We start from the raw sequence: 72,089 nt of genomic DNA on the forward strand, positions 1-72,089 counted from the left end.
TGTAAAATGTCTCTCAAGGGTCTTGATACGGTGTCTGAAAACATGCTTCAATCAAGAACAGCCAACATGTTAAGCTGCTGTGTGTATTGTGGTAGTTTTACAGGAATGTTGACAGTGCAAAAAGTAAGAGGATTACTGCAGTACAATTTAGAGTTATAACACGGATGATGGCTTTAATAACTCATGAAGTCATAATAACGCTAAACAAATTATAGCTAAACTGCAGTAATCAGAGCGGTTCTCCAGTGCAGGTAAACACAGCAGCTAAAGTAGACATTGCATATTGTCTCTCTAGGGCAGGGCAGTGGAATCTCTTTCAGCACAAGAGCCGAGTCCATTTGAGAGAAGCTCTCAGCAGCTGCATTCTAGTGCTGGGCGGGGTTGAAGGCAAAAGGGGAGGAACCAGAGACAAAAGAGGCGTGGCAAAATACCAAAGAAAGGCCAGCATTTTAACAATTCCAGTTATTGAGGATCATCAGACGGGGGGGGGGGGGGGGGATCGCGTTTCCCTACGGTTGCTTGCCTCCTGCTTCCGTCCCACAATAGGGAAGAGCAGCGTCCAAACAGGGAAGAAAGAAAAAGCAAGCAACAACCATGTGGCCCATTCAGTGGGCGTTTTTATCACGCTGCTTCTCCTGCACACAACAGGAAATGGCAGCAGGTATCGTTATAGCAAATAATAATAATAATAATAATAATAATAATAATAATAATAATAATCAGATTTTATGAGGCCCCTTTTGTGATGGAAAAAAGAACAGAAGGAGCAGGGGAAGTGCGGGCGGAATGCTGCATCAATTGCCCCATGAAGAACCGTGAGTGGCCAGCTGCGAGCATGCGATAAAACCCTCTTCTGAAGAAGCTCATTAAGGCTTAGGAGACCTTTCAGAACGTGATGGTGGTGGGTGGGAATGCACAAAAGTTGGAAAACCACCAAACAATTGATTTGGGGGGAGAGGCGTTGCTTTGCCTCCTGCTTCAGTCTCACAACAGGGATGAACAGCTTCCTCTTTCTTCACACGGGGAAGAAAGAGGAGGCAAGCAACGACCACCCATTCAGTGGGTGTTTTTATCGGGTTGCTTCTCCTGCACACAGCAGGAAATGGCAGCACGTTTCATTACAGCCAAAAGAATAGTATTTTCCAAGTCTTTTTTTGTGATGGAAAAAATGAGCAGAAGGAGTGGCAGACGCGCGCGAGGTGGATGGCATCATGAAAAAGGCCCGCGAAAATCCACGGGTGGCCAGTAACGAGTGTGTGATAAACCGATCATCTGATGACGCTCATAAGAATTGTTTTCTCTTGCTGCTCAGCTGCCAAATACGATCTGGAATTCTTTGCAGAAGCCTCTATATTTTATTACAATCTACCATCCACACAGTTAAATTTCATAGTTGCTTTTCTAATCATGCTAGTTCCATGGTTTTCAGTAGGGTTTAGGCACAGCTAGCTTTTTGATGGTTCCTTATTATACTGTTGCAACAGAAACAACAAAAAATCTTGTGGCACCTTAAAGCTTCATTGTGGTGTAAACTTTCATGGCCCACAATCCACTTGGTCTGATGTATCTAAGGAAGTGGGCTCCAGTCCATGAAAGTTTATGCCACAATAGATCTGTGAGTTTTTAAGGTGCCTCAGGTCTTTCTGGTTTTCTCTGTATTGGGGGCGTCTTTCTAGAAAGCAAGTGACAGTCCAACTGAACTCAATGGGTGTTACTTCCAAGTAAGCATATTAGGATCAGCCTGCACATCTGAAAAAGGGTGTAGACTTCAGGGATATCATTTAGGAAGAATGGAAGGCCATTTTGACTCCAACCCCGTTGTGTTTCTGTTCATGGGTAAAAACACTTCCAATCCTGAAATATCAAGCTTTAAAAATTGGTAGACTACAATTCCCATAATCTCTCACCTATCATGGATAGGACTGATGGGATTGCAGTCTACCAGCATTTGGAAGCCTACACGTTCCCCACTCCTGTCCCCCTTGTACTGGATTCTGGGGTTACTTCCATGCTAGCTGTTTTCTCTGGAAAGGGCATTATTTGTTGACTCCATTGTTACAGAGAAAGAAGATGACATTGCTGCACTCTAGTATTTTCCATGTTTTTCAGACCTGATTTGTGGTGGTGATGCATAAAATACACACATTAAAAATGCAATTGCAACACTAGCTTGTTCAATGTGGACTGACAAAGCCACTGCTGGCTACTGGCCCTTTAATTAACCATTTCTTCCTCCCTCTTTTTTCTTTTAAATGCTTTCTGGTAGGATGGTTGTTTCATGCAATTCTCCTAGTTACTTCTGTCTATTTTAAAAGATGAATGTCTAAATGTTAGAATTGTTCTGTGTTATTTGTGTGCATACTGATGAGAACAACTGGAGACATCTAGGGATTCAGAGACCATCAATATTACACAGAACCCCCTTAAGTCAGAGACTGGGAAGGATGTGGTCAGGAACAAACTAACCCAAAGCTCCAGCATACTAAATTGGACAAGATTTTGAAGAATTATAACATTATAAATGGTACATTTTAACACTTTCAGCAGGAAGAAATATGTAAAAGGTTATATCAGAACTGGCCCAGATGCAGGAATTATAAGTATATCATCTATTTCTTTATCTAACTCAAAGGCCTTATTATTGCTGCAGCTACTGGGATTGTACAATTGGGACTAACTACAGGAGAGTGTGAGGGAGAAAGAACTTTGAAATAATTTAGCCTTATTGATTCATATGATGTTAATAGGCCAGTTCTGAAGAGGAAAAAAATCTAGAAGAGGGTGGAGAGCCAAAATTCAATTGTCAATGAAGGCTATGGCAAACTAATGAAGAATTTCAACAGAATTATTTCTCAGAATGGCCAAAATAAAGTTTTATAAAATGCTAAAGGGAAGAGTCCTAACATGAATAGATGGCACAAATTGTGATGGAGTGAGCAAGAGGAAGGATAAGAACTGCATTACACCTACTTCCCTCGCCCCCGGTATGCACCTGCGATTTTGACCTCTATTTCATTAGCATGGCAAGCACTGGTCCCTTTCACAATCGCTGCTGTACTGGTGAACTCTCTTTTCACTTGTTTGCTATCCTGCTATTGTGCCTGCCCCATCCCTTCTCCTTCCCCCTCCAGTTCACTGGTTCTTGTTGGGTGATGGACGTGGGCACCTCCCCCCCCCTCTGGTTTTGTTGTCTAATGTTTCACGGATTCAGCGTTTAATCAGCTGGGCTCCGTTTCTCTGAGCAATGAGGTTGGGGTTGGAGCAGCAAAAATCTGTTCGACCGTCTCAGCACAAGTCCATTCATTTGGCCGATAGACTCAGCAAGCTGGAGAACCGCCCCACACTCCTCTTTTGTCAGCAAGACCGCCCCCAACAAAAGCAACATAGCGTGAGGACGGCAATACACGGGGATGGAAGGGAACTTTTATTTCACGTGGAGAAAATAAATCACACTTTCCCCACTCTAAAAAAAGATGGAAAAGGGAGGGGAAGAGGGGAGCCAACTGCAGGACAGGGATGACGTTGTATGAGTGTCATGGGGCAAAATGATAAATAAGGCAGGATGACAGTGTGATAAAATGCTGGTGTGATGGAGTTCTAAAACAGGACTGTTTTGCCAGCCAGGAGAGAACTCAAGAAGTTGGGAAGCAGGGAGGGGCGGTAGAACAATGGGTGGGCATTACAGCTTGCAGCTTATGTTTACCTGCCCTGGACACAATAGAGAGGGTAGCAATTACGTAACAGTGTCACAGCATAGTAAGAATTCAACTGTAATGGAACCTGTCTAATAGTAACAATTAGCCACTTGCAACCAAACAAGTTCATATGGCTTTTCAGCAGTCTTTGACACAGGTCTATAAATAACCATTCTAAAAACATTTTGGAGTTTCACAAAACAACAAAAAAACTGTTTTATATCAACACAATTTCCTATTCTCTTATTTCTCAAGTAGATGCCACACACTGACAGATTTCTTGATTTATTTGTAGATGAAGCGGAAACAAAGCAATCTTTGTCTGCCAAATGAGGAAAAACAACCTGAAGAGAATTGCATGTTTTTGCAGACAAATGGAATATCTTCCCTCAAAAGTTTAAACAAAGAGTGATGGGTTGGAAGCAGTATCCTTGATGCTATATTTCAGCCAATACTTTAGGTCCTTTATTTATGCACATTATTTTCAAAAGTTTTGAGACTCACAAGCTGGGATGCCTTCTGGGCTTTGATTAGATAAATGTGTCAGTTCAGCATGTGAATATCATGAGAGGAGAAGCTGTAGCTTTCAAACTTTCCCAGCTTCACAAATAGGGAAGGTAGTGGTAGTTGTTACAGGCTACATATCCAAGATATATCATGCCTTATCATTTTTTCATACCATCTAACCTGAAGTAGATAATACAGAGGGACTCTCTTGAGTCAGAGACTGGATTTTATATAGTAACTAATTTGCTTGTTCTTTTCAGTACTGTTATATGCAACTGAGAAAGGGTCATCATAACCAACTATCATATCCTTGTCATCACTGAACATATAAAGCTACCTTATAGTGAGTAAGACAATTCATCTGACTAGTTCAGTAGTATCAAGCAACTTTCCCCATTATGGTGTTCTCCAGATGTTTGGACTACAACTCCCAGCATTTCTGTCCATTGGCCATGCTGGCTGGGGTTGATGGGAGTTGACATCCAACATATCTGAAAGGCTAGCACTGACTCTCAAGGTCTCAAGCAGAACTTGTTTCCAGCCTTGCTACCCAAGGTCCTTTAACTGGAGATGCCATTCTACTTGCAAAGCATATGCTCTACCACCATTTAATATTGATCTATTGTCATTGCTTTCTGAAATTTTAATTTTGATAGCTGCATCAAACATGCCAACAGAAGGGCAGAATATAATTGAAATTAATAGGGAATAATTGTAGAGGACAGTTTACTGCTTAATGAGGTTAATTTTGTTGAGAAATTCCTGCAGGGGTTTCTTTCTTTCTTTCTATAAGATATTTATATACCCTTCATAATATTTATCTCAAGGTGGTTTACAATGCAATTTAAAATTCCAAAATGGCAAATATACAATACAACAAATTAAAATCAATAAAACAATCAAACTATAACAGCAGAATGGAAACCTGACATTTCTAGCACTTAAAATATAAAGCCATTAAAATGTTTGAGAGGATAAAATAATCTAATCCAGTTGCCTAAAAGATAATAAAGCATCAGGCAATGCTTTTGGTGGAGGGTTGTCAAACATCTTAAGACTTGGGCAGGTTGATATACAAGTAGGCAATATTTAAGAGGTATAGGTCCCATCCATGAAGGGCTTTAAAAGGTAAAACAAAACAGAAGCACCAACCTAGCACCTTAAATTTGGGGTCAGGACAGGGCCGGCGCTGCCATAGAGGCCAGTCAGGCGGCCGCCTAGAGCGCCAAGGTAAGAGGGGCACCGAATGCTGCGCCCGGAAGTCGCCCTCCAACTCCCAGAGCTGCTCTAGCTGAGCAAGGGCAGCTTCCGGGCGCGCTGTTCCGAAGCCGCCTTTCCGCCCCGCCCCCCCCCAGTGCCCCTGGCTTGGCTTCAGCTGGGCACCCGCCCAGCCGAAGCCAAGCTGGGATGCTGGGGTGGGGAGGGGGGTGGACGGACGGCTCCACATTCTGACGTCCAGAACACCTTGAGCCGCCCTCCCAGTCACAGCCGCTCTAGCAGAGCGCCCGCCCCAGTCGACAGCCCCGCCTGTCGCACTTCCAGGTACGTCACGCGAGGCGAGGGAAAGGTAATGCAGCCTCCATCCCCACCTACCTGGGGTGGGGTGGGTACACTGGGGGGTGGGGGGGTGAAAGCAGCTCACCTTGCCTAGGGTGCAAAATAGCCTGGCACCGCCCCTGAGTCAGGAGCAAACTGGCAACCAGTGTAGATATCTCAAAACTGGTAAGACATACCACCAGCAAACTCCCTCAGTTAAAATCCTGGTCACTGCATTTTGAACCAGTTGCACCTTCTGAACAGTCTTGTAGAGCAATCCCACATACAAAGCATTAGAATTGTCTAAATGGGATGTTTAGATTACTGTTGCCAAACTATCCCTGGCATATCAGCCTAAACTGCTAGAAAGCGCACCATGCTCACCCTCGTTGACACAGTTGAATCTAGGGCCTTATCTACACCAAGTAGGGTATACCACTATGAAAGCAGTATATAAAAGGCAGGAGCCACACTATTGCTTTCTAGCAGTATTGAAATGCACTGACAACTGTTAGGGCCCGTGACACATACCATATATAGCTTTCATACCATTTTCATGCTAGTAAATCATGCTTGGTGTAGATGTGTCATGGGCCCCAACAGTTGTCAGTGCACTATAAAACAGTAGTGTAGATCCTGCAGTGCCTTTCAGTACCACTACAAAGCAGTAGTGTGGCTCCTGCCTTTTATGTACCGCTTTCATACTGCTTTCATAGTGGAATATCCTGCTTGGAGCAGATGAGCCCAAGGAGTAGTCCAAAGCTGCAAACCTGATACTTTAGAGGGAATGCAAACCCATTTCATAGCTTCATGATAGCATCCTCCACTGCATCTGAAGGCAGCAGGTTAGCTTAGGAGGCACATGCAGCTGAGTCCTCCAACATCTCACTGCTGCCTGCTCCTCAAGCATCTGCCACATGAGATGGCTACCTCACTCTACTTAATGATAGGGCTGGTCCTAGTAAAGTGCCATCATCATCTTGTGGGCACTTAACCTCAAATCCCCAGATGACATCTCCCAACAGCTACATATAGATGTCAAATAGCATAAGGGAGTGGGGAGATGGAACACTGGGACCCTATAATACAAGAGTCAACGGTACAAAGAGTAGTCCCCCAAAGTTACCCTCTGGTAGCGGTCATGCAGACAGAAGTGGAATCGAAGTATCACTGTACCCCCAACTCCCAATTCATATAGCCAGTTCCAAAAGGATACTATATTTAATGGGATCAAAAGGAATGACAAAGAACTGTACATTGATTCCATTGTATTCTGGGCATGATACTGATTTAGTTCTGGTTGCTGCTTCAATGGCTGTCTAATCTGATTGGACATCTTCATGGGTTACGAACAAGGAGATATTCACTTACGGGAACAGAAATTAGAATTGTTGTAAATTATCAGACTATTATTAATGTAATATAAAATACTATTGTTTTACAGCTCTTAAAGAGAAATCAAGCTAATGATTTGGAGATTTCCTCCAGCCACATGAAAACCGGCAAAAGAATGGTGATAATCACAGACAATGTATTTCTCACATGGTGACTGTAGTACCTTGGAATAAATGTCACTTTAGGAAGTGACAGCATAGCATGTGGCCATGAGGAGGGGAGGAAGTGGCAGAATGATCATGTGATGATGAGCAAATTAGCTACTCTCTACCCTCATCCCCGAAGTAGGGCCAGCTGGTGCCAGTCCACTTCTCTTTATAAAGTCTTTATATAAAGTCTCCAAAAGACAAACTGGCTATTAAGAAAAAGTGAAGAAAGAAATAAGAATGGCCAAAGCCAATATCAAAGACAATTGATACAACTATGTTTATATAGCTTGAAATGAGGAAGAGTTTGCTTTGAAAAAAAACTGCCATTGAATTTGCACTATATTTTAGCAGGCACAGGGTTCCAAAGATTCTTATCACATTGTTTGATAAAACCCTCAGGGAGAACTGTGATGTTCACTTTCATTCCAAATTTACATACTGTCAAAGAGGGACACCTCTGAAAAGTATTAATTCACAGTGCATCATAGACATACTTATTGATGATGACAGTAGCATATGAAACAGAATTATATCTCAAACATCTGCCTTATGGTCCAACTGCTTAGGGTGAGTAGTATTTACTTGTGTAAAGAAATAAAGGGAAAAAGGGAACTCCTGAAATTGCACACATGGAATACTTATCCAAAATAATCCTAAGTATTACCACATGATCAGATAATTCAATTGGTCATTGCTTCTATCATTCTTTCCTCGTGATCATTGGAAGACAATGTTATAATTAGTAAAAAGTATATATTTGGGGGATTCTTCAGGTTGAATGAGAGAGAAATTGCACTTCAACTGTTTGGCTAGCAGTTCGCCCTGAAGCAGACATCACTTCTTACTTTTGATTATGGGCTTGGAAAGCATGAATAGCTTTGGAAGTATCATTAGATGGGGACACCTTAGGGGGTGGGAATCCAGATACGATCTATAACAACTTATTACTAATGTGAAGTTCTCCTCAAACTTTCTAGTAAAGGTAATGAGAATGTAGAGTAAGGCAGGGGTGGGCAACTTGTGGTCCTCCAGAAGTTTGGGCCTACAACTCTCATGATCTCTCATACCCAACTCTGGGTATGCTGGCTAGAGCTGATTGAAGCTGTCAGTGAAAACATCTTGAGGGCCACAAATTGCCCACCTCTGAGCTAGAACCTTAAGTTATTAATTAGGACCTGTACAGGTAATATCTGTGCAAATAGGCCCTGGTACAAACAGAAGGTTGTACATGCAACTGGAGGAGCCCATCTTTCATTTAGTATTGATTATCTATTAACCGTGCTACTGTAAATTTTAAATAAATTTATTATATTGCAATTACAAGTGTCTTTAGTTTTATACATTTTTACATTTAACAGCAATTCTTATGTTCAGTGTGCAACTGTCAATGAAGAGAAACATTTTTAACACAAATGAGAAATATTTCCCAATATTTCCTTTCTTGGGAACAGAAAGATCTAGTGCCAGAGACAAGCTCAAACCTTTTTGCATTCACTATTTGTTATATAGCATACATACATGCACTAGCAGTAAAATGCAGACACAAACACTAGCAGCAATTAATTACTTTTATTATTACGTTTATATCCCATCTTGTTTCCAAGAAGCTCATGGCGGTGCACAGGATTCTCCTCTCCCCATTTTATTCTCGAACAACCCTGTAAGGTAGGTTAGGCTGAGAGAGAGTGACTGGCCCAAGGTCGCCCAGTGAGTTTCAAGGCTTGAGGTCTCCGAAGTCCTCAACCAATGCTCTGACTACTACACCACTGATTGAATCCTGCTAAGCAGATGTAATGAGCCTAACCAAACCTGAGGCAGATCCTCCTCCTCCTCCTCCACCTCTTCGATTCTCAATACCATGGAAGCAGTTGTGAGTGCAGCAATCCCTATAGGTCCAACTCCCTTGATCATATGCAAGCAATGTAAGGGCTTTCACTTCTAGGATGCAAGCTCTCATCAGGTTGCATTAGTGTTCCGCTTCTCACTCCCATGTTTCCACTCCATCAGACCTATCTTGCAAAATTATGACCAAGGGCTATTGAAGAGCTCTTTTGTTTGGCTGCAATTCAAACTAATCCATAGGAGTGGGTTAATGTAATGCATAATCCAGCATGGCATTATCAGGCATTAAAATACACAAATCCATACTTCCTATTGACACTGCTATTGTTAAAGCAAACCAATTTAGGCAAAGTGGCATATATGAAATTGATTAGGTAGATACCTATTTACACTTGTGTAGGCAAGATGCAACTTAAGACAGTAACCATCAGTTGATGTTTGACTTTTAGATATAGACCAATGCTTTGACTAGTTTCCTCCCCTCCCACCTTCTTGTCTTTAACAACAGCCTGACGTACAGAATGCAAGTTTCCTCATGATTCTATCCCCATATTGGGAAAAGTTTTACTGGCTACATCTCTGTATCTCATGTTGCTGTTAAAGGTACAGGAGCAAGGTCGGTTAAAAAAAAAAGATGGCAACCCCATGTATTGGAAGAAACCACAATCATAAGTGGAAGATTTTAAAAAGAATAAAATAGACAAGTCCAGCTTAGAAAGGAATAACACCAAGAGTTTTTCAAAATCACTCCCCATACCTATGACCTTGAGAACTTATAGGAAAAACTAATACTTTCCCTGTCCCTTCTCTTCTTAATTTGCCACTGGTTGCCCATTTTTCACCTTGCTTGATTCCTGACATAAGCAATTAGACTGCAATCCTAGTCACACTTATCTGGGGGTAATTCTCATTGAACTCAGTGGGACTTATTTTAAAATAGACACATATAGTAGGGTGACCATATGAAAAGGAGGACAGGGCTCCTGTATCTTTAACAGCTGCATAGAAAAGGGAATTTCAGTTGGTGTCATTTGTATATATGGAGAACCTGGTGAAATTCCCTCTTCATCACAACAGTTAAAGTGCAGGAGCTATACTAGAGTGACCAGATTTAAAAGAGGACAGGGCACCTGCAGCTTTAGCTTTTGTGAAAGAGGAAATTTCATCAGGTTCTCCATATATACAAATGACAGCTGCTGAATTTCCCTTTTCAATACAACTGTTAAAGATACAGGAGCCCTGTCCTCCTTTTCATATGGTCACCCTAACATATAGGATTGCACTACAAAAGCATTATGGCAACCACAAGTCTCCCAGTCTTTCTCAAAATACGATAAATTTTAAAAAGTAGAATGGGGGAAATTATGCTGATTTTAACAAGGAGGAAACTGTACCTTGTATCCAATGTAGTCGTACTTATAATAGACCCATTGAAATGAATGGGACATATGGAATAGCAACCTACGTTTGCTGGTGCAGATGTTAACCGAAGCCGGCTATTATGCATAAGTAACTGTTTACAAGAAAGGCCTACTTGCGTGAACAGCGTAACGTCTGACGCGGGGAAACAGATCTACACCAAGCAGGATACAACCCTTTAAAAATGGTTTGAAAACGGTATATGTAATGTGTCCTGGGCCTGAACAGTTGTCAACACCATTATAAACCATTATAAGCAGCAGTGTAGATCCTGCCAGGGAAGAAGGTACCGGCTACTTCCATGTCTAGAAAAATCGCAAGATGCTTCATTCCCCCTTCTAAACAAAGAAGTAGCTGCTACGATTGTCCGTGTGTCCCTGCTTCAGACATTAATGTACACATGCAAAGAAACAAATAGGAAAACCTTTGGATAAAGAAATATCTGCAGCAGCTCCAAAGATGTGATAGTTACATTTATGGCAATGAAAGGGAAGTGAAGAAAGGCTAGAGAAGGCTTGTGCTTTTCATATGCAAGTTTTAAACCATCGAATTAACACAAGCCAGATCGAAGATAAATGCCAGCAGCCCCTCCGGGCACATTGAGTTTGGTACAACAGGACACTAAACAATCTGCCCACCTCTCATTTTAAGAATATTTGTTTGCAGGAGCCCACGCTGTTATTTTCTCTTGGGATTGGAAGTGTATAAAGTAGCACCAAATTGCACATGGCGTGCGTAGCCTTGACGTCCTCAAGTCCCTTTCTGTTCACCCGGAGGGTTTTTGTTGTTGTTTTAAACTCATGACACGCAAAGTCCACGAGGAGCTTATTTAAATGGTTGCTCTATTTGCTGACAGAATATAGACTGGTGACAAGTGGCCTTGTCGCCTTGACGCCGGTCCTCTTCCCTTTTGCTCGAAGCATTTGAGAGAAGAAAAATAAAGACCTCAACACAACTACCTATGAGTCAGAAAGCTCTGGTTGAGTTTGAGGAAAAGGGGATTCATACAAGCATTGAACCGCAAGCAGCGTCTTCTCCATAGAGCCCCACCCAAGCTGAATGGGTGGGAAAGAGGATCTATGTGTGAACATAATAAATGCAGACTTGCACAACTTGTGACCCTTTCCTCCTATCCCCCAATCGAAGAGGCTGTGGTGTGGGGAGTTTGCCTAGGTGCTTGGACAACCCCCTTATTTCTGCTGTCATCGCAAGCAGCAGAAATAATAGGCTTAGCGAGCCCATGCATGACATTCGGCTTAAACGGTCACAATTTGCGCGGATTATGAGGTCGCCGACGAGAACCTCCAATTCTTACTCCTACCACTCTGACAGTCTTCTTCGCTGAGGCTCCAAGCTTATTTAAAGGGCTGGGGCGGAGGGGCGGGAGGCGGACTGATTTTTTTTAAAAAAACGGCTTTCTGTTGGGTTCTCAAACTACATTGAGTAGTTCTTGTTTATATGTGTGTATCCCTCCGCACCGAACCTTGCAAGCAATATACAACCGTCCTCCACGATGTTCTTCCGCCACCGAGAGAGGTGTAGAGACTGCAGAGGCGAACGGGGACGGTTTGCTGTACCTCACTTCGGCCTGTGGAGTTAAAACACTAAGGTAAAAACCTCTTTGGCACCGTATTCCTCCGCTCTTGCGAAAGAGATCTTCTCTCACGCTGCCGTGTTCCTCCGCCGCCTTGGAGCACACAAGCAGGAGGCGTTTCTTCTGGCCGGGCGAGGAAGATAGTGGCTCTAGAAGGAAGACAAAAGGCGTTCGCGTACCGTAAGGATTGGCCTGTGTGGGTCTGTTTGGGTTGACGGGCGTGCTCCACAGAAGACAGGAACGTGCCTTGGGCTGTGTTGTTGCGCCGCAGGGTCGTTGTGAGGGGACTCTGGGACTCTTTCTCGCGGGGCCCGGCGGATGGATCTCTAGGTAGCTTTTCCCGATATCGTTCGCCCTTCGCCGCCGCCATCTTGGATTTTAATCCGCCATTTTTTTCCCCTTGGAATTATTATTATTTTTTTATGATTATTTTTTTCCGCCTCTGGCCGGGATTCTGGACGACGGCGGCAGAGGTTCTGGACCTGCGAAGTCGCGGATGGTGAAGAGGACCGCGGTGCCCAGGGGCTGCAAGGAGGTGAGTGTTTCGCTGGGACGAAAGCGGGTGGGGGGGCTGGTATATTGGCAAGGGCCCTGCTCCTTCCGGGGAGGGGGCAGGAGAGAAGCGAGGGTGTTCGGGCTGGGAAGGGCCCAAGGGGAGACGGGGGGGCGGCGGAAGGGGGCGGCTATTTCTCGCGGCTGAGGAGAAACCGGGGGCAAAAACGTGGGGTGAAGCTTTTGTTTTCTAAGGGACATGGCATAGAAGAGGTGTAGAGAAGATTGTCTATGTGTGGGGAAGATTGTGTACGTCTCTACACTCCCCCCCCCTCCGATGATGAGGACAATGCTCTGGGATTGGAAGGGGGGGGGCTAAGGTGAGAAGAAAGAGACCGGGAGTAGTAGGATGCTCGGCACAGAGGCCGATAGCAAGAGCCAGGCAGCCTTTCCTTGGACGTGGGCTGCCTGGCTCTTCCTAGCGGCCCTTTGGACATGGGCAGAGGGAGACGAATATGTGTGAGACTGACGGGTTGTGCGTGTCAGTCGCCAACCTATGACAGGGCGCTGTAAGCATCCTCCTTATGGGGGTCTGGTACTGGCTTCTTGGTTATTTATCTGTCTGCTATGTTCGCATCTCCAAAGGACTCGGAGCGGCGTATTCAGGGAGGTTCCTAAGTGATTTCCCATTCAGGCCTGGGCCTCTACTTAGCTTCAGGGAGGGCATTATACGAAACGCTTCCAGCTCGCTTTCTGGGTCTGGAGGGACAGGGTGGCCGACACCCCCCCCCCCCAAACAGCATGGTGGGGGTGGGTTGATGGCGGTGGTAGGCCAATAGGTTGCAGTTCGGTTTAGGACCGGAAGAAAGTGGCCGACTCCTGTGACACCCGCACACGCCCGTTTATGGGTTGGCCGTGGCTGTGACAGCTGGCATCCTCCTTCGGTTCTCTGGCATTTAAGGAGGGGTGGATCTTCGGAGAGATGGGGATGGGAGGGGATTTCTATAGGAGGAGGATTGAAGGCCTACTTGTTTCTGGGTATTTCTCTTTTCCCCAGAGTATGAGATGGGTTTGGGGAGCGGTGCCCGGCTCAGCAAGCAGCTGTGACCGGATCGGGCAGGGCTGACTCCAGTGGAAGAACTGGGGAGCTCATTTCTCTCGGCCTCTGAAGAAGACGAGAGGCGACCTCTAGGGGGCAGCGCAGAATCAGGGAAGAGTCGGGAAGTAGAATAGACTTAACCTCCCTGAGCCAGCTGAGTAGCGACAGAAGTTTGTTTTAATCCTGTCCGCTGTTAAGCACGGGTTTCGCAGTCCGAAAATGCATCTGGGGGTTGTGAACCAACACTCTTATTCATTTGGGAAACTTGTTACTGCTTTTCTACCAGGGACACCTGATCACTAGAGAACTATGAAGAGAGTGTCGTTTGATTGTCTACATATTCCATTATTTCTGGTGATAAAGTTTTATTGGAAAGCTTTCATTTATACAATGAGCCCAGTTCCCTCTAAGTACAATATGAGCATTGATTGGTGCTCTATTGGAACACCACTTTTCTCCACCAAAATGTTTGTTCCAAAGAACAGTATTGTTTTTGCGATCAGAATTAAATCAAAATATTAGTTGGAGACAGGCTTACTGAGCATGAAATTATGTTGTTGCTGTTGACTCTAGTATTTTGTTTGCAGTTGAAAACTTCAGTGATGGAAAATGGACACATTCTGAGGTCTAACTGATAGTGGTCAGAAGGGTTTGGTATATGCTAATTATTTTCTGACTATTCTAGGGAATCCTGGCATTCCTCAGAAGCTTGTTGGGGTTCCTTAATGAAAAGATCACCAATAGTGTATACACTTTCCTGACAGATGACTTGCCCAGCCACTGCTCAAGTTGTACATCTCTGGGGGTACATAACTTCATGCAAGGCAATGCTATGGCCCACCTGGCCTAGCTGATGCCCTGTGGAAGCTGAATGTGTATCTTAGAAAAACTTCGTGGAATATATATTTTTTAATATCCCAGAGTTCCACGTCATATAATGTGGAAAGTTTTCTTTGGAAGTAGAAAGTTTGAACACTACTGCTATAAATAATGGTCACCATTTGCTTTCTGTGAATAACGACTATTTCTCACAAATAGCCAATAAAATGGTTAACCTGCGTCAAGACTATACCACCCATCAGGCTGCAGGTGGGACCTCAAATGATAGGATGCTCCCTGGGGTGGGGGATATATAGACATAGAAAACAAGCACATTAGGAGAGGCTAGGATAGAATGCTTCTCCCTAATCTGCTAGTTTTCTGTATGTATGGAATTGCTTGTATGAAGGAACATTCAGTCATGTGAATTTCACCTGCAATCTGAAATGTAATAACCTAGATAGATTAACCACTAGGTTGAAGGGATGCAAAAGGGAGAGAGAGATTCTGTTAGTTCCATTGCAGTCTTTGGAGCTGGTTAGAAATGGAAAAATATTCAGTTGAAGAAGTGCAACATAAATTTGACACATTACTTGTATGCTGTTCATATTTATTTAGGTTTGAGATATTTAATTTATTTTATTTAAAACATTTCTAGGCTGCGTTTCAAGGCTGAAGCTTTGATCTGTTTCCTTTGTTTGTCTTGGTCATTTATATATTGCTCAATTATCTAACACAGATACCAGAGTGGTGAACATAGGTATAAACCGTAAAAGAAAGAAGATTTAAAAAGCAAATTAAACTTGTTCAATTTAAAATAAAGGACCAGGGGAAAAAAGTGGCTGGTCAGTTGGGGAAGGCTTCTTGAAATATATACATTATGTCCACCAGTATTGTGTATCATAACAGAAGTTATATTTTGCATTTATTTTTCATACTACTTCATTGAAAACATTGGTAGCAGTTCTATGTAAGCTTAAATTAAAAACTTGTCTAATAGTGTGTTCTTAAACATTTTATTGACTATTAGTGAATTTAAGGAGTTGTTCCTTAAGGCAAATGAATTTTGGACTGTGTATTGACTATGTCAACCTTTCCTAACCTGGTGCCCCTGGTGCCCCTTAGACATTTTGTACCACAACTCCCAGAAAGTTGTGGTACAACTTTCGCCATGTTGGCGTGGGATGATGGGAGTTGAAGTCTAAAACATATGGAGGGTACCAGATTGGGCAATTGTGGATGCTGATAACGTCTCATGGTGTTGTGGTTAACTACAATAATAAAAGAAGTGCCAAAATCCCATTAAAATATTTTTAAAAAACTTTATAAGCCTCTGTGTGTGGATGTGCATGCTTTTTCTTTCTTACAATTTTAAAAGGAATTGTAGTTATTATTTTGATACTTGTGCATGGTCTGTTATACAATAACAGAGCAAAATTACACCTAACTTCTTTCCAGTCTACTCTGCAAAATAGATAACAGCAAACTGTAATTAGTAGTTTAGGACGCAATCCTATGCATGTTTAGACAGAAAAAGTCATACATGGTTGGCTGGGGAATGCAGGGAGTTGTATCATTTTTTCTGTCTAAACATGTTTGCACCCTTAATGTATGGAATAACTCTTGTTAAATTACCAAGATGATAGAAGTAAATGATATTCAAGTTATGCACTATTTGGTATTTTGATGTCTAAATTGTACATTCTCGGTGTTATATGACTACAATTCCCAGAATTCCATGTGTCAAAAGGCTACTTGTACTTTAAAATTCACCAGGACAGATTATTACATTAGAACTACTGTTTATTATTTATTATTATTATTTATTTAGAATATTTATATACCGCTCCCCATTGAAAAATTTCGGAGCGGTGTACAAGGTAAAATGAAAATAAAAACAGAATAAAACAGTTAAAACAAAATTTAAAAAGAAGCAAAAAAAAAAAACCAGAAATCCAAGGCTGCATGTTAGAGAAAGGCTTCTTGCAAAAAAGATGTTTTCAGGAGGCGCCGAAAGGAGTACAAGGTCGGAGCCTGCCTGACCTCCAGAGGCAGGGAATTCCACAGGAGGGGTGCCACCATGCTGAAGGCTCTTCCCCTGGTATATTCCAATTGGAGGATGGATCTAGGTGGAACCACCAGGAGCAGGCCCTCGGATGACCTCAGTGACCAGGCAGGTTGGTAAGGGAGAAGGCGCTCTCTCGGGTATCCTGGTCCCAAGTTGTTTAGGGCTTTGTACACAAGTACAAGAACCTTAAACCTGTCTTATCTAGACAAAACATGTGGAAACATGCATATACAAGTATATTCTGTATTGTAGATCATGAGTTTTAGTCTTTATATTTGACTCAGCCTACATTTGAATTTCAGCAGTTTCCTGGGAAAGCAGTGAGATTGTGGAAATTGCTTCCTTTTTCTTTTAACATCTCTACCTGGTAAATAGGTAGATATTTTCAGTTACTGTGGTTTATATCTGTGGCCAACTAGCATAGGGATAGTTATTTAAAATTAATTCATAGCTCTAATAATTTTAAATCTGTAACTCAAAATGGGCATCCTGATCATTTAAACGTGTGAACAGTAGTGCACAGTAGAACAATATCTTCATCAGGACCAACCAAAATGTCACAAAATAGTGAGTAAACTTTCAGATTACTAGAACTCTTCATAAGTCTTGATGTTAAGTAGAAGTTTGTGTGAATGAGCCATGATAGTGCAGAGTATGATGTTTCAACAGAGCACTGCTTCATTCTAGGTAAAGGAAGCTGGGCACGTATCCAACCTGCTATTTTTCTTACTAGCTGCAGTGCCATTAAAACTGGCCGTTGCAGTGTATACTCCATTGTGTGTATTTAATCACACCATTGTGATTAAAAGGCTTATAGGGTACAAGCCATGTCAGTCCTGTCTCCCCTCCACCAGTGCCATGCCTTGTAAATAGCTAATCCATATATACTGCTATGGTATCAACCTATACTGCTGTGCCAGTGCATTATCCTTTGCTGATGTGATGCTGGTTATAACTATGGCCATAGCTAGACCTAAGGTTTATCCCTGGATCACCCAGGGGTCAAACCTGTTCATCTAGGTGACACACAGGGGATCCAGTGCTCAGGCAGGGGCGAACCCTGGATGATCCCAGGATAAACCTTAGGTCTAGCTGTGGCACTTGTCTTTGTGAATCATGCCAGTTCTATCACTTTCCTTTAAATTCTAGAGCTGACCTATATGAAGTAGAGAGCATTTTATTTAATCTCATTGGTCTGGTCTTGGTCTTGGCCAAGAGGTTTAATGAAGGTGGGGTGTGTTGTTGCTGCTGCTGCTTCATATAGATTAGACCTACAGTGTGCTGTGGATGTGCTGGAGTAGGGAGGTATACAGGATTGGATGCAAACCATATCTGCCTGAGCAGCAGCTAATGAAATTGGAGTATTTGCAAAGAGTTCTGTTTTAAAATTAGTGAACTTTGCTTCCAAGAATATATGCTGAAGAGTTGCTGTAGTAATAAGCAGGTTTTTTTTCTAGCAAGAGTTCTTATAAGCTGTTTTTGAACTCTCTTATTTCTTGGACTGACTTCCTTTTAATACTGCCAAATGAAAAATGATTCTTTATATTCCTGAAATTGGATGTAGACTTGCATCCATTGTAACTCTAAGCATGAGTTAAGAAGCTATTGGGCCAGAATGTGTATTCAGTTGAAAGCAATGGAATATGGATAAATAGCATCCTTACTTTGATGTGCATCAAATTGATGCATATGGTTCTTAAACCACAGTAATGTAGTTACGTAACTTTTAGATACCACCTTTGGACAGCCATGTGTCTGTTGTGAAGCGCACAATTAATATTTCTCTTTTTCGTTCCCTACCATAATTCCATGCTTTACAGTTGATTCTACATTCCTGATATATTGGAACAAATAACAGCAACAAAACTGTTTGCCTACCCTGACTTTTTAAAAAAAGAAATACTCTTGAGTTCGTGTAGTTTAGAATTTTAAACTCACTTAAATCATACTATCTTAACAACTTGAAGAAGAAAATAGTTTGTTTTGCAGGCCTTCTGCCACATTTATTTGGAAATAAGCACAATTTTGTTGTTTAAAAGGATAAAATCTTAAAATGCACATTTGTAACATTAAAAAAAATAGAAGGATGCTGTGGTGATCAACTCAGCCTTGGTGGGCTTTAGCATACCCTTGCCAGCTGAGGTGCTGATGCTGACCATCTTTACCACTGCTTCCATCACTTGCTACTCTCTGAGTGGTCATTTGGGGTTCCCCTGGACTGTGAAGCCTTGGATTTTATCCCCCAAATCAATCCCTAGCAACAGCTAATCCAACAAGTTATATGTGTGTGGAAGCTTGCTTAAGAGCATGCCTCTTCTTTACTGGATTGTGTTGATGCTGTCTAAAGGTTATGTCCAAAATAAACATGTGTTTAGGATGTGTATAAGAAAAGGTAATGTTTGAAGCAGCCTAAGCATGATTTGTGGAAATATGTTTCAGTGAAATAAATGGGAGTTTAGAGGAAGCATATTGTAAATGTCAGATTACTGAGTGGGACAGCCTACTGTGAGCCTTTTATGCCTTTGCTCAGAGAACTGCATTGGCTCCCCAATATGTTACCAGACCAGGTTCAAGGTGATATTGTGTACAAAACCCTAAACAACTTGGGACCAGGTTCCCCGAAGGAACAGCTTTTTCTGTATCAATCTATCTGTTTGTTGAGATCTACAGGGTACAGGATAGGGCCTCCTGTAAATTCCATTCTCTGCACAAGTTCATCTGCTAGCAGTCATAGAGAAGGTCCTTTCTGATGAGGTGCCCTTCCCTTGAAATTCTCTCCTGGCTGTAGTGTGACTGGCACCAACCCTGATGGTTATTTTAGCACCTGTTAAAAACATACCTGTTTATTCGTTTTTAATACTTTGTAGATTTTCTGTGCTTATGGTGGCTTTTGTTTATTTTAGTTGTTGCTTTAATGAATTCTGTACATCAACCTGTGATATTATAATCAAAGATAGTATAAACATATTATAAATAAATTTAAACTAGTATCTTGGAGTGGCATTGAGATTTCTGAGCTAGAAATAGAAAGTATTGTTACAGGCTTTACCAATTATAGAAATACTGAAAACCACATCCCTTAGAATTATACTTGAATTTTGAGTCCTATTTTAATGTCATTTTTGTCTTGTTCAGATTATGAGACCTTTTAAAAGAGGTATGTGACTAATTCTAAGAGAAGAGTAGTTTCTTCCTTGACTTCCCCTACTGAATCTTTGTATATCAAAGGGAAGGGGGGTTTAAGCTATTCACGTTTAGTTTCTGATACTGCAAAAATAGGAAGCTGCCTTATTCCAAGTCAAACCATTGATTCATCTAGCTCAGAATTGACTAAACAGCAGTAGCTCTTCAAAATTTCAAAGACTTTCCAAATGCTTCCTGTTGATGCCAGGAATTGGACCCCCTGGGACCTTCTATGTGCAGGGCATGTTCTCTACCATTGAGCTCCAGCCCTTTTCCAAAGGCGATGGGTACCCCAGTTACTAGGGATCAGTGGAATACATGTTTTTAAAGAGATTTTTATTTCTGCGGACAGTTTTATTAACCTATATAGTATGGCTTTTTTTTCTTTTCTGTTCTGTTTGTTTTTTATACCCCAGTCCTGAGATGAGTGCTACAAGTTATTAGTTGTGTGAACCCACTAGCAACTAAGAATAAACAGAAGGAGACCAAGTTGAACCTCCCTGTCTTGGTATTCTCCTGTTTATTCTTAGTAGTTTAATATAAAGGTTTATTAGCAAACTTTGAGCAAATCTGCAAAACAATGATGAGCAGAAGCTATCAATGTCTTGGTTACATTTCACTGTGCAATTTTGTTCTAGGGCAACTCTGGTACTAGACTGAGATTGCAGATTTCATGGTACTAAAATAGAATTGTCTTTGATTATGTGTACAGTTGTCTTATAGGAGTACTATCTTTGCATTTATTGGATGTCTTAGGATACCACTTAGCTTTTGATATGTAAGTAGATGTATTTGTGTACACTTTCAGTTTAAGCAATGGATTCTGCTGTTGGTTGACGTTTAAAATGAGTTCTATTTTATGAATCGGCTTTCTCCTATTCAATTATTCAAGTACTGATATTTGGCATAATACATATTAGGCTTTAGAAACATATAAAGTAACATATACACTGTAATACTTGGTATTCATATCACATTTTTCCAAAGTGCATAAAACCCATTATATCCATTCTTTTAGTATTCTTACATAAACCATGTAAATGAGGCCAGTATTTACCCCCATATAACAGATCAGAGCTGAGAGAACACAGAGTTTATAGCTATACTGACATTTGAATCATGGATTTTCTGCTTAAGTTCTTAATTGTGCTACACTTGCTTTTAATTCTAATTCTTTTTGCATATGTGAAACCAAAGGTACTTCCACTGTTGTCCTTTACTGTGGGTAACTTTTGGTCACTCATCTATTCTTGAGAATCCAGATGACTTTTCCCCCCAAACAGTTGAACTCCTATGATTCTCCAATTGTCTTCCCATTTAAAAGAAAAAAATGCTGGTTTGTAATTATCTTTAAAGTATTATTGCAATAGCAGCACAAGCTTTTATTTTGACCTGATATAGTACCGTTGTCTCATTAAGTGTGGTGAAATGGTTAGTGACATCATTAGTGATGGTATGTATCTCTAGTTTTCTGTATTACCTTGGAGAAATCCTTTGTTAATTTCATCTGTCAGGAAGGACTACTCCTGATTCATTTCAATGATGTGTTTGTGCGAAGCGATGTCAGTTTCTTTTCAGGATACTTTGCAATTCAACACAGGTATGCCTATAGGCCCCCATTGAAAAGGCATGGAAACAGAATGGGTCAATTCATGCAATACGGCAGCCTGTCGAGGGTTAATTTACACTTGAGAAGCTGTGATGTGTGCCAGGCATGATTATGAATATGCAATCCCCGACTGGGGGTTGTCATGTTGTGCGAACCCATTTGGTAGGGGTTATTTGAGGGTTAAGAAACCCTCACATAATTCTACAACACACTGTGGGTTATGCAAACTTTGCTTAACCCTCAGATAAGCCCCACCAGCTGGGTTCACACCACCCGAATATTTATTTATTTATTTATTTATTACATTTTTATACTGCCCAATAGCTGAAGCTCTCTGGGCGGTTCACAAAAATTAAAACCACAGTAAAACACCCAACAGTTAAAAACACAATTACGAAATACAGTATAAAAAGCGCAACCAGGATAAAACCATACAGCAAAGTTGATATAAGATTAAAATACAGAGTTAAAACAGTAAAATTTAAATTTAAGTTAAAATTAAGTGTTAAAAAATACTGAGTGAATAAAAAGGTCTTCAGCTGGTGACGAAAGCAGTACAGTGTAGGCGCCAGGCGGACCTCTCTGGGGAGCTCGTTCCACAACCGGGGTGCCACAGCGGAGAAAGCCCTCCTCCTAGTAGCCACCTGCCTCACTTCCTTTGAGGCAGGTGGCTACAGCCGGGGGTTACATATTCAGAACGGAAGCCAGCACATGCCACAAATCCTTGAGGTTAAATTAACTCTCCATAGACTGTCACATCATGTGAACCAGGTCAGTGAGTCAAGTTTGCCAGCTGCCCCTATGGCTGCCCTTCTAGTAAAGGGAAGAAGCTAGTTGTATGGGGACTGTTTCACAGCAGGGCAGAGAAAGAATGGGAAGGGGTTCCCATTTAAAATAATGCTATGTGCTCCAGTGGAGCTAGAGAGGGATGCTTTCTCTTTTCTTTGCACCATTATTACTGCACTGTATAAAGCTAGTTTATAGTTAGCCATAATAATATGAGAATAATAAAAAAGTAACTTTTTTTGGTTTCTGGATGCACCACAAGACTAGATAGATGTCCTGGTATAATCTTGGAAAATCTTTCAGAAATAGCTACTGTAGCAGTTTCCTGAGTCGTGAAGAGCCCAGATTGTCATTATTAATACTTTGATATAAATCTAGGTTACCAGGACAAGTATGATGTGAATCAACTCTCAGAGGATTTTTTGAATCAATTTGAGTTACTATTAGCTCTGCAGTGCTCTACACTGCCCTACAACATGGGGTAGGGGACTCTCCTTCTCTTCAGGATTTCTTTGGGATGGCAGGAATTTTACTGGAGGATCATGAGCCTCTGTGCTATCAATTCATTATCATTAACTGTTGAGTACATGTGATCTCAACCTATAAAGTGTTGAATAAAGGCAATAATATATATTATTTATTTATTTTAAACATTTATATCCCACCCTATATCATTAAGATCTCAGAGCAGTGTACAGATAAAAGCATACTGTATAAACAATAAATATGCACAGTTAAAAACAAATTAAACCATGAACCAAGTTAAAACAATATATAATTTAAAAGCAGTTATGACTGGGAAGAGACAAATAATCAATTTTTTGGGCTCTATGCACACCATGGTTGAGTATTTGCATGTCGCGTTCAATGCAACATGCTAATGCTCAACCGTGGAATGGGCTATGCCCACAAGGTTGTCATCTGAATGTGGCTAGTGAGTTAAATAGGCAACGTTGGTTATTATGTCATCTGTCAGGACTTTTTCATCCCACAGTCGGTTATTCAGCTGAAATAACCAACACAAATAGCCAATGCTGTGCAAAGTTGATTATTTGAACAACCGTTAGGTGTCGTCTGTTAGGTGCTATTGACTATTTTGTCTCACACCGTTGTTTTCGGCAACTACAGAGTCCCCTGGCAAGACCGACCAAAGCAGCGGTGGCTGCTCTAGCCCAGCCAGCACAATTTGCAATGGCTGATGGGATACCAGAAGGAGGACTGACAGGGGAGAGAGAGCAGGGGATGTGTCAATCAAACACATGGTTGACTAATAGTCAACTCAGTGCTGGCCTTAATCCGCATCATGGTTGATTATAATCATGTTGTGTGGGGAGTATCCCCTCGATAATCAACCGTGGAGTTTACTATTAACCCACCATTGACTATTGTGTTGTCCGAACCCAGTCTGAACTCCTGATAGAATGGTGGACAGAGACTTTCATATAATTCAGAATCTTAGATTTATTTGCAAGTGTGATATTAGGATTGCTTACAACTAGCTGAATTTAGTAACTCTGCTAGTAACCCTAGGAATGTACAAGTAATATTTTTGGGGTTCAGAACCAGGGCTATAGTAACCAAGTCATGATGTGGCATCATTGTTTAGACACTTGATAGCCCAACTCTGTGCATGTTTACTTAGAAGTCCTTTGTTCAGTAGGACAGAATATAGGTTTATAGCTTTAAATCATAATTCTATACAAATTGACTCAAAAGTAACTTCCATTTACTTCAGAGGGTTTGCTTCCAGGTGTGTAGGATTACAGTTTTAGTCTGCCATTTTGTGCATACTTATTTGGACACTGTTACAATCCATAATCCTTAATTTCAAATAAATGTGATTAGGATTAATCAATGGCCGTTGTTAGTTGGTGGAGCGATTTGTCTGGTTAATTCCAATAACGGATGAGACTCTGGCATGCTAACTAGTTATGTGACCCCCGAGCATTCTGTGTTTCTATAATTGTATAAAAGCCTATTGAAAGAAGTTTATGTCAAATTAAAAAACTAAAAAACATTATTGAGATTTTCTATCACCCCTTTTGTTAATATTGTTTAGTATTTAGAATATAGTATAATCTATTAGTTGTGTGCCTTTGGCACTCGTTGGTTGCTATTATTCATATCAACTACTGCCTTCTCTAATTTTGTTCATAGGATTAAGCTGTCATTCATTATTTGCACACCAGACAGGTTAGCAGAAAAGTCATGGCAGTCTCCCTTAAGTGCAGGGGAACATGCATTATGATGATGATGATCTGACAATACGATGTTCTGTAAGATCTTCACTGCATTGGGATTCCATATGTGTGTGTTGCCAGGAGCAGGGTGCCTGAGGCCATATCCTTTGGAGAACATTGGATGTGCCTCTCCAATTTGGCCTGCCACCTCTCAGTTTTGATCATTCTTAATAGTAGATATGGGACTGAATTCTCTTGTGGAGTTCTACTTCAAAATGTGATCTGTGGTGCTATTTCTCATCTGTTTTAAAGAAGTGTCATATTTAAACTTGATTAGATTATAAATCAGATCTCAGTATTTTAACTAACAGTATTTTATGTTATTTCTTAAACCAGACATAGAAATATCCAGGCACCTGCATAGTTCTGTCTTTTCCCCCTGAGCTTTATTGTAAACAAAATTTCCCTTTGGGAAATAATATAGTTGTGTTTCTCCACTAGGGGGAACTCCTGTAGCTAGACATGATGTCTGTTCTAATCTAGATTACTGGAACCTTGTAGAAAATATTTTTGCAAACTTTATTCAACATCTTTTAGAAGTGGGTGAAATACTTCACATAATAAAGAACTTTCTTTTTGGGTTAAATATTTCCAATAATAAAGAACTCCTCTGAACAAAAAGTCAGTATGATTGTGCATTTCCTCATTAAGTGTTAATGTTAACACAGCAGCCATAATATATGATACTCAAACTATCTGAGAAGTTATTCTGAACTTGAGATAAATAAGTTGGGGCACCTATCATGTCTGCAACACAACGGTTTGATTGGCTATTTGAGTATGGAGGTGGTATGAATTATTGTCTGGGGAAGTTTGTCCTTTGTTACTTATGTGTTCTCTTTAGCAGACCTCAAAGTTGTAATATGACTTGAAGAAACTTTTGTTAGAATAAATGATATACTTGTAAACTGTACACTGTTGTATTTATAGTGTTGTACATGAATAATGTTATTTATAACTTTGGCTAGTTGGATTGTAACATTGGCAAGGATGTATCATCTATTTTAGGTGATATATGTTTACATTCACCACCCAAGCTGTCTGGATGGAGTTGGACTAAAATATTAATTAAAAAATACATTTTGTTTGCTATATAAGTGATTAGTACTAATTGTAATAGTCTGGACTTGAACATTGGCAAATGCAGCTGTTTGGATTTTGTCAGAGAATATATGTTCCTTGAAAGTCTGAAATATCAGTGAAAGAGTTTTGTGGTGAATTGAAAGAAAAAGGATGGTGGAATAAAACAGGCCCAGTGCTAAGTTTCTGTCAAACTAATGGACATGAAGGTTTCTCTCAAGATTGTCTTTCAGAATTTTAGTCTCCCTATTTTTATAGTTGAGCATTTAACCAGATGGTCTCTAGATCAGTTAAAATGTACTGGAATATAATTATAAGGCATTGGGGGAAAACTGTCTTGTTTTCAGCTTCCTCCCCACGTTTATACTTCAAGTGTCTGTACTTGCAAAAAGTAGTAGATAGTAAACAAGACAGTCACAGGCTTACAATTCTAATACACACAACACAAAAGGAAAAAAAGATGGAGGCGAGAAGCAGAACAGAAAAAAGCCCAGGCATCCATTCTTAAAGTTACATAGTTGTTCTTATAATGCAAACTGTTCATGGGGAAATGAGCTAAATGGAGCTAGTCTCTCAGCAAAGCCAATGGAATGATCATATTTCCCATCTTGCTCTGCTGCAGCCTGAAGGAGTGACTGCTGCCAGGTGACAGCTGAGGCAGGGAGGAGCCTGATGGAGCTGGCGCTACTCTTAGCAGACTGGTTAAAAACAAACAAAAGGCTAGTGAAGAAATTGGTCCAAACTTAACCATTTTTAGCAAGGTCCCAGAAACGCTAGGAAATCTTGGAGAATACAGATTTAGAGCCTTTGCAATTTGACTTTTGGTATGGGCTTAGGACAGAAACCATCCTGGTCACCTGGTAGATGACTTATGCCATGGAGTGGATTTGAGAAGTGAAACCCTGGACCTCTCAGCAGCTTTGCTATCATCAGCCATGGTTTTCTTTTGGAGCGGCTCTATAGGATGGGACTTGGGGCCATGGTGTTAATGGTGGCTTCAGTCCTTTTTGGAGGGCTAGTCTAGAAGGTGGTGCTGGTCCACCTCTTGGCCATTGGCCTTTAGGGGTGCTTAAGTTTCTATTGTCCCTTAGGCTTTTGATTATCTACTTCTAAACACTGGAAGAAGTGAGCAGGAGGTTTGAACTGCAGTGTTGGTATGCAGATGATATGCAGGTCTATCTTGCATTTCTACCATCTAAGGGAGGTGGTAGAAGTTCTGAACAGATAGATGTCTGGAGGCAATTTGGGGATGAATGAGGGTGAACAAGCTGAAACTGAATCCTGACAAGATGGAGGTTGTGAGGGTTGAGAAGTCCAGTGTTCTGGATGGAAGTATGTGACCTCTCTAAGATGGGGTTGTACTCCCCCTGAAAACTCAGGTATACAGCCTACCCCTAGATTCAATGCTCTTGATGGAAATACAGGTAACATCGTTGGCCAGAAGTGTCTTTTACCAACCTTGACTGGTTTGGTAGCTGTGAGCCAGAGAGAGAAAGTGGACCTCACCTCTGTGATGCATGCTGTACCTACATCCAGAATGGATTATTGTAAGGTGCTCTGTGTGGGACTGCCTTTAGAAATAGTTTGGAAGGTTCAGTCAGTACAGAATATCACAACAAGAACATTAATAAGGATCAAGTGCACAGGACATATTACACCAATTCTGTAACTGGTTACATTGGCTGACAGTGTGTTTCTGAGTCCAAATTAAAGTACTGTCACTATGGTTTAACTATAGGTTGTTAACTATGAGCAACCTCGGCTGTGAGGGACAAAGCACATTTAGAGAAAGCCCCTTAAAAGGCTTAAAGGACTGTTATGCTTTGAAGTTGTGGACTGCTGGGCTCCAGGTGTTGAGAACAGTCCTCCCTCTGACACATTCCCAGGTGTAGGGGAACACTTGGATTTGCTCTGTTTATTCTCCAGCTACACTCATTGCTATCAAGAGGGATGAGGATTTTTGAAGAATTGGACCTTTTGGAAAGACATACACCAAAAAAGATGCATGTGAATGCTGCATATGATTTGCATATGTTTTCTCCTGCACCAGTATACATGAAACTTTGTGAAGCAGCCCTTCTTTCCTCCTGTAGATGCTCCTTTCCCCAGTAGAGGAAGAAATTTGACTTTTGTATTTCAAAATATATAGTATGAAATACTTGATAAAATTAGCATGACTGATTATTTGTATAGATCATTCAGTATGCTTTCCTTACAGCTAGGTTTTGAACTGTTTTCTTCTATTTGTGCATTCTGTTTCTATTAGGAAGCTGAACTACAATTAACTTCTTAAAGCCTTTGGAAAAAGGACTAAATGCAACGAGGGCAAATTGTCTGTGGGAATGAAGTGGTTGGGAGAATCCAAGAACATGGTGGTGAATGGCCGGAGAAATGGAAGCAGGTTATCTAATGATCACCTTCAGAACCAGTCCAAATTACAGCACCCTGGAAAGGAAAATCCAAAGACTGGCAAAAATGGAGTTGAGAGACGGTCAAGCAGATGTATGTATATGCTAATGTAATAGGAGTAATCTCAGTTATTTGTAATTTCTGATTTTCTTATGGAATACTGCTGTCTGCATTTTTAATTTCATGAAGGTTGTATTTGCTGAGTTTATTCTATCTGTACATATTTACATTGTGTCCGGTTAATAAGTTCCTTTATTTCATGACAGATTAATGTAGCCAAATAATTTATTCTTATTCTTGAAATAAACCTAAGTCCCAATGAAAGCTTAAATGTTTAGTGTTCTTCTGTATCAAATATGTGAAGAATTGTGTCTAATGCTTGATGTGCAGTGGTAGAAAATTAAAATTTCTGCATATTTATTATGTGTCCCGGAAAACCAAGTGATTATGGTGCAGTCCACAACCATGAAATTCAGTGGGAGGTTTGCCATTGATTTAAATTGGCTGTGAATTGTAGTCTTGGTATTCATGAGAGCAGTTTCAAGAATCTCCTGTTTATTCAGCTTAGTTTCTATTTTACTGGGATCTTGGATATCAATAAAAGACATAATAAAATTGGGATTTAAAAACTTGATGAACTGGGATTTAGGAACAGCTGCAATTTGAATTTACTTTGGCACTTCTTGTTCTGAACATATGAATGTATTTTCTATTTGTTTTGGCTGGTTTAAAAGTTGCAATTTACTTGCCCCAACCTGCTAAAATGCACTGTATTATTTAAAGATTTTTGTTGGTCATGCAGAACCATGTCAACAGTAACACTTCATTTTGCACAAAGGAGTTCCAAATAAAAGGTGTCTGCTATCAGTAGACATGAGCATACATTGTTGGAAGATGATCTTCGTTAAAATGAGAGAAATTTCCTTTCCAGTTTAAACATTTCCAGTGCCGCTACAAATTTAGGCCGGGAGCAAAATTTGGCTTCCTGAAATTTTCAGGTCTTAATGAAACAGTCATACAAAATTCTTCACTTATAGCCTCTCTGTGGCATAGGCAGGTTTTTTTCCCTTTTGCAACTACAGAACTTGGGAATTCTGAAGTAGCAAAGGGAGTTGAAGCTGCCTTCAAGGTCTGCCTGCATCCCATGTGAACACTAAATGAGGTGTTGTGACTTCATTGCATGCCTGTTCAGAGGCTGGAAGGCATATTGTAAATCAGTTTTGATAACAAGTTAACATCTTGAATAGAACAGGTTGTTCACACACACGGTCTACTTGCAGAACATTACTCTTCACAGGACGGTAGCCATAATTGGGATCGACATCTCCTTTATTCCTCTGTTCACTGAGTAGACCAACTGCATGAGTTTGGCCTTTTTTTTTTCTTTTTTTTTACTTCAAGTCAACCACCAATATACCATTGGAACCAACTCTGAGATGCTCCTGTGTTAGGCAAGGCTATACAATTAAAGCTTTGTGCTGGGCTTCCTTTATTTTCTAAATTTAAAGCAAGCATTAGTTACTTAATGTTAGAACAGAAAGTGAGAAACCACATGTTCTATCATCAGAAAAGAAAGGATTTACTGGAAAGCAGTTTTTGCATGTTGCAGCCAATGAGATAGGTGGCTAATTGTAAGACTAGTTGGGGAAATTGTGTCTTGAAAATATTTTAACAGTGTCTACCGAACACTGATGAATTAATGAGAAATGTCGTTAGCTCTCCAGTTATTTCTGTCTCATTTCCTGGCTCCAAGCCTTTGTCCCCTTAACTGTCCCAGCACCATTGATTCATGTCATCTTCCTTGCCCTTTTAGATCCCTGTTCTTTCCAAAATGTTTCAACATTTTTGAAAACTCAGATATTAAAGTTGGATGAAAAAACATGCCTGTTAACATACATGCATGCCAATTTCCATAACTTATTTGGAATATGCAAAAGTTGGCCCATAAAACTCCCACAATAAGCTTTTGGGGACCAAATGAGCATTGCACACTCTCTTGAAAAACACAAGGCAAGCCAAATTATGCATGATACTACCTCTTGTAAGGTAACTGTATGTTTCATAGAAAGATGTATTGTGGGTGCAGCCAGGATGTCACACAATCTACATTTGAAAAGCACTACAAGTTATTTGGCTGCATGTAAATAAATGATAGAGGACCAGTTTCTTTTCAGAATGGCTACTCTGCTGCCACCCTTCAAGTCTGTTATTTTATAATATTTCTGCTCAAAACTAATAAATACATAACTAGCAATAATTGCACCAAATAAAAATAATAATGCCATCTTATTGGTTCTTAGTGATGAATATCACCTCACTGAATATTATAATTTCACTGCATACATTTCTATGTTAAATTGAGCTGAAGCCAAGGGTCTCCATTTAATATGCTTTCAACTTCATCCCCTGTGGTCAAAACTATGCATGAATCCAAAAGTGGGGGCTCGTCTTCTAATAAACAAAGGATGCTGTTGGGTTCTGACAAAAGATGCCCCATTTTTTTCCTTTCGACTCGCATATATGTACGACAAACTGCATTGTTCTCAAAGCTCCTGTTGTCCTTCGTGGGATTGCCTCTTAAAGGGGGAAGATCCAGAAGACTCTTTTTTTTTTTAGCTAATACTGACATTTCTTTTGATTTATGCAGGTAGTGGTGGTTCGGGATTTGAGGGCCAAAGTCGCTACGTGCCTTCCTCTGGAATGTCTGCCAAGGAGCTGTGTGAGAACGATGACCTAGCCACTAGTTTGGTTCTTGATCCTTATTTAGGTTTTCAAACGCATAAAATGAACACTAGGTAATTTGCTTTAATCTCCATTGTCATATTCCAAGTGAGACCTTGAGCTGTATATATTACAAATGGGACTTGCAATAAAATGTAGCCATGTAGAGAGTTCAGAATATTGTTCAGAATACTCCATTACATACCCCCTCCATCCCAGTTTTCTATCCCCAAACAAGTCCAGTCAGCATTCATTTGGCCAGTGAGCATGCTCAGTTTTCATTGGGCTGTTTTTTGTTGGTTTTTTGGTGGTGGTAGGTGCCCTCTTAAGGTTCTTTCCTAAAGACTTTTTGTACTTCTGCAAACATCATGGTTTCTTGCGCATGCTGATGCCTCTCTTTTTTGTGTGGATGGTGCCATTTTGGTTACCTAGCGACCACACTCAAAGAACTGAGATTGCTATTGGTACATTGATTTCTAATTTATTAGTAACAAATATTATAATCATTATGTAATTACTAGTTTCTGTCTCTTTGTCTGTCAAGATATAGCGATATCACTGATCTACAGCTTGTACATCCGATCTCTCCCTTAATAGTTGTATTTTGTAAAGGAATACTGTCATATTAGAATTCAAATTCTTCAGTTTTTCTAGTTATGATTGTTATCTTTAGCATACAAAATAATTTTTAGGTAGGTGCATACCATTTCCATTTGTTATCTTGCTCCTAGCACAATTGTTGAGCATACTAGCTAATTGACACCTTAACAACCAGCCCTAAGTCACCACATCAACCTTGAAACAGTGCTTCAAAGTGATGCAGTTCGCATTGCATGTAGTTTGGCTCTGAGATATTTTTTCCAGGGTGTAAACCAGTGCAGCTGGCTGCAGTGTACTTGAACTAGATATGTTCTTGTGTGAGACTTACACGCAACACAATCTGAAATACAAAATTGTGAAGGTGTTTCAAAATGCTTCAGCTGCTAGTTTTGAACACTTGTTGTGGTTTGAATAGTCCCAGAGCAACAGAACTCTAGCAGCTATAAGGGCACAGTCCTATTCATTCTTCATGATGCCAACCAGCAAGGCCCTTGACCAGGATACTCCATTCCATTCCCCTGGTTTTCCATTTGTTTCTCATGAAGTCATTCCATGGGCCACTGTGTGTGCTCAATTCTCATTGGGCTGGTATTCCTTTAGGTTCCCCTCATCCTGAAAATTCTACTTTTGCTAACACCAGGATCCCCCTGAGCATGCTGATACTCCCCTGTTGTTTCTCACTAGCCTTTGTTTTGGCTACATAGCTGTCATAACACAGCACCTGAATTGACTTAGTTTATATGATGTTCTAAGACAGTTGAGAGACTTCCTTTAGCCAAAGAAACTTCAATTTGTTTGGAGTTGACAATCTCTTTCTTTTCACATAATTTGAAAAAAGGCACAGGTATGTTGGTGAAAAAGCAGAATGTGCCACTGCTAGAAGTAAAAATTATGAAGGCTCCTAGTTGTATTGATACAACAGATGAAGCTTCATTGTTACTTTATAACGATATTTTGGATTCTGCTGTGAGAATAGTATCTCAGGACAGTTTTTGTAATCCTTATTAATCATATGAAGAATCAGTTTCTTTGAAAGAAAATCCTTGTCTACTGTTACAACTTTTGCAGTACTCCTGATTCAATCCTGGTAATGCAAGTGTATATTTTTTAAAATGCTGTCTTGAAATTTGGTATACTCCAGTAAAAAAGAAAAGAAAAAGATCTCTTTCAGAGAACTATTTGGATCCGTAAAAAATAAAGATTCAAGACAAGGGTTCAAGACAAAATTTTATTCATTAGATATATAACATCACCATCAGCAAAAATGCACTTAGGGTGGCTAACTACAAGATGAAAACAATGCAGCTAAATAATAAAAGTCAATAAAATAGCAAAAGACAGCAGATAAAATATAATCTATTAACAAACAAGAGAGAGTTAAAAGAGAGAGTTAAAAACTTTACATTAGCTCAAAAGCACTACAAAGCATCTAAAAAGCTTGGGAGAATGTAAAGGCCTTTGCTTGACACCCAAAAGATAACAAACACTCGGCAAGATTCCCTAGGGAGGGTATTCCAAATGTGAGGCAACACAACCATAAAGGCCCTCTCCCCTGACATCACCCACTGCACTTCAGAAAGTGGGGGCACCCAGAGTAGAGATTCTGATTATGGCAACGCTCAGGTGGACCGATGTAGGAGAAGGCGCTCCAAGAACTACCTGGGTACTTGGCTGTGTAGGGCTTTAAAAGGTAAGTACTAGCATTTTGAATTGAGCTTGGAAACGTATTGGGAGCCAATGAAATCGTTTTAATACTGATCATACCACACCCAGGGGGGTGGGATCTATACATGGGGAAAGCCCCGGGGTGGCTCCACAGTGGTGCTAGGTCATTTATGTGACGCAGCATTGTGGAGCCATCCCAGGTCTTTTCCCTAAAGGTCTGAATTAAAACAGTCAGGGACTTACTCCAACTTTTTTCTGTGGAACAAGGCGATGCCTCCTCATCTATGTCTGTTGCCTTGCTCTGGTGTTGCAGTGGAGGCATGGCCAGCCGATGGGAACCCATGATTGGTCACCGTCGGCCGGACATGAAGGAGGGGGCGAGCCAGCGAGCCGAATGGCTACTGGATCGCCTCCGCGCTTGAGGAACTCAAGCTGCATGAGGTAGGGAGAAAGAGGGCTACTTGGAGAGGAATTGCTGTCCATGGAAAGTGATGGGGTTAGGGGGCAACCAGAGGAGCTAAGTCAGAGCTCCCCGCCAGCTCAAAAAGATGCGGAGCAGCTCCCCCTCCCATTGATACAAACCCTCACGCTCGCTCCTTTGCATGGGGACAACCCTGCAGGAGTGCAAACACGGGTTTGAGGGTTCGTGGCGCCAATGCGCCGTCGTCAAAACAGCACCCAGCAGTCTAGCAGCTGTAATTCTTAACTGACTGCATTTCTGAACTGTCTTCAAGGGCAGCCCTATGTACAGTAATCCAACTTGAGTGTTTACTGCAAATCTCTATACAAACCACTGCAACTAAAGTGACATCTAATATGGAAAATGAACTAATAGAATGGGAATAGCTGTGTGTAAGTAGACAGATAAGGTGGACATATTTTCACAATCCACTTTTAAAGTCACACTCTGTCTTAGGAGATGTGCTTCTGATAGCACTCATTATGTGTTTGATGAAATAATCTGAGCATTTTGAGCTCTAGTTTATTACATGTGATACAGTTTCTATGTGAGATGTAATATCAGGTCTCAGATATCATAATCATATATTTCATGCCCGATGGATGAAGGCTTCTACAGTGTACATTATCCTAAAGCTCATTTGGACTTTCCTGTACCCACATAGTTGGCAATAGTATTTCATCTTGCTTCAAAACTGTTGTAACCATCCTAAAGTCATAGAGGTAGAAGGAACCAAAAGAGTGCTTAGTCTGAACCTCTGCCATAAGTCATGACCAGTCACTCACCATCCCCTTCTACAGATCAGTGTAAACTAAACCAAAGTATGCCACAAGCACAGAGGAGGTGCATTGCTGAATGGTGTCTGCGCAGCAAAGAGCTCCAAATGATTCAAGCAGGTGAGCCATGCTTACAGGGAAGGGTACATGCGTTCACATGCAGAGACTGATTATTAGCCAACCATAGCAGGGGCAATACTGGTTTCCTAATTAAACTTATTTAAATCCAAACATCGTGCTCTGTGTTGGTTGTTACACACTTCCAGGATGAATAATGAAAACACTATTCCAGACTTTGAGTCTTTAGAGTTTAGTCCATGAGCAATGATGTATGGTGCTGGAGGATGATAAGGAGCTGGAGCTGGTCCAAAATTGTTTAAGATCTATTTTGGTCTCCCTAATAGTATACGAGCTAGCTTGCTTTATTTATTTATTTTTAATACTGCCTATTTACCTGAGATGGAACTCAAGATGGCAAACAAACAAAATCAATATTTAAAGCAATCTTAGAAACCCAAATAAACAGCAATAATAACACTACTGGAACTTTTAACCAAATGTCTTCTTAAGGAGCCACATTTTTACACACTGCCTTAAACCATACGCTTTCAGTGCCTGGTGAATCTCTGTTGGTGGAGCATTCCACACAGTGAGCGCTCTAGTCCATTATGGGGCTGGGGGATGTGAAGCTAGAGCTTCAGATAATTGGAGCAGTTGGGGAGAAACATTGAAGAAGATGGCCCTTAAAATACAAAGCTAGCGCAATATGCTATAGCATTTAAACTACGTGTTTTTATTCATTAATATTCACTTACGAAGTCTCTGGATTGTTGTTTGCCTTGATTTTAAGAACAACAACTTCAGAAAAACCTTTTTTTAAAGTTCTATTTGTTTGAGACTTTTCTTCAGTCTTACAGCCAGTCTGTCATCTATCTGGAGCCATTAGGGAATGTTAATACAAAATCCTTAGTGCAGAATTCACGGCTACTGGGTGCCGTTTTAAATTTCCCCTCTCCACCATGGCTAAGATATGTAAAATCAGTTCATCATTTTGAAAATAGCCTTGTGACTTCAAATCATATGTACAATGCTTTGAAAGGGAGTTATTCAAAAGCTGGAAGTGAATTTCATGTTTGCCTCTGGATTAGGTCAAGTAGAATGTCTTCCCCATTGTTTGTTGCCTTGAAGTTCATATGCTAAAATGATGATAAATGGTCTGCTAGTGCTGCTTTTTGATAGGATTGTGCTTTCTCAACTCACAATTCAAATATCTGCCATGCTTGCAGTTATATAAGAGGTTTTTGGTAATAACATTTTACCTGAGTACCTAGCCATAAAATGGAATAGTTTGTAACACTTGCCTAAAATGCACTTTATTCTTATTATTAGGTATAAATACTTGTTCTAGTGTTTGTATCTAATATGTTTTAAGAGTACTCAGATTTGAGAATATTTTTATAGGCTGGTGGATAGGTTTGATTTTTGGCTTGCTTTAAAGTACATATTTAGTGCAACTTGGAAATTAGATCCTTTGCAATGGCCTATGTTCCAAAGGGAGAGGCAGATAAGAAATAGATGATGATGATGATGATGATGATGATGATGAAGAAGAAGAAATTATGAGGAGAGAAAAATAGCACACAAAGAAGAACCTCAGTGATGTATCGGAAACAATCTTAGATCAAATTTGGCAGTTGTGCAGTGCAATCCTGTTCATGTTTACTCAGAACTAAGTCCCATTGAACTCAATGGGGCTTGCTACCTAATAAGTATGTTTAGAATTGCAGTCTTAATGCTTTTAATATAAGTGATAGGATTGTGCCACTAGAGGTGTACAAAATTATTCATGGTGTGGAGAACCTGGGGGTCATCTCATGAAGCTAATTGGTGAGTAGGGATGTTGCAAGCATCAGACTGGGTGTGGGAGTCCAACGGACTCCTCTGCATCTGCCCTCCTGAACACCGTCGGGCACCTGCAGCACATTCGCATGCCTGCGGCTCAGACACCCACACAGCCCAAAAAGTGCCTGGCAGCTGTCTGCTCTCATCTGGAGCCTCTGTTGTGCATGACAGTGGAAACACTGAAAATTATGTAATGTCCCTGTTGCATAAATGACACCCATAAAGGCCTCATTTACGCAACAGGGAAAGTTATATAATTCCCGGAGCCTCCATTGCTGCGCACAGGGAAGCTCCGGATGAGTGTGGACGGGCTTGTAATGTCATCAGATGCTCAACAAGCCACAAAAGAAGTTCACGCACCCCTGTGAATGGGCAGGTAGTGGTGGAGGTGAAGTGAGCGTTCAACGAATCGGACCTAGATGAGTTTGCCCATCCCTATTGGTGGGAAATCCAGGACAGATAAAAAGAAGTGCTTCTTCACACAGCACATAGTTAAATGATGGAATTTGCTACCACAAGATGTAGTGATGGCCACCAATTTGGCTGGCTTTAAACGGGGGTTAGATAAATTCCTGGAGGAGAAGGTTATCAATGGCTACTACCAGCCTGGCTCTTCTTAAGTTCTTATGATTGGTTTGGCTTTTTCAGTCCGTGAGCTACATTGAAGCACCAGAATATAACACAAATTAGATTACTGCAATGCACTCTACGTGGGACTGCCTTTGAAGATGGTTCAGAAGCTGCAGCTTGTGCAAAACGCAGCAGCCAGATTGATAACCAGGACCAGAAGGTTCAACCATATAAGACCCACTTGCATTGGCTGCCTGAATGTTTCCGAGCCCAATTCAAGGTGCTGGTTTTAATCTATAAAGCCTTACACTGCTTGGGACCACAAGACCTGACGGAATGCCTTTTCTGACATGAACCTACCCGAACACTACGTTCAATGTCTAAGGTCCTCCTCCTGGTGCCTACTCCGAGGGAAGCTTGGAGGGTGTCAACAAGAGAGAGGCCTTCTCTTTGGTGGCCCCACAACTGTGGAACAATCTCCCTGAGACTTTTCTCTTTTCCCAGGCATTTAGCAATATGCAATGAGCCTGGGTCTGGTTTTGGGCTCATCATTTGTCAAATTGTTATAGTGGTTTTAAATGTATGTGCATTTTGCATGTTCTTGTGGTTTTTAATTTTTGTATATTGTTTTTAAGTGTTTTTATCTTATGTGAACTGCCCAGAGAGCTTCAGCTATGGGTTGGTATACAAATGCAATAAATAACAACAACAACAACGCAAGATATCCATCATATACTTACACTACACTTTTCTTAAACCCAATGAAGTGATTTGCTTCTACAATTGCTGCAAGAATATCAGTCTAGAAATTTGCGCTCATAATGTTTAAGCATTCTTAATATTAGACTAAATTTTGCTAAGTGTTCAATTTGTAATCACCGTAGTAGCCAAACTCTTCTGTAATCTTCTGTGCTACCTGTTCTCGTATATTTGAAAAGTGCAAGCATATTGCCCCCCACCCCAGCCTCCTTTTTACCTAAGCTGAATAGATCATGTTCTTTCATTGTACTGGTAGAATGAATGCCCCATACCTGTAGTCATTCTAGTGACAGATCTTTGCATTTGAACATTTTAAATTGTTTTTGAAAAATGATTACAAACACTGCATGGCATTCCAGATGTGACTTCCCCAGTGTCTTGTCCAAGGGTATTAATGCTTCCCTATCCTTATTAGAAATGCTTTTCTTAATGCATCCGCTTGCAGCCTCATCATGTTGGTCACTTGAGATCAATCTATATCCCAACCAAGATCAGTGTTTCGTAACTTAGTGATTTCCCCCAATTCCATCAACCTATTCTTATGCTTCTATCTATGGAAACGCATGAAAATGTAGAACAATTTAAGGTTTGTCTTTGACGAACTCTTTAGTTTGTTCTCTCTAACTAGAATGATTGCCCTGGCAAAGTCCATTGCTTGCTCTTCACTAGAAGAGGCCTTATTTCTAGGCAATGAGAGCAAGAGTTTTTGGATTCTTCCAGAAACAGCGACAAACTTTATTAATGTGATTAATACTTGAATGTTTGCCTGAAATCCGTTCACATGATTTTGCTTTCTTTCAATATCGAATGGGAAGAAAGGAGCATGCTTGCTTACTTGTAACCAATTTTGCCTGTTGGTCTAGAATGCTGTTCGTGCATTATAGGATTATATCTGGTGGTCACAGATCATGGGAATGTTGCTTTACAAATGTACACTAATCCTGCACACAGTGGGGACCCATGCTTATTTTACATTATAGTTTTGATTGGAAATGGAATTAATTCAGTAATATAATTGGGAAGTGGTACTCGAATCAGTTCTCAGAGCTCTTTTATGTGTTAGAGCTGTCTGCACATGCCCTTAAGGGCACTAATTTTGCAGGTCAAGTGTGCTGTTTCAGTGCTTCTGATCCCTGTAACCCAGATGTGTAGGATGCTTCAGTCCGTACTGCTCCCCTGCTAGTCACCGTGGTTGACAAGAATCTGTTCAGTCCGCACATCTGGACAGCTGCTTTCCCGTAGTGGATGCAAATCCCTCAGAGAAAAAGGCTCTTGTCACTCCCTGTTAAACTCCTAACCCTTAACAGTCCTTTGCTTAGAATATTACATTCCAAATAAATACCTTAACATCTTTATAAATAAGAAATCTGTTGTATTTATTTTGTTTAATGCTCAAAGTTGTACAGAACCTGCTGACAGCAAAATTCATTTTCATTTATGGCTTTGTCTCAATGATTCAGTTACTCTAGACATAAGAAGTAACTCCATAAAATGTGGTCTGGTTGACTGGAATGGCATCTTTTTTTCTTTTCTGTTTTTAGGTTTCGACCAATAAAAGGAAGGCAGGAGGAATTGAAGGAAGTGATTGAGCGTTTTAAAAAAGATGAGCACTTGGAAAAAGCCTTCAAGTCCTTGACGTCAGGTGACTGGGCCCGGCACTATTTTCTTAACAAGAACAAAATGCAGGAAAGGTTGTTCAAGGAACATGTAGGTGTATTTATACTTAATCCAAGTTCAGATTGTTAGTGTGTGGTTTGCAGGCTATTGTGGATATTAATCAAATGAAACTAGTTTTAAAAAATATTGTCTGTCTTTGCTTTTAGCTTTAGTAAATACTTCTTAAGTTTTTATTAAAAAAATAATTAGCTTGATGGAAATTAACCATGGGGGAAAGTGACATGAAATGACAGAGGCTATTTGAAGCTCAGTGACTAACATGGCAGGGAATTAATATGGGGTAGGAGAAAGAAACAGAGAACAGTAGCAGAGACAGCTGGATAGGGAATGGGAGGAAATAGTTTGCTTTTCTCTGTTAAATACCCTCAACCTGCCATAGTCTGATGCAGATGTAACCCTGCTGATGGCTTAGTCATGGTTAAGCAGTTGTGAGCGTTATGGCCCCACTTGAAGACATATTCAAATGAAATATTTATGATGTGAAATTGATGCATTAAAATCATGAGGTTACAACTTTAGCTTATCAGTAAGTGGTATATATTAGGACATAGGAAATGGGAAGGTGGGAAGCTTTCAGGTATAAGGTTAAGAAACTGAAGAATGAAAACAACTCTGAAAGTACTTCAGGACGATATGTTTTTGGTACTCAAGGTATTCAGGGTTTTTTTTAGGAAGCATGGAAAGTATTGAATAATACTGGAGAATGAGAATTATTTGGAGTTTTTACTTCTAATTTTTTTGAGGAGCTAATCCATATCTCACCCTTGCAGAATATTATGCATTAGGAAAGCTGGCAGAGCCTCAAAAATTGAGGGGCTGTCCTTCGTAAAAGAAAATACTTTTAAAAATAAACAGCTTATTGGTCTCTTTGTACCAGAATATTGGAAGTCCTGGATATCTTTGACTAGTACCCTCCCTAGGAAAACTGTAAGCATTTCAAAAATGAGGAACCAATACCTTCAAAAACTGGCACTCTTTGATGAAGAGCTGGACAAGATCAGAACAATCTCAGAAGCTGTTTGCTTGGATGCCTCAAAATTGGATGCTGGACTTAGGCATTTAAAATAATTTTCCAGCATTTGGAAATGGATCAACTTTTTCTAAGTGGAGAATGCTGCTACTGATTATTGGGCTTATGTCTGGGGCTGATGGGAGTTGGAGTCCAACAACATCTGGAAGATCATGTGTTCTCCACCCTGAATCAGAAGATAGATGAGACAGAAGTGATGTGATAGGGATTCATGTACTATCTGGAAAGTGTATATAGAAGTGTCATTTTCTCCCTCCCTCCGTTAGCATAAGGGTGAGAGCTAGCATAGTTAAGGACAATCTCAAAGTAATTGTTTTACAAAATGCATATTTAACCTTATCTATTGCTACTGTGTTTGTGAGAGAGGGTGGATACACCCGGTTTTTAGCAGGAATGTGTACCTGTGGCTTATTCAAAACAATTTAAAAGAAAAGTTCTTCCTTTAGTACAGCAGCACTTGATAATTTATTTCTATTGCAGGTATTTATTTATTTACGAATGTTTGCAACTGACAGTGGATTTGAAATATTGCCATGCAATCGCTATTCATCTGAGCAAAATGGAGCCAAAATTGTTGCAACGAAAGAGTGGTAAGTATTACAGTAATAGTAATACTGTATCAAATTTTAGTGGTGATCAATTTCAGTTCCAAAACATATTTTGTGGTGTGTGGAGTTAAAAAAAAAAAATCCCTTCCATGCATTTTTCAATTCTTGTTTGCTGCCGTTGTTTCCCGAAGGAAACTCCAAAGCTGGGGTGCCACCCTAGAGAAGGCCCTCTCTTCAGTAACTATCTGCTTAACCACTCATGGTGAGGGAACCAAGAGGAGGGCCTCAGTCGATGATCCTAACTAATGGGCAACTTCATATGAGACAATGTGATCCTTTAGATATATTTGAAGTCCTAAACAATCTGGGAGTAGGGTAAAGACCTGTACCTTAAATTGTACCTGGAAACAAAGTAGGAGCCAGTGAAACTCTTCCAGCATTAGTGAAATGTATTGATTACTACTGCAGGCTCTAGTTAGCAGTCTAGAACCTGTTGGAAGTTTCTGAACACTTTCCAAGGGTTACTTGTAAACAAGCATGGATTTTATAGATGGCTACATCACTTTTTTTTCCAGATGAGAGTACAGCTAATATACCAGCTGAAGTTGGTAAAAGCCCTTTCATCCTATTTGCATCTCCATAAGTAAAGCTGCATCTAGAATTACTCCCACTCTTTATTTTTAATATGGTGTCCAGCCTCATTCAAATATAGTTGAACACCACCCCTATGGTCAGGTGAATAACCCATCCACAGCATCACCATTTTAACTGGATTGAGCTTCAGTTGTTAGCCCTCATCCAGCCCATTACTGACTTAGGCACCTGTGCAGAACATCCACAGCACCACTTGGATCAAATGAAAATGAAAAGTAGAGCTGTGTGATTTCTGCATACTGATAACATCTCACTCCAAATCCCTAGACAGTCACATAGATTTTAAAAATCTCTATCATCAAGGCCTATATCATCTGGTTTTAATCAAACAGGATCAAAATTAAATGACAAAGCTCCGACTATAATGAACATGAATGCGAAATTGTTCTTACGTGCTAATGGTATCCAGGTATTTTGTGTTTAATAGCATAGTAGTTGAAGTCTCTGTATGTCAGGCTCCCCCAGGATTTTGTCCCCTCCTTTCGCTCGCAAAACATGCCCGCAAACAACGTGAGTGAGTACAGTTATGCTGGCTGGAAATGCAAAATTACAACTCAACACGGCTAGAGAGCACAAAGTTGGGGAAGGTTGCTGCATCCTTTTAAATTGAATTGCTGTTGGATTAGACAGGTTCTAGCTTAGACTAATTCACTTAGAACAGTCAAGCTCTAATTATAAATAGCCAGAACATGTTATCAAAGTTTTTGTCTCACCTGTGGAACAGTGAACAAACCACAGTGGCAGAATGCAACCATATTTCTCCCCGTTAAAGTATTGTTATGGTGGAAGAAAATTGTATTAATAATGCGTTGGTCATACTTGAACGACATAATTTTATCCTTAATTAGGAAACGGAATGACAAAATAGAGTTATTGGTGGGTTGTATCGCTGAACTCTCTGAACTAGAAGAGAACATGCTGCTCAGGCATGGAGAGAATGACTTTAGTGTCATGTACTCGACACGGAAAAATTGTGCTCAGCTATGGCTTGGTCCAGCTGCATTCATCAACCATGGTAAGCAACACATAAAGAAAATTCAAGATGATTGACTGTTGTATTCAGGAGTAGTTTTTAATATATTTCTTGATTTGGAGTTCATTTATGCCCTAAATTTAATTAGCATGATGTAAAATAGCGTTAATATTCTGTAAAAACAAGTTAAGACAATGTATTATATTTTTCTAGTTTAGTATTATGCTATTAATTTAGGTGAGTTTTATAATGGGTGATGAAATCAAAATGAAACCTTACTTTAGATATCTGTAACTATTCATGTTTCAGGTCTTATCAACAGTTAATTGATTTTATGTTTTGGACCTTTTTCAGATTGCAGACCCAACTGTAAGGTAGGTGTTCAGTGTTTTAACTATCCAAACTAGCCTTTTCAATACATTGTTATTTTGAAATTATTTTTGTTTAAATAAGTAAAATATATTATTTATCCTCTTGTAGTTTGTGTCAACTGGCCGGGATACAGCATGTGTGAAAGCTCTACGAGATATTGAACCTGGAGAAGAAATTTCTTGTTACTATGGGGATGGGTTTTTTGGAGAAAATAATGAATTCTGTGAATGCTACACATGTGAAAGGTATGTTCTGACCATGTAAAGAGCATTGTAAAGTTGAAGTCTCTACAATCAGGAGATTTATACTGACGTGTCAGGCAAACCTGACGAGTTTAGGTTATGCGAGGGTTAAATAACCTTGCATAACCTACGCTTACCGGGTTTGCATGACACGAAGTTGTAGTTGCATATTAAAAAAAATGGCTGTTACATGCACCCCACCCACACCACAGCCTCACTGTGGGTTAAATGATCCATGTTAGACTATTACGTTGTACAAACAACCCCATTATTTCTGTATTGTGTAAAGTTGCTCATACTAAAAGAGATTTGCTAAGCTAACATCATTAAAGGCATATGTATAATACACGTTAGAGAGAAATAAAGAAGATGGCACTAAAATTGGGTTGAATTTCTTAGTATTAGTTTAAGTGTTTGATTCTAGATATAGTCATGTTTAGAGTAGACCTAATGAAATCAATGGGACAAGGAAGTTATGACTGAAGTCCCATTCATTTCATTATTTTGACATTTATTTATTTTTATTTATTTATTTATTACATTTCTATACTGCCCAATAGCCAGAGCTGTCTGGTCAGTTCACAAAAATTAAAAACATTCAAAGTATGAAACAACAGTATAAAACCATAATATAAAATACAATATAAAAGTTCAACCAGATAAAAACAGCAGCAATGCAAAATTACAAATTTAAAACACCAAGTTAAAATTTATTTATAGACTGTTAAAATGCTGGGAGAATAAAAGTCTTCACCTGGCATTAAAAGCATGTAATGTAGGTGCCAACCGAACCTCCTTAGGGAGCTCATTCCACAGCCGGGGTGCCACAGCAGAGAAGGCCCTCCTCCTGGTAGCCACCTGCCTCACTTCCTTTTCCATTTAATTTTGTTCATTCTTGCATTTAGTTATCTCGGCATCCAAATGGACATACTAGTATATTTATACATTAGATTCACTTATAGAAATTTAAGTAGCATGAAAGAGATCCTTTTTCTGTAAGAATAGGTGATATTTGTGAGATCTAGTGAGGGAAAGCAAGCATCTAATAACCCTCTTTGAGCAGTATCCAGCTGGGCTGCTCCACTTATGCTGCTGTTGTAATGCTAGTGTAAGCAACCCATTGTGCTAGCTTATGCTGTTGGCATTCCACTAGAGGTCGTTTACACTAGTGTTACATCAATTGTGTAAGACCAGCGGTCCCATAGGATATTTACTTCCAAACAAAAATCATATTAATTACATTTATATCCTGCCTTGCTTCTGTAATGGAATTCAGGTTGAGCACATAGGTTTGCCAGGCAATCTCTCATCCAGATGTTATCCAGATCCAGACCTGTGTAGCTTTAGCAAGGCTACTGCATCATGTGCCTTCAGACAATGTATCTGTTCAAGGCAGCGTTTCCTTGCCATATTCTGGGGAAAGCAATTACATTTTCTTGGTCACAAGGGTAATCAGGATAAGAGTAATGTGTTATTAATATCTTAAACAGTAGTTTGAGGTTTATATCATGGAAAAATATTGGATCCCATTTTATGTAAAGCAGTCATTGATTGTAAGAGCCAGTGTGGTCTGATGGTTAAAGTGTTGGACTGGGAGTCGGGAAATCCAGGTTCTAGTCCTCACTTGAATGGCCATGGAAACCCACTGGATGACTTTGGACTAGTCACAGACTCAGCCCAACCTACTTCACAGGGTTGTTGTGAGGATAAAAATGGAGAGGAGGAGGATTATGTTTCTTGGAGGAAAAAAGGTGGGATATAAATGCCACTTATAATAATAAATAATAAATAAGTAGTATGTTAAAATCATAATTGCAAGTAGCATGTTAAAATAATGTTTTCACTTGTAAGATGTAAATTTAAAGGAAGGGGGATACTTTCAGAAAAGTATAGTGGAGAATTTCCTGTTATTTTGACTTTGAAGTAAAAAATAATAATCCCTAAACCTATTAATAGCAAGATTCTACCAATGTGGAAATACTTGTATGAACTCAGTTTTACCTAAACTTACTGGTATTGACCTGAGATTCAGATTACTTTTTTTATTATTTCTCTGCTTGGTGTTATTAATGTGTATTCTTTTTTGTAGACGTGGAACTGGTGCTTTTAAATCAAGAGTGGGACTGCCCGTGCCTACTCCTGTGATCAACAGCAAATATGGACTTAGAGAAACAGATAAACGTTTAAACAGGCTTAAAAAGTTGGGTGACAGCAGCAAAAATTCAGACAGCCAGTCTGTCAGCTCTAACACTGATGCAGATACCACTCAGGAAAAAGCTAATGCAAGTAAGCAAACATTTTGAAAAGGTCCTTTTTAGAAACATTCTAAAAAATGTACTTGCTGTCTTAAAAGTCACAATTTAGGCTTCTCTAGACCTTTTTTCTTTAGAAGTTGCGGGTTGGCTGGGTTCTGTTCGGGACTACCATTTGCTTATAGGCCTCTGAAAGTAGAAGCTAAGATTGCAGTTGCTGTGATGACAGGGCCAATAATACAAGTGCTCTGGAATTTAATCAACATCTTAAAATCTAATAAAATTGCTAATAATTTGTACTAAAAGTGTTTCCCTCTTTGCTGTAATTATATTCTCAGCTACATTTAAAATCACAAGACTGATTCTGACTTGGCATATATTTTGAACTAGCAAGTTTTGTAGGTAAATAACCTTAGACCTTTAGAAATGTCAGTACCTTTCTGGTTTAGGGTATTTGTACTCTTTGTTGTGGTTGCTTAAATGACCAGTCAGTTTGAGTCTTATTGCCTGGGAGTAAACTATCATAATGTACGACTCACAAAGGGAGCGTTTGGAAGACACAATAGCCAACCCTATTTGCACGTCATGCGTGGGAGGGGATCAGTGGAGCAGATCCATCCACCGGTTCTTGTTGTGGCGGCAGCTGCGGAGGAAGACACAACACACCTGCTGTAGAAGCAAGGGACTGTGGACGGGTCTCCTTACCTGTCAGGAAAGGAGACACATCCACCGGGAAAGGATGTGCTGCCGCTGAGCTAAGTCATCTCCTGATAGCTCTTTCCACCCTGGCCTCACAACAAATGTGGAAGGAGACGTTGTGGGGGGATACCATCCCGGGGATGGTATCCCTCCACAAAGCCCCATTCCCCATTTGTTGCTATGCTGAGAGCAGAGAGACAATGTTAGGAGAGTATCTCCTGACATCGTCCCTCCTTCCCTCGGCATTGCAAGAAATCACCTTCACTGCAAAATGCTGGGGATGGGGTATGCTTGGAGCTCCTGCTGCTTTCAAGCAGCGGAAGGTGTTCCTAGCGAACCCCATCCCCAGGCGCCAACACTTTCCCCTCCACAGCGGGGGGGGGGGGGGAAGGGACGTGCACCTCCCTGGGAACACATGGGGCACTGCAATTGGCAGTGCCCCACCCAGGGATGGCATGTGCTTGTCCTGGGAAGCGCATGGGGAACTGCGGGTTGCAACGACCCACCAAGGAACGGCACAATTGGCAGCTGCCCAAGCACTTCCCCAACGGGATTATTTTCCCTGCCTATAGAGCCCCACTGGGCAAGAGAGTCAGAGGTTTCTGCCGCTCTTGCCTCACGACTCTGTAGGCATGGGAAATAATCAAAGGAGCCCACCATATGACACAGTAATCAACAGTTGTGCAGATAATCAGCCCTGCACACCGTTGATTATTGGCGTTGGTTATTTCGGGGAAATAACCAACCGTGATGTGGTTTTTCCCCAACAGAATACACAGTAGTCAACGGTGGACTATTTAGTCTTCTGTGGAGTATTTAATCAACCGTTGACTACTGTGTCATCTAAACCCAGTGAAAGAACTGGACTTTTGTTTGGCTACATAATGGTACCTCAGAACATTTTTATAGTTCTCCTATGCTAAAATTAACATTGACTTGATTGAGTGGCATTCAGAATTGTTGAAAAAATTGAGTACCACTATGAGATAAAAGTAGCCTTTTCAGGTGTGAAATTAAAGGTGTCCTAGTCATAAAACATGTTGAGTTTAGATGGGCCTAACAACTTGTTTTGTGCATTTTTAAAAAAATCAACTTTTCTTGAGCTTGACAGATCTTCTTGCATTTTATCTGGATAGCGAACACAGACAATATGGTATCTGCAAAGAATAAAATATAATAATTTGCGTAAGTGCACAGTAAAATGGGGATCCAGATGACCAACTCTTTTCAATGGTTAAGGAAAGCTGAACAGATTGTATGACGTTAGTCTGTAACTGCATACAATAGTAGAGTACTTTTTATAGTCAGTAGGATTATACAAGTGTGTGTGATTAGCAATAACTTTGATTAGGAGTCTGAATTACAAGAGTAGTTTTGGGTTAGCAGTCAGTAGATATACATTGAAATTGTCCCTAGTTAGATCCGTTAGTGTTTTAAAGTTAACCATCAGTATTTAAGGTCTGACTTGGCAGTGTTTAATGACCTGCTGTGGACAGTCTTTTATTTCTGTATGCAATGCTTTATGCAATATGCATGTCTCTGCAATGAACAGAAACCATATTTATATTCATATGAGTTAGTACTACTTGATAGTAATTAAGAGAGAGAGAAAATCTTTAAAATTCTATTTCGTTTAATCTTGCAGCTACCCGCAAATCTTCAATTGGTGTAAAAAAGAACAGCAAGAGTAGAACATTAACACGGCAGTCTATTTCAAGAATTCCAGCTTCATCAAATTCTACCTCATCCAAACTAACTCATCTAAATAATTCCAGGGTACCAAAGAGACTGAAAAAGCCTGCAAAGCCTTTACTTTCAAAGATAAAATTGCGAAATCAGTGCAAAAGGCCAGAGCAGAAAAATGCATCTCGAAAACTCGAAATGGGAAACTTGGTTCTTAAAGAGCCCAAAATAGTCCTGTACAAAAACTTGCCCATTAAAAAAGAAAAAGAAACGGAGGGACCAGTGCAAGTCGCAGTCTCTAGTGGCTGCTTAACAAGGCATGCAGCACGAGAATACAAACTAAATTCAGTGAAAGGTGCTCATGAACCTGGGGAAGTGTCACCCTGTACATACATAACAAGGAGGTCAATGAGAACACGAATGAATCTGAAAGAGACCTCTGACTTAAAGCTTGAACCAAATATGCTGAATAGCTATAAAAACAGTTTGACCGGCATGCGAACCAATAGCTTGGAGCAGCAGTCTCATGTGATAGACGAGAATGAGCAAGCTCTTGTAACATCACATAAAGGGGAGGGGAGGTGTCAGAAGAGTGACAGGGTTGTGGCCAAAAAGAAATCACGACAAGGAAGACTGGTGATGAAGCCATCTATGAAAATGGAGGAAATTGATCCTGCACACAACTTGCCTGGCAAAGACCAAATGCCAGATTTGATCAGTTCATGTTCTGACCTAGGAGAGATGAACAATGTAGTGGATTCAGCCATTGGATATAAAGACTGTATTCCTGCATCTGGTGGTTGCTCCATTGTAACTTCGGACACTTTCAAAGTAAAGGACCGTTTTAGAACTGCAAAAAGCAAAAAGAAACGGCGAATCACAAGGTATGATGCACAACTAATTCTCGAAAACAGCTCTGGGATTCCCAAACTGACTTTGCGGAGGCGACATGATAGCAACAGCAAGTCAAATGACCAAGAAAATGATGGAATGAATTCTTCAAAAATAAGCATCAAACTAAGTAAAGACCATGAAAAAGATAATAACTTATATGTAGCAAAGCTTAATAATGGGTTTAACTCAGGATCAAGTAGTAGTTCAACAAAATTAAAAATACAGTTAAAACGAGAAGAAGAAGACAGGGGAACATATTCTGATGACCTCCATGAGAACGGGGTGTGCTGTAGTGATCCTCTTTCTCTTTTAGAGTCACGAATGGAAGTGGATGATTATAGTCAATATGAAGAAGAAACTGCAGATGACTCTTCATCTACAGAGGAAGAAGAGGAGGAGGAGGATGAATATGAGGATGATTTTGAAGACGATTTTATTCCTTTGCCTCCAGCTAAGCGTTTAAGGCTTATAGTTGGCAAGGATTCAATAGACATTGACATTTCTTCCAGGAGGAGAGAAGATCAGTCTTTAAGGCTCAATGCATAAGCTTACAGGTCTTAAACTGAATAGGATGTCCATTTTTAAAACAAAATTCCAGTCAATTATTCCTCAATGATGAACTTTCTGAAAATGTTAGTGGAAGCACTTCTTTATTGTTTATTCACTTATATCAACATAATATTGTAGAAAGTGTACAGCATACTGACTCCTTAAGTCATTTGTGCAAATTTTTATTGTACTTTTTAATAGCCTTCTTATGTGCAATTCTGAGTTAGAGAAAATGCTCTATTGTAAAATAAAGGCTCAAGCAAAATTACAAAAATGCCATCAGATTTTTCCATGCAGGATAATTAAATCACAATAATGTGGCTACACAATAATTTTTAATCTATGAGAGTATTATTTTGCTCTTATATCTGACTAAACAATCTAAAATTAAAAAAATCATAGTAGCGGCCTATTTTCTAGTATGTTAATATCACCAGCAATGAACTACAGCTTTTTGGTTTATTTGCTAGATGTTTTTCCCCCTTGAAGTTTGTCAGTTTTAACACTGTATGCTGTCCCCAGACGTACTGTTTGTGGCCTTTGTTATAGTAGCAAACCGTTGGTTTGAAGTCAAATTGATTTCTTTAAAAAAAAAAAAAAGGTGTTGACAGTTTGCTGACTTTTAGTACATTATATGTACAAGGGTAGCAGTATGCAGAATACAAGTTTGGATATGGTGTATTTATTTCTTGTTATGTAAATTAAAACACCTTGTATTTAACACTTTTTCGATACTTTTAGATAAAATTGTTCTTTGCAAGAATGATTGGTGCTTATTTTTTCAAGAACTTGCTGTGAAACAATGTGATTACAACAGGCAACATTTATCCAATGAACTGCAGCTATCCTAATTGGATCCTCATAGTTTTCTGTTGCACTTGTAAAATGCTACAAGGAATTTAAAGAAACCTATTCACTTTAACTTATGATAGTTTTATGAAATTTAAAACAAAAACCTAAGTCACAGCTTTTGTTCTGTGGTAATCTCTAAAAATGTTTGTCTTTTGAGATCCAGTGTAAAGGACTGAAAAAATGTATATGTTGTAAATATTTGTGTGTTGTGAGAAATTTTGTCATAAAAAAAATTAATAACTTACCAGAAGGGTTTTTAAGTTTAGAAATACATTCATGCCAATAAATAGGAAATTATAAACCTAGTTTTAAACTCTGACCAGTGGACTTTTTTTTTTTTTTTTTTTACTTTTGTTTAGCTTGCATTTTGAGATTTCAGGCATTTCTGTGTGCACTTTTTTTTTTTAAGAAACTTCCTATTTTTTAGAGCTAGAGTGAGAAATAACAGATGAAGAAAGAAATTAAGGCTATAAAATTAACCATTTATTTGAACATGCATCTCAAATGGTTTTAGTTACACATATTATCAGGGCTATTCATCTTTTGCAGTTCTGTGCACAAAATCTTATTATAGGATACAGAAATCCTGAGGATGCTAGCTTGCTTTCTACAAATTTCTAGTCCACATAATAGTGGATATATGTTTACATATACCCCAATCCATAGATCTGTATGGGCATATTGGGCCCTCTGTTGAAATTAACGGGGAAGCTTTTGTGGATGGGGGAATCGTGTTCCCATGTTACGCCTCCTGTTACCCCAAGCAGTTGTTGAATTGGAGCAAGTGTCAGTAGAAAGCTATAATGGGTAATGACTGGAGCTTCTGTGCATGGCTATATACCCCTTCTCATTGCCTCCAGTCATATTCCCGTTCCTATACAATTCTAACTCTTATTACCAATTCCTGTCATTCTGCCAATACCACTCCTCGCAAAAAGTCCAACTATATTCTCAGTTGGCTCTAAAATTATCCAAATTAACAACTTTGCATGCAATAAATACGTTCATATGATATTTGGGTGTAATATCGGTTTTTTTAGCAAATAGTATAGATTTGCTAGGAGCAGAAATTAAATTTGTGGCTGATTTCTTATGTTATCTTAGTAGAGTGTAAGCCACAGCAGTGCTACTGCTTGTGCAGCCAGAAGAAGCCAATACTGGTTTAGGGAGAAGCCACACCATGGGCTTTTTCCTCCATAGTATAGGTCTTCCCATGTTACCTAGCAGCATTTTAAGGAGAGGCACTACATCTTCCATACTACTGATGTAACATGAGGAGCCAATCTACTTTGCTTGCAGTAGATGAAGATTGCAGAAAAAGTTACTGGTAAATTGATTTTGGAGACATGGGAAGTTGCACAAAATTGGAGGGTCTGCCTGACCCTCACTAGCAGAACTATTAAAGCTGCACAGTATAGCCTTGTGAAGCACAATTGTTAACTGTCCAGAAAAGCTGCACCCTGAGAGCCGTTCCTACACACAAACATCAAATGAATTATCAACACCTCTTTCAAAATAATCAACCTTGGCCACTTTTGTGCCATCTCAAAGGGTATACACCCTTAAACTTAAATGAGCTTGGGCAAAAACTGTCCAGTCATGGTCCAAGAATAGAGAATAATTTCAGGTATCCTAGAATTTAGCCCTAAGTAGCTCCTGTATGTTAGAAGCAGAGCTGCTTTGATAATGTCAACTTACATTTCATGCAAAACTTCCAGAATTCCAATGGCAAAGTTTGGGCTTTGTATTGGAAATTATGAATTTTGTCATTTGAGTTAGTGACAAGGCTTGAATTGCTGGATTTTTTTTATTTCAAATTGTGTACATTTCAGTTTTATTTCAGTGTTTCAGTTCTAGTAAAACTAGAAATTATGGAACTGAAATGAGTTTCTGGTATTTCTTTTCCCCCCCAACTTATGTTGTCACAAACATATTCCAAATGCAATAAATATAATTGAGTTATTTCTGTAATATTGATGACGGGTAAATATCTTTAATATTGATGATGTTAAAAGGACTTTCTTTAGCTTTTGCAGTAAGCTACTGGTATTAAATATCTCTAACCCTTGCTCCGAGCTGTATCCAGTATATAAAATGGAACCCAAAATGTATTACAAGAGAATTAGTGTACACAGTGATCAATTTTTATTTGTGCCAAAATGGATTTGAAATAAATGGGACCAAAGGGGAAAATTTGAAATTTTAAACTCATTAAATACTGAGCTGGCTCTGAACAAGTTTTTAACCTGCTTTAATATTTTCTGTGGTTATATTTGTGGAAATTCAGATTTTCCTGTAAAATGTGGAGGTTGTAATGCTCTGCATAACTGAACACTTGCTAGTTTTCAGCATGAACGAGTGCACATTGATTTTTGTGAAGGTAATCCTGTGTCAAGTGCAGCATTGTTGGTGGAAACATCTAAACAGTTTGCTTCCTTCTTGTTTATCTGAATAGCCTCAGTGGCAGGCAAAATCTAGGTAACTAGAAGTAGCTGGTAATACTATATACATAGAGTTATTGTAACATGCTATGTAGTGTGTCACAAACATTTTTTGGATCTAGCCAAACAGGATTTGAATACTAGAAGTTCTTCTTTCCATTGCTTCCCATCAGACACTTTAAATGCAGACGAGCATAGCTGCATAAAATAAAGGGAAATTCAACTGTTATAATGAGCAAGACAGAGCACTGCTCAAATTAGTTGTATTTCATTTAAATTTCCTGTTCTGAACTATTTCCTCATTAGGCTCCATTTCACTTGGATCTTCATTTATAATGACAGTGGCCCAGTTCAAGTGCAACAAAACCATTATGGCTCCTGCATTCCCCCCCCCCCCTCACATGTGATATGGAGATTTAAAGCTTCCATTCTTTGTTAGGAGCAGCACATTCTTACTACTTATTCCCGTGACTTGTGGAATGTGATCTCAAGAAATGGTAGTTCAGTGGGAGCCTTTGAGAACTGAAACAGCCCCCATCTGCATAGTCACTCTCATGGGGGTTTCTATTTGGATATTCTGGCTAATTAGCAAACTGGTTTTGAACAAACAACAATTTGCTGTGTTCAGGTACAACTTCCATCAACCCTGGACAGCAATGGTGAGGGAAGTTGGAGTTGTAGGCCAAAATATCTGGCGGGCCACCCTTGCACCACAGGGACAAACCATGGTGTGTTCCTAATCGGGAAGGGAAATTTGAAATATCTTTTCATGATCTACTCTGGAAGCCCTTTTGGCTAAAGAATGGGGTTAAAATGCTTTAAATAAAAAGCGTATTTTAATGAGATTTGTCTCCTACCCTTCATCCAAGGATTTCGGTGCAGCATTTTAACCTCAACCAGTTTATGAAGTAGGTTAGGCAAGAATGAATTGCCCTGGACCAGTTGGTGTGCTGTGTAAATGGGATGAGAGTAGGCAGAGTGGAACCTGACTTTTCTATATCCAAGCCTATTGCTATTATTTCCCATTCAGTTGAGATGCTACTGAAATAAGGAGACATGTTTTACATGGTTCAGGGAGTTGTGATGTCACACATATATAGTATGTGTGTGAATCTATGTATACATTCCTACATATGTGCATACACAATATTCTCTGTTACACTAATGAAAGGCTAAAATTCTGCTTTCTCCAGGACAGAGTTTCCCAAACCTTTAATACAGGAGCACAGTATTTTGCTGAATTAAAATTGGAGGCATACTTCATGCCTAAACTGAAATACATACAGATAATCTGTGTTCTCAGTAAGCTCCCCAGAACAGTGTATAAGCATCCTCCTTGCAACTGTGGGATACTCCAGTTAATATAGCCTCAAAGCTTCTTCCTCTCCCCTTGAATTGGTTGTGAGGATGGGACCATCCATTTTCGGGATGATGTCATTGACTATATGGCAGAGAGTGAGGTCTGATGCTGTACAGGGCTTCCCTGCTCCAGCCAAAGGGTAGTGGATAATCCAGTGTCACCACCTTAAATAAATTAAGGCACACTTGGGCATCTCTTGTGGTGCATTAGTGTGCCTTGATACCAAGGGTGGATTAAGGCATGGGCTAACTGGACTGCAAGCCAGGGCCCATCTCCAAAATTTTGGACATGGATTTATTCCTACATAGGGTCCATTCAGAAGACACCTTAAACCATGGCTTTAACCACAGTGAATAAGGCCTTTTGCTTTATTCACAATGGTTAAAGCTGTGGCTTAACATGTTTTCTGAACAGGGTCAGCATCTTGTTTCTCCCATGTGATTTTAAGTTCTCCCTTTTCTGATTACTGCTCAAATGCACAAAAAGCATGAGAAAGAGAGTTCACACTGAACACTCAGAGCCCAATGCCCAGAGATGGGATCAGGGGCATTCTACATCTTTTTAAACAATCCCTTTAAAATGAAAGCTTGTATCATTTTGGTCACTTTGGGGCATGTATTTAAATGGAATTTTGTTTGTGCACATACTTGGGGAGGGGGGCACTGTTGGCATCCCTCCATTGTGAGAACTAGACCGAGAGTTGCAAGACCTAGATGTTTCTATTAACTTTGGGGATTCATCTCACTCTATGCAAACGTGAGGGAAATTGTTACCTTCTTGGCAATCTCTGTGCATCACACACGGGTTCTGTGCCTGTGCAGAAATCCATTGAAACTTTCTAGAGCTGAGATTTTTTAGGTAGGAAGCCTGTCCCACCTCCGTCCTGCCCATGCCTCCCTCTTGCTCCGACCTTTCCCCTCAGTTTCTTTTCAACCACTGCAGCAGCAGAAGCAACATCGTTGGGAGTTTTTGCAAGAATAAATCACAGTACTTGCAGCATTTCCAGCTGGCTATTTGGTCTCAATCCCACAGCTGTAGCCCACGATGTCCACAAGACTGGAGAACCTCTATCATGTCCAAAACAAATATTCTACCTTATTCTTCCGACATCTTGCCCCAACTTTCATTCTAGTCGTGTCCAGCCATAACAAGGCATCTTTGAAGCTTAACTTGGCGCTGACTGATTAGAAAGGCCACGAGCTGGATGTGATGGGATGCAAAAGTTATCCCTTGGCCATACTGTAATTCCGCATCGCAAACTACCAAGCCCATGTGGCTCAATACCAATTATTTTTGTAGCAGAAGACAGCTTTGTTGCTTTATTACTTGCCATCCAATAAATTGTATGGCAGATCCATAGGCCTCACCAAAGAAGCTTGATCTTGTATAGAATTTATGCCCTTTGATGAATAGGGCCTGTTCCACTCTGCAACAGTCAATGCCCTACAAAATGGCTACAAAATAAAGACTTCAGCAAAAAAGATAGGTGTGGATAATGTCCAACCTTATTAATCATGCTCTAGGCCTTGGAATAGGCCTTTGGGTCAGTGTCAACCAATTTACTCCTCAACTGATTTCTCCTTTCAAAAAGTGGGAGAAATCCTAGCAGCTCAAGCATTGCTTCTAATCAGCTTGATATTCACTAAAATCTTCTTGAAGCAGAGTGATGGACAGAAGCAGCGTCTTTGACCCACTGGGACCTGAGGGTACTAGTTCCCTGATCTTCAGCATCCATTAAAGCAGCTATTTATGGGGTTTAGCACTGCATTACCACTGACAAATGGGCCCCTGCCATCGTGTGACACAGGTACTTGGCTGAATTGCTCTCCTTCTCCCTAGGCCTCTGGTGAGTTACGGCCTCTGGAGGAGAAGGTCACCTCGTTGCTCCACAAAAGGGTATTGAACTGATTGACCTAACAAGTGAAACCGGTTTCATGTTTTGTGTTATGTCGCCCCATTATAGATTTAAGGAACCTAAACTCTTTTATCCAACCATAAAAGTTCTGCTTGGTGACCCTGACAGCCATTTCCCCTCTACCCCAGGAGGGGGATTCATTTGCTTTCGTAGATCTTAACAATGCTTAGTTCCATGTTTCCAATCTTCCTTGCCACCTTTGATATTTGTGGTTTGCCATTGGATAAAGATACTACCAATTCCAAGTCCTGCCCTTTGGCTTTGCTACCACTTCTAGAGTATTCACTAAGAGAATGGCAGTGGTCACTGCCTGCCTTTGCTTGCAGGGCATTACAGTATTCCCATATATTGACAACTGGCTCATTGTAGACTCATCTCATCGTCTACTCACTTCCCACGTTCACTCCACCCTTCTTCTTTCACACTTAGGCCTCTGTGTCAATATACCCAAATTCTATTTCATCCCAGTTACTTGAATTCAATATATTGGAGCCATCTTGGATTTGGAATAAGCAAGAATACTCCTCCACTTGAATAGGACCCACGCTGTGATGTTGATGACTCATTTTGCCCTCTCCTAATGTTTGATCTCTGTTTCTGCAAACCATCCCCTGCTTAGACATATGGCCACAATCACTTCTGTCAACCATTTTCAAGGCTCCTACATTATTTAGAGGATTGACCTGCTCAATAGGTGTGGTTTCTCGCTGCTTTTTGTCTAGAATGGGACCCACCACAAGGTCTACTATTGCTACCTGCCTGGATCCATCATTCTCTTCACTGGTGGACAATTCCATCCCACCTCCAGTGGGTATTTCTGTTCTGACAAAGGTAGTAATTCCTGATAATGAGAACTGACTTTGGGCTGAGGCACACCAAATAGTTTTCAGAAGAGAAAAGGTATGACTTCAGTCAACTTGAGTTGTTTTGCCATTCAGAAAGCATTAATTGCCTTCAAAATCATTCTCTATAACTGAGTTGTGCAGATCACCTTGCACAACACTGCCACTGTTTGGTATATAAACAAATGGGAAATATCTGGTCAAGGACTCTGCTTTGGCTTACTCTGGATCTTTAGGACTTGACCATATCTTGAGGTGTTGAGATGCTTGCTATCCTAAACCAATCAGAAGGGACATCACACAAATGGATGCTAGACCGGTCTGTGGTTCACAACCTTTTTCAGCTATGGGATGTCCCAAGGGTTGGCCTCTTCACCACCGAAAACCTACCGAGGTTTCTTCTGCAGCAGAGCAGATTTCAATCCATTTTCCCTAGGAGTTGCCTTCCTCTATACACTTCCTCTCTGTTTCCTTTCCTGGTGAAGACCCAATGAGATGGATTGGACATCTTGTGAACATCTCATGGTGGTCCAGGCAGCCATGGTTTGCCACCCTGCTCTCCCTATTGAAAGGATTCAGGTTCACACTACCCAATGCACCTGACTCAACAGAACGGCCACGTTTGACACATGAGCCTCATGTCTCTCCAACTCACAGCCTGACAGATTGAACACCCTTGCCCATCTTTTTAGGAATCAAGCTAGTTTTAGAAGCAGTTAGGAAGGCCAGTACCTGCGGATTCTATTCCCTTAAATGGCAAGCATTCTTAGAGTGTGCCAACTCTATTTGTGTTGATCCTGTCTCCTGCCATTGTCATATTCTCCCATTCCTTCTGACACTTAACAAGAAAGGATCTGCATTGTCATCCCTTAGGGTTTATTTAGCAACCCTGTCCATGATCCACTGTTGTGTTCAGGGCTATACATTTTTTTCTCACCTTATGTTTAAGAGATTCTTCAAGAAATTCAAGAATACAGCCAATTTCCAGACCTATCCAGAGCCAACTACACCCTTGGAACCATCCCTTCACACCTTGGATGTTCCTAGCTTTCTCTACATTGAACAGCTTCCTTTGGGAAGACCCTGGAACTCTTTATTTGCTATGGGGTTAAAACTACAGGCTCCCTGGTTTTTACATGACTCTATGTATTCAATATAGTTAAACTTGTTGTGCCTTCACTCTGCTCCTGGTACCAACTTGGTACAGGCTCATTCCACCAGGACTGTTGCTTCAGTTGCTTTTTTGAGAGGTGTTTCTCTCCAAGAGTTATGCAGGGCTCCCACCTGGTCCCAGCCCATGACATTAATTAAGCACTACTGTCTTGATGTTCAAGCAAGAAAGAATTATTCCTTTCATCAATATTTGACCACTTGTTCTCTCCTTCTTTGGAAAGTCAGACAATTAATCGCCTATGTGTGTGGTGCACAGGACAGGTTGCTTACCTCTATCTGTAATTCTTCAACTGGTCATCTGTGCAGTTACACCATCCATCCTCTTCCCCTGCTACAGATGATCTGGCATGTATTACCCTGTCCTCTCTGTTTGGGGCTGCTGCTGGGCATTTTCACAGACATTGAGGGGAAAGACTGGATCGCCACCCTCTAGGCAAGTGTGGGAGGGAGGTGAGGCAGGCTTCCTACCTAAAAGTCTCAGCTCTAGAAAGTTCTGGCGGAGTTCTGTGTACGAACAGATGCAAGTAAAAGGCCTTCATATGTAAGAAGTATAACAAGTAAGTATAAGAATCCATGTTAATACTGTAATAAGCTTGGCAAATTGGAATAAAATGTTTGATAGTAATAAGCAGCTTGATCTTACAGAATGGTTTTAGCTACAACTGCATAACCCGTACAGCACAGCTGCTTAGAGCTCTTTGGTCCTGCCCACTTGCCTAGAAATACCCAGCCCAGCCCTCAATCTGCTAGAAATAGGGACCAGTTAGTGCCATCTCAATGCCCCTTACCTGCTATGCAGAATGGTAAGAGGAAATTCTGAGCAGTACTGCTGCTGCACTCATGCTCATGTTGTTGTGCCAGCAGGACTGACCACTAGCACAACTGGGACTAGAACAACTGGAAACAAGCAGGGACACTCCATTCTGGATCGAAACAGGTTAGCAGAGCTCCCTTCTACAACCTAACAGGATACTCTTCCAATAGCGATGAGAAAGTGTTGTGAAGCTGTTATGTCTTTTTCTCCTTAAAGGAATTTCTTCATTAAGGGAAGAAGCAATAAGGAGATACAAGAGGGCCATGAGTAGAAGATTACTGGCGTCTGCACCCCACCTACCATAAATGTCCGTGAATGAGGCAGGGTGAAACCTTTCATCTGGAGCACCCATTGTGTGATGTGGAAGAAATAGTGCTACACCTTGTGCAGCATGCATCCTGAGAAGTGTGCATCTAGGTCTCAATTCGTTTCTCATGCAAGGGACTTGCAACAGAAAAAAAAAACCCTTCTGCTTACGGACGAGGCCTTCTCCTTGTGGAAGGGCACCTCTAGAATATCTGTGACATGTATTTCACCATACCAGCTGCAGTCTCTATGTGTGTCAAAGCATCTGGTTTCCTCTCTGCCTCCAGCTTCTGAAACGGAAGTGCTGATACAGCCTGAAATAGAGCCATTTCAGTCTTTTAATCTTTGTAAACTGCCCAGAGAGCTTCGGCTATGGGGCGGTATATAAATGAAATTAATTAATTAATTCATTAATTGAGTAATTCGATGTACATTTACGACATTAGCAAAAGGGAAACGCTGATCAAACCAATATATTCACAGTGCTCATGTTGCACTTCAGAAGTGATAATGTAGATTTCTCTCCCCACCCTCCTTGCCACCCTACTCCATTCAAATTATCTTTACATGTTTCTTAATAGTCCTGGGAAACAGATTAAAGTGATTTGATATGCATTATTCATTAATTTTGTTCTCCAGCAGGTGGCGCTAACATTCTAAAGCCTGGATTGTTTTCCCAACATTGCCTACAACCTTTCTTTCTTTTCCTCCTCCTCCTAAGATTTAGCCCTGCCTAACTTCTACAAGAGACTGGCAGGGATCAAATTTACCTGGGAGCTAGGTCATCTGCTGTCACCTGAAAGCCCTGCTCTTCAGTCCTACATCTGCAGAGCAGGTGGTGAAGGTACTCTGCACAGGAGGAACATTCTTTTCCTACATTATTACATGAAATATTCCTGCTTTTGAAATCAGATTGCAGAGCTGGGCCCTCATAATTCTGCCACAAGTAATACCTGAAGCCAAAGATTAAAGGAGCAAGTGATCCATTTTGCACTTTTCTTGTCTTAACACAATAACTGTAGAATGGGTGTGCAAAAACTTCAGGGGGGAAAGGGCCATCTCTGTTGCTTGAATAAAAGAATAAAAGAAAAATAATAGCTATTTGGGGCATGGGGTCATTAAATTGTCAATGACCCCCACCACATTTCTCCTTTCCTTCAACATCTGGTGTGGTTGTTTCTTCTCTGAATAGGAAAAAAATGTGATTTTTATTTTTGGGGATAGAGATGAAATGTTATGGGTGGGAAATTAATTGCAGGACAAATGAAACCTGGGATTCATTAATGGAAGGGAAAATAATATGGGTGTTGATCTTTGGGGCTCAGACCTCACCTCAGTCTTGTGATCAGTTTGGACAAGTTACTTCTCTCAGTCCCACTAGTTTACCTTCTGTAAAATGGATGTTTCAGTATCAAAACACTAGTTTGGGGCTCAGACCCCACTTCTGCCTTGAATTCATTTAGTGGTCTTGAACGAGTTACTTATCTCCTCACCCAATATTCTGGTTTACAAAACAGCCAGACAAAATCCTCTGGGACTATACAAGAAAGCAAGTTTAGGGAACAATCTTTTCTTCAGCTTCTGATATTCAGGAAGATGCTGCCCCTATAACTTGAAACATCCATTTAGCCATCATGTCTAATGAGGGCTTTCTATGGGCTTCTTTAAATGAATGATTTATAGCACGCTTGTGACTGGCCACTCATGGATGTTCATGGGTCATTTTGATGACAATGTCAACCTTCTGTGCGCTTCCCGCTCCTGTTCCCAGTTTTAGCGTCAAAAAATAAACCTCAGAAAACCCAGCTCTTCTGAGATATGTCAGGTTTGTCAGGATTTCTTGCTGTGTGCAGGGGAGGTTGCGCAATAAAACACCCATTGAATTTTATGGGCCACATGGTGGTGGTTCTCTGTGTAATTCTGCTCATTTCAAATACAGAAGAGAACCAGGAAGCAGAGCGATGGTAAGGAAACACGATTTACCCCTGTCTGAAAGTCGTCTATGCGTGGAGTTGGGATGGAGCAGGTAGAAGGAATTAGGGGTGGGTGGAACCTAGGGAAGGCATGGTGGGAGTGGCTTTAGCAGGGTGCAGGAGACTTAGAAACCCAACATTTTGGGGCCACCAGCCACCACTCCTGAAGTCAATAAAGGATTGGATTAAGAACAATTCTAACCAAGGCAAGGTTAGAAACTGGTGAAAGGGATGTGGGCGAATATGCTTATACTAGATAGGATCACACTGCGCCTTATCAGTGTGAATCAGGTTTACAACTTGGGTTGTTTCTAAACTTGGTGTTACTTCTTGATGTCAAAGTGTTGACTTTGGCCATCAATTGTGTTGGGTTTTTTACTAGCTTCACTTGATACATTAGCTGTCTCCTTTTATGGAGACAAAGGACTTCTGCACATTCTGGTAACCTCTCATCTAGACTACTTGCAATGTGTTTTATGTGGGGCTGTCCTTGAAGATGGATAGAAAATTTAAGCTGGTCCAGAATGTGGTGACAGTGATGCATGCATTTTTCTGCAAGGCCAGCCTGAAATGAAGGACAAGATTCTGCAAGGCCAGCCTGAAGATTGCACTCACCCTCATTCCCATTCCATGTACAGATGCTAATTGTGCAATGGGACAGCCTCCGCTATCATACTTGAGGGCAACAGGTTGGTTAAGGTGCGCAAATCAGGCAGCATGTTATGCATGCAGCTCTGTCCTCCAATAGAAAGGAGGCTCAGAAAGAATAGCTGGGGTCCGCCACTGTAGTCTCACAGTATCTACCACCTGAGGCAGTTTCCTTACTCTGCCTAATGGTAGGGCTGGGCATGTGTTTTTCTCTGGTACTACCCCAGAGATTATAGAACGCTCATTCTCTATCAAGATCTCTGATTGCCAATTTTAACCACAGTAAGATGAACCTCTAGCATGCAAAGAGCTTTTCAGTGTTGGCACCTGTGCTAAGGAGTCCTCTTATCAAGGAAATTCACTGTCTTTAGGAGATTTGTACAGATTCTTTTGTTCCATTAAGCTTTCTGGAAACCAAAGAGATCTGTGGAGATCTGTGATAATGTCTCCTGTGTCTTGAAATATTGGTAAACAGCAGCCATTGGGGGCATCTGGATTGAGACCACAGCACTGGAAGGGGGAATTAAATCCTTCGTCATCACCACCACAACAACCATTTCCAGGTGCTATTTGCCCCATTACCTGCACCTCCTCAGGTCCTAGGTAAGTGGGTCTAAATATCTCACAAAGATATACTTTTCAATAGTGCTGCCATTTACTGCCTGAAGCTGCATCTCACCATACATCCTGGCTGTCCTGGCCATATTTATGAGAACAGTTCATGAACCTGTTGCCAGGGCTGGCCGAAGTCAGTTTGTGGCCCAAGTGGAAGAACAAGATGCCCCTCCACCAATTCCATGTACAAAAGCCAACCAGACAAGTCTTTACATAGGAGCTCTTTGCTGAATAGTCAGAAATCTGCCTCTAAGATGCAGTGGCAGAACTAGCTTCTACTTGTATGACAAGCAATGAGAGACTGGAGCCAGGGACCACAGAATTGGGCTTAAATCCTTGCTTGAGTTTTGACCAAAGGCATCTTCTCCCCCACAAACATATTCCATTCTCTTTGCTGTAGCTTTTTGACAATAGCACAGCTGATGAGTCAACAATGATTGGGGGATTGCCTATACTGGGATATTAATACAGATATTAACCAGTGGAAGTCCACACTGAGGGTGTGATCCTATTTTGGGTTCTAATCTAAATGATCAGTTTAGCCTCCACTAATGCTACAAAGCCACCAATCTCAAAGTTTTCAGTAATACTGTTGTGAGACAACAACAAGCCAATTGCCTTAAACATACATCTTTTTGAGCTACCAGAACAGAAGTCATCTTTTCAATCTTTTTTTTTTTTATAAACAGTGGGATCTAGAATCCTACTTTCAAATTAGCCAAGAAAGCAAAATCTTTTGCTTTTGTGATGTCTCATGACTACAAATTTTAAATATTCCTACTGAGAGTAGAGTAGTCATTTTCATTGCTTACATTGAGACAGGAAATATTTTTTTCATTCAGCTGTGCAACCACTCTTAGTGGGTATTGTCACCTGCCAGCTAGTCAGCATGCTTTCATCATTCACTTAAAACTGTACACGTGCGATGTCCTTCTTCAATGTTCCAGGGCATTTTCAGGTCTAAAAACTAGAAGCTCAGTGCAATCTCTCACTAAAGCACTTGCAATCTGTTGAGAGTAATGGAGCTGAAGAATGGTCTCAGCAGGGATATATTTGGACATGAGGATAGAGAGATAAGGTTTATGGGAGTATAATCCAAAACATCTGAAGGACACCAGCACTAGAACCAAGGATAGTTGTTTGGAGGATTTTTAGAATAGCTATCTTACAATTTAAAAACATAATTAGCTCTGCTGGTCCATGGGGGTGGGAGTGGAATCCAAAATCCACAGTTGGGCAATACCTTATTAAGGTATCTTCCCATTGTAACTTTGCTTGGCCTAGTACATTTGAGATCAGAGGTCAAAGATAAGACGACTCATTTTCAAATGAACTCAAAGTCACCTTATACAGTTTTCAAAGTCATTCCATATACAATTTTCAAACAGGTTTCAAAGTGTTATATCCTGCTTGGGGTAGATCTGGCCCAACTAAATTCAGAATTTGTGACTTCAGCATCAAGCCAGGGCAAGTTTCTACACACACCCTTCCACCCACCCCACTCCCTATTTTGCTTAACATGTTGACATTTTTATTTACTATGAGTCCCCCTATAGTCAAAGCTCTCAGGGCAATGTACATAATCATTTTGCTCACTATTTTGTGACATTTTGATTGGTCCTTAAAAAAAGAAGAAGAGATTGCCCAACTGATTATTTTTCTTATGGATCTCCTTCCCCACCCATAACATCTTGTATCGTATGAACCCATCTATCACTCACTAGCATGGTGGTATTGTTATTGGTACATTTTGAAATATCAGTAAACCTTGTTAAATTCTACAAGAACCCTATTGGTCCAGTGCTTGTTGGTGGCACATCTAGAGGAGCTTTAGAGTTCTCCACTAAAAATGTCAAAAAGTGTAGCAAAGAGGTCTTGAAGGTAAATCAGACTTCCTCAACCTGGTACCCTCCTGATGTGTCAGACTGCAACTCCCATTGGCCATGCAGGCTGGGAATTATGGGATTGCAGTCTGACCCATCTGGAGGGCACCAGGTTGGGGAAGGCTGCTGTAGATTGTTGTCAGAATTAGCAGGATGAACAAATGTTATCATTTCTATAGCACGTCAGCTGTGCAAAGTAGTCACCTCTACAACAACCCTGAGATACAGAATTCCTCTCCAGACTCTCTATTTATATTGTAACAAATGAGCAGCTGTCACTTATTTGTTGCACACATTCCAGGCAGTTTTCATCAGCAGAATAAATGGGTTTTAGCGTTATCATATCCCCCTCCCCAGCACATAAACCTCAATAGATTATTAAGTGCTCCCCACTTCCCCAAGTGGCAAGATGTTCTAGGGTAGCGGTTACCAGTCAAGACCTCTTTGCTGCACTTTTTGACATTAATGGAGAACTCTAAGAGCTCTCCACACCAGCATTATACTGTGCAATCACTGCAAATTGCATGCAAAGGACTCCAAAGTTTTCCAGCTTATAATCTGCTTTTATTGTGAAGTACTCCAATGCATCCTGCTTTAATTGTGCTATAAAAACAAAAGACTCGCCGTATTTTGATACTAGTTTTGGAGTGTATCATCCGAGCGGCCACTGGGGCGCAGGAGCAGGTTTTGAAGAAAAATTAAACAAATGCTTACATCTGCGTAAGCTTTAAAGATAAAGACATCAAAATTGGCACAGTAATAGATATTAAGGAGAGCTTTAAGCATACCAAATTTGAATCAGATTGGGTCATCCGTTGATTTTTTATGATTTCCCCCCTTAAACCCACTTCCTGATATGCAAAGGATCTTGCCGCCCAGTAGGAACAACAATGCTGACAGCTTAACACTGTAGGGATAATTTGAGGGAAACAGGTACGTGGGATGGAGCTCCAAAGCTCCTCTAAGGGTGTGTGTTCATGGCACTGGGTTGGCACCAGGACCTTTCCTCCCCCAGGGTCGCATCAGGTAATCCCAACGCTGAGGAGGAAGCACGAGGTTTCTGGGTGGCCATCTGGCGACCGGAGCCACCCAGCCCTCCTCCTGGTAGAAGGCGACCAGTCACAGATATCTTTCCACTAGGCACCGCCCAGCCACACCTCCGCTGCAACTCCAGAGCAAGGAAAGGGGCTATCCTCTTGTCATCTTGCTTCATTCCAGAGAAAAAAGTCAGGGGTAAGTCCCTGACTTTTTTTCTCCACAGCTTTGGCAGAAAGCCCTGGGGTGCGTGTGCAATTGCAGCCGCATCATATAATTCACACCATGCCACTGTGCACCCACCCTGGGGCTTTCTGAGCATGTAGACAGCCCCTAGGTGTGCCACCAAAAAACCACTGGTAGCCCTGTGCATGTCTGCTGCTAAGACCAAGGCAAGAACTTTCCAAAGGCCAGATTTAAGCCAACAGCTATATTGTAGATAACTTTGTGCAGGGATATATGCGTGTCTCGGCCTTTGCCTGTGAACATATTCTTAACCTGCCAGGTCACTGAGTTCAATGACGCAAGCTGTTGATTTTGGAGACTGATTGACAGAGCTTTTCATTGGCTGAATAAACAGTTCACATGCTGTCAAAGTTCACCATGGCCAAGCCAAGTTGTCATGTCTGCTTCCAGTTCTCATTGATAAATAGGGGGAGAGCAGGGGGGGGGATTGAGAGCTGGAGTTCGGCCAAGTGGATGATGTGTCCATGCAAAGGGCAGCCGAGAGCTGGCTGAGCCTACGTAAATTCTCTTTTATGGCAGCCTGACTTTAGACTCTGATCCTCCACAGTTCTGGCAGAACATTGTAGAAGCCGCTTTGCAAGGGCTGAGTTACATGGCCCTTAAAAGTAGCATGACTTGAACTTAGCATGAATGTTCCCTATATTACAGCAATATCTAATCAAATATCTTGGCCTGCAGACTACACAGGGCTTTGGTCACATGAACCCAACCATCCAGATCCCACCAAGATCCAGGCGGACATATTCTGCACCAACAGAAGCTTCCAAAATGTCTTTAAAACATCCCCAGGTAGAGTGCATTACAGGAGTCCAGTCTGGATGTCCCCAGAGGCAGGGCCAGACCTATTATTAGGGAAAGGGAGGTGGTCCCCTCAGGCAGTAGATATGAGATAATGAAATGCAGAAGCAGGTGTCAGATGCTGGAGGACCTGCCTGTCCTAAGGCTGTGACAGTCAGGGGAAGTGGAGGATGCAGTCCCATCACTAGCATTGATTCAATTGTCAATCTGGTCAGCTTCTGAACCTGGTATTTTGCCTCAGGCAGAACAATGCCTTGGGCTAGCTCTGCCAGGTATGTTGTTGTTGTTGTAGTAGTAGTAGTACCATCAATGCAATTAATAAGGCAAGATCCTCCCTCTCCAGACAGGGTACCAGCTGGTAAAAAAAAAAAGCACTCCTGGCCACTGCCATCATCTAAATTGCACAGTTTGGGAGTGCTCCTGGCCCCTTGGTCCTTCAGTGGGAATGCAACTCCATCTAAATCTAGATGTATTCCTCAATCCAGATTGGTTGATTTCCCAGCCCACAAATATCTGCATCTTATCTGGGCTGAGTCTCTGCTTGTAAGCCCTCATCCATCCCAAAACTACTTCTAGACACCAGTTTAAGAATATGAAGAAGGTGTAGCTAGTGACAGCTTAAGACAATGATAGAAAGGCCAGTTGTAACTGTTGAGCAGCACACAGAAGGATGGTGCATGTGTGAAATTGTCTCCTAGATTTCTACTGGCCTAAGTCAGAGTGTCAGAGAGGGACTCTCCCAGATGTGTCCCCATCCTTAATACAACTTCTGTAAGGTCTGTATAAATGTGTATGCTTTTTTCAATATTAAGTATTGGACCCAGATACCTGATGGATTGCCTCCTCCCATAACATCCTGCCTGCTCTGTAAGAGCAAGAGGAAAAGCTCTTCTCAGTGCCCAGCCTAGGGTGGAGGCAACGGGAAATAGGACCTTCTCAGTGGCTGCACCAATATTGTGGAATGTTTTGCCCCCTGAAGAGCAGATAGTCTCCTCTCTGGCTGTCTTTCACTGGTTGGTGAAGATACTTTAATTCTGGCAAGATATTGCCTGCTAAGTATTTGCTGTTTTATATGAACAACAGTTGCATTTGTGATCTCAGCTTTTGTTGAATTTTTTATATATTTTTATTGTATTTTATGATATTGTGACTTTTAAGTGTTGTAAGCTACCCTGAGTAATGCTGAGGTACTAGAAGGGTGGAATAGAAATATGTATATAAATAAAATATCTGGATGTCTCTTGCTTTTAAAACATTGTAGATTTTCACTTGACTCACTATATAATTGCCTGTCATTTACTGCTGGCCTCATCCAGTGGAGTAAAGATCTTCAATATCAAGTCACTAACAGCAAAAGTGGTGTAACTGTGAGGGGACATTCTTGCACTGGTTACAGCTGTCTGAAGGTCCCAGTTTTGTTCAGGGATGAAATTTGCATTGGATGCATGCAATGGCATCTCCCTGCCTCAACATAATGGTGTTGTTACATTGACTCACCAATCTTCCTTTGTTAGGAACATTGCATGTTAAACGTCCAGGATGGCCAGGGGAATGTTTCAGTTGGGAGATTTGCAGAGATCACTTCTGGAATGTGAAAGCCATCAAAGCTTTGAGAACGTGACCTTCCTGCCACCATCCTGACAAGGAGGAAGGTTTAATGGAAGGTCTCTCTGTGTGAAGCAACATCATAAGCAATTTGAGACACAGAGGGTGAAAAAAGACACACACACGCACAGAGGCAAGATCTACGCTACTGCTTTAAAATGGTTTATAACAGTAGTGACCATTGTTGGGGCCCAAGACACGCTCCATATACAGTTTTCATATACAGAGAGAGAGAGAGTTGGTTAACCACAGTGGGTTGAGGCACCAAGCTGTGCAGCTTCTCTTTACATGCAAACTCAATGAGGGTGGGGTTTGGGGGTGGTTGACAAGCCACCCAGACCCCATGGGCTGTTTGAGGGTTGTGGGTGGCTTGTCAACCACCTCAATACATCCTTGCCAGGTTCACACATAATGAGAAGCTGCAACACACCCCAAACTTGCCCCATATATTATAAATAGTGGCCACCAGCACTACAAGAAACCCCACAGGGAAATTCATCCTTGGTGGGTTCTTGTTACATGACAAGAGCTGCAGGAGCCCTGCCCTCTTTTGTATCTGGTCACTCTAGTATAACTGTTGTGATGAAGAGGGAATTTCACCAGGTGCTGCACGCATACAAATGATACCTGCTGAAATTCCCCTTTCAATACAACGGTTAAACATATAGGAGCCCTGTCTTCCTTTCCATATTGTCACCCTCTCTATTACAACAGGTGATAAGAACGTAAGAGCCATGCCTGGCCAGATGAAAGCCCTATGTCATCCAGCATTCTGCCACACAGTAGCTAAGCAGATGCCCAGGGGAAGCCTGCAAGTAGGACATGAGTGCACTAGCACCCTCCCATTCCTGTTGTCCAGCAATTGGTATTCAGAGAAATGGTGAGGGAGTAACAGCCAGGACTGTGTATATACCATAATTATGGCCTTGTCAGACAACATGCTAAGCCATCATGGTTAAGCATTTTGAGCTGACCATGGTGTTTTAGCATGTTGTGTGAACACCATTTTTCCTAACCATGGTGCCTACATAACCATAGTTTAACCATGCTCACTAACCACTTGCTGCAAAAGGGTTAGCAGCCCTAACCATGGTTTAGCATGTTGTCTGAACAGGCCCGTTGTCAAATAGAATAGAATCATAGAATAGCAGAGTTGGAAGGGGCCTACAAGACCATCGAGTCCAACCCCCTGCTCAATGCAGGAATCCACCCTAAAGCATCCCTGACAGATGGTTGTCCAGCTGCCTCTTGAATGCCTCTAGTGTGGGAGAGCCCACAACCTCCCTCGGTAACTGATTCCACCGTCGCACTGGTCTAACAGTCAGGAAGTTTTTCCTGATGTCCAGCTGGAATCTGACTTCCTTTAACTTGAGCCCGTTATTCCGTGTCCTGCACTCTGGGAGGATCGAGAAGAGATCCTGGCCCTCCTCTGTGTGACAACCTTTTAAGTATTTGAAGAGTGCTATCATGTCTCCCCTCAATCTTCTCTTCTCCAGGCTAAACATGCCCAGTTCTTTCAGTCTCTCTTCATAGGGCTTTGTTTCTAGACCTCTGATCATCCTGGTTGCCCTCTTCTGAACACGCTCCAGCTTGTCTGCATCCTTCTTGAATTGTGGAGTCCAGAACTGGACACAATACTCTAGATGAGGCCTAACCAGGGCCGAATAGAGAGGAACCAGTACCTCACGTGATTTGGAAGCTATACTTCTATTAATGCAACCCAAAATAGCATTGGCCTTTCTTGCAGCCATATCGCACTGTTGGCTCATATTCAGCTTGCGATCTACAACAATTCCAAGATCTTTCTCGTTTGTAGTATTGCTGAGCCAAGTGTCCCCCATCTTGTAACTGTGCATTTGGTTTCTATTCCCTAAATGTAGAACTTGGCATTTATCCCTATTAAATTTCATTCTGTTGTTTTCAGCCCAGCACTCCAGCCTATCAAGATCACTTTGCAGTTTGTTTCTGTCTTCCAGGGTATTAGCTATCCCACCCAATTTTGTGTCATCTGCAAATTTGATCAGCGTTCCCTGCACCTCCTCGTCCAAATCATTAATAAAAATGTTGAAGAGCACTGGGCCCAGGACTGAGCCCTGCGGCACCCCACTCATTGCCTCTCCCCAGTTTGAGAAAGTTCCATTGATAAGTACTCTTTGTCCGATTCTGTAGCCAGCTGTGGATCCACCTAATAGTTGTTCCATCTAGCCCACTTTTAGCTAGTTTGTTAATCAGAATGTCATGTGGTACTTTGTCAAAAGCTTTGCTGAAGTCAAGATATATGACGTCCACAGCATTCCCACAGTCCACAAGGGAGGTTATCCTATCAAAAAATGAGATCAAATTAGTCTGACAGGATTTGTTCCTGACAAATCCATGTTGGCTTCTAGTAATCACTGCATTGATTTCAAGGTGTTTACAGATTGACTTCTTTATAATCTGCTCCAGAATTTTCCCAGGGATGGATGTCAGACTGACTGGTCTGTAGTTCCCAGGTTCATCCTTTTTGCCCTTTTTGAAGATAGGGACAATGTTAGCCCTCCTCTAGTCATCTGGCACCTCACCTGTCTTCCATGATTTTGCAAAGATAATAGACAAAGGTTCTGAGAGTTCTTCTGCTAGCTCCTTCATTACTCTTGGATGCAGTTCATCGGGCCCTGGAGATTTAAACTCATTCAAGGAAATTAGGTGTTCTTTGACCATTTGTTTATCAATCTCAAACTGCAATCCTGCTCCCTCAACTTCTGCTTCACTTTTTCCAGGGGGGTCATAGACCCGCTTTTGGGAGAAGACCGAGGCAAAGTAGGAATTGAGCACTTCAGCCTTTTCTTTGTCGTCTGTTATCAATTTGCCATCCTCATTAAGCAGTTGAACCACCATTTCTTTCCTCTGTCTTTTACTACTCACGTATCTGAAGAAAGCCTTTTTATTGCTTTTAGCATCCCTCGCTAATCTCAGCTCATTCACAGCTTTAGCCTTCCTGATGACATTTCGGCACTTCTGCGCCACCTGTCTGTACTCTTCTTTTGTAGCCTAGCCTTCCTTCCACTTCCTATATGTATCCCTTTTTGTTTTCAGTTCATCAATAAGCTTTTTGTGGAGCCACATTGGTTTCCTCTGTTGTCTTCTATCTTTTCTCCTTGTTGGAATTGTTTGTAACTGTGCCTTTAAAATTTCATTTTTAAAATACTCCCACCCATCCTGCACTCCTTTTCTCATTAGGCTCCCTTGCCACGGGACCTTACTTATTATAGTTCTGAGTTTATTAAAATCAGCTTTCCTAAAATCCAGAGTATGTGTATGGCTACGCTCGACTTTTGTCTCCTTCATAATCAAGAATTCAAGTATGACATGGTCACTTTCCCCCAGAGTTCCCGTAACTGCCATTTTATCCACTAAGTCATCCCTACTGGTCAATAACAAGTCAAGGATTGCCGATCCTCTAGTTCCTTCCACCACTTTCTGTAGGAGAAAGTTATCACCCGTACATGTCAGGAATTTCTTGGAAGGGCCGCTTTTGGCAGTAATGGTCTCCCAACAGATATCAGGGTAATTGAAGTCCCCCATCACTACTACATCACACTTCCTTGAAACACTGGCAATTTGTTTCTCAAAAGTTTCGTCCTCGTCTTCTCCTTGATTGGGTGGTCGGTAGTAGACTCCGATTATCATATTCTTTTTATTCCTAGCCCCATTAATTTTAATCCAGATGCTCTCGACGGGGCTCCCAGTCTCATCCGCCTGTATTTCTGTGCAGGGATAGGTATTTTTAACATATAGTGCAACTCCACCTCCCTTTCTATTTCTTCTGTTCTTTTTGAACAAGTTATATCCTTCAATTGCTACATTCCAGTCATGGGAGTCATCCCACCAAGTTTCAGTTATACCTATCAAGTCGTATTTGCCTTCATGTAATAAGAGTTCAAGTTCATTCTGTTTGTTTCCCATGCTCTGGGCATTAGTATATAGACATCGAAGACCATGTGTTTTATAGTCTGGCTTTGTTCCTACCTTGTTGCAGACACTATTTTGGGTCACTGTTGGAGCTGTTCTCTGTACTGTGGTGCATGGGCCTTCATCCATTGTTGCCTTGAAGTTTACGTCTCCCGCCCCCATAAGATTCAGTTTAAAGCCCTCCTGATCTTCATGCTGTGGCCGAACACATTCTTTCCAGCCCTTGTGAGGTGCAACCCAGCCCTTGCCAGCAGTCCATGTTCCAAGTAGCGTAGCCCGTGGTCCCAGAATCCAAAACTCTCACGACGGCACCACCTTCGAAGCCAGTCATTCATCCGGAGTATTTTTCTTTCCCTTTCTAATCCTCTTCCAAGAACCGGGAGGATGGATGAGAAAACTACCTGGGCCCCAAAGTTCTTCAGTTTCCTTCCTAGAACTTCAAAGTCTGAAATGATTTCTTCGTAGCTCTGCTTGGCGACATCATTTGTTCCCACATGGATGAGAAGAAAGGGGTATGTGTCCGTGGGCTTTATGAGCTTCGGTAACCCTTCAGTCACATCTCTAATCTGTGCTCCAGGGAGACAGCACACCTTGCGAGTTCATGGGTCTTCATGACATACTTGGGTTTCAATCCCACGCAGCAGGGAGTCTCCCACAACGACTACTCTTCTCTTCTTCTTGGTT

At 40.9% G+C, this 72,089-nt stretch overlaps 1 protein-coding gene across 2 annotated transcripts; it reads left to right on the forward strand.

The window, feature by feature from the left end:
* Positions 1-11,989: 11,989 nt before the first annotated feature.
* On the forward strand, positions 11,990-51,868 carry KMT5B (lysine methyltransferase 5B). 2 transcript variants are annotated; one of them, XM_063117078.1, is made up of 10 exons: positions 11,990-12,672; positions 27,780-28,015; positions 30,570-30,717; positions 38,917-39,082; positions 40,563-40,672; positions 42,133-42,299; positions 42,612-42,631; positions 42,738-42,874; positions 44,961-45,157; positions 47,468-51,868. In XM_063117078.1, the coding sequence occupies exons 2-10, from the start codon at positions 27,856-27,858 to the stop codon at positions 48,943-48,945; spliced, it is 2,583 nt and encodes an 860-aa protein (XP_062973148.1). In that variant the 5' UTR covers positions 11,990-12,672; positions 27,780-27,855; the 3' UTR covers positions 48,946-51,868. The 2 variants fall into 2 exon arrangements, with proteins under 2 accessions (XP_062973148.1, XP_062973149.1); XM_063117079.1 differs by lacking the exons at positions 11,990-12,672; positions 27,780-28,015 and adding an exon at positions 34,169-34,264 and having other exon boundaries at positions 30,649-30,717.
* Positions 51,869-72,089: the final 20,221 nt, after the last annotated feature.

Source organism: Elgaria multicarinata, chromosome 2 (assembly GCF_023053635.1).
Source record: "Elgaria multicarinata webbii isolate HBS135686 ecotype San Diego chromosome 2, rElgMul1.1.pri, whole genome shotgun sequence".
Classification (NCBI taxonomy): domain Eukaryota; kingdom Metazoa; phylum Chordata; class Lepidosauria; order Squamata; family Anguidae; genus Elgaria; species Elgaria multicarinata.

Coding starts and splice junctions, on each gene's coding strand:
- KMT5B (XM_063117078.1), top strand. CDS start 27,856: ATGAAGTGGTTGGGAGAATCCAAGAACATGGTGGTGAATGGCCGGAGA. Junction 42,632..42,737: donor ATTGCAGACCCAACTGTAAG/GTAGGTGTTCAG, acceptor ATCCTCTTGTAG/TTTGTGTCAACTGGCCGGGA. Junction 42,875..44,960: donor GAATGCTACACATGTGAAAG/GTATGTTCTGAC, acceptor TCTTTTTTGTAG/ACGTGGAACTGGTGCTTTTA.